This window comes from Myotis daubentonii, chromosome 17 (assembly GCF_963259705.1).
Source record: "Myotis daubentonii chromosome 17, mMyoDau2.1, whole genome shotgun sequence".
NCBI classification, from domain to species: Eukaryota; Metazoa; Chordata; class Mammalia; order Chiroptera; family Vespertilionidae; genus Myotis; species Myotis daubentonii.
Genome location: NC_081856.1, coordinates 27,129,169 through 27,190,116, shown reverse-complemented (window position 1 = coordinate 27,190,116; position 60,948 = coordinate 27,129,169). Strand labels below are relative to the sequence as shown.

Sequence of the window (60,948 nt, the reverse complement as noted above, 5' to 3'; positions counted from 1 at the left end):
TTCCTTGCATGATGTTCAGTGGATATCTCAAATTTCTCATAAATTCTAAGTTACAAAGGATGCAATTTCCAATACATACATGTTGATTTTTTTAAAATAAAAATAAAACTGCATAAGTGACGTTTAACATGCATCTAATGAAATCTAAATATCCCATGGATTCCATATAAGCCATCACCTATTTTTAAAAAGGTATTTATTATTATTTCTTCTTTATTGATTAAAGTATTACATATGTGTCCTTATCTCCCCATCGCCCTCCCCCGCCTCATGCCCTCACTCCCCTGGTGTCTGTGTCCATTGGTGAGGCTTATATGCATGCATACAAGTCCTTTGGTTGATCTCTCCCCTTTGCCCCCACCCTCCCCTGCCTTCCCTCTGAGATTTGAGCATCTGATCAATTTTTCTCTGTCTCTGGATCTGTTTTGTTCATCAGTTTTTATGTTGTTCATTATAATCCAAAAGTGAGTGAGATCATGTGATATTTATCTTTCTCTGATTGACTTATTTCGCTTAGCATAATGCTCTCCAGCTCCATCCACGCTGTTGCAAATGGTAAGAGATCCTTTCTTTTTACAGCAGTGTAGTATTCCATCACCTATTTTAAATATACATGAATTAGCTCCTCTTCAACACTTGTTGAATTTACATTTATTCCCCATAAGCTCATATTTCTGGTCTACTCCTCCCCCCCTTCCCGCACACACACAGAATTTTATCCTCACATAATACATATTTTATGTTTGAATGATTACTGATTACCCTAACATACCTGTCACAAACAAAATTATATACTTAAATTGAAATAAACTTGTTTTCTGTGAACATAAGTCTCTGTCTTTTTTCCTAAGTTGGCATATAATTATTTTTATTACTACACAATTAATTAAAAATCATAAAACTATGTATAGATTTGAAGAATAATTATTAAATGTAAAAATGTAAAATTTAGTCAAAACAAATATTCATGAGATAGATATGTCTTTTTATTATTATTTTTTTAAATATATTTTATTGATTTTTTACAGAGAGGAAGGGAGAGAGATAGAGAGTTAGAAACATCGATGAGAGAGAAACATCGATCAGCTGCCTCCTGCACATCTCCTACTGGGGATATGCCTGCAACCCAGGTACATGCCCTTGACCGGAATCAAACCTGGGACCTTTCAGTCCGCAGGCCAACGCTCTATCCACTGAGCCAAACCGGTTTCGGCTTTTCATTATTTTAAAATATATATTTTTATTGATTTCAGAGAGGAAGGGAGAGGGAGAGAACTAGAAACATCAATGATGAGAGAGAAAACAGGAAAGATCAGCTGCTTACTGGGGATTGAGCCCACAACCTGGGCATGCACCCTCACCCTGACGGAATCAAACCAGTGACCTCTGGTCGATGCTTAAACACTGAGCCATGCTGGCTGGGCTGGTGTCTCTTTAATTCCACTTAGTTCATGTATCCATGGCTGCCTGTTAGTTTTTGATAGAATGAGATGGGGCTCAACATTAATTCTTTTCGTGTTTTTCATATTTATAGATGTAAATATTGAGAAAGTTTGTTCACATGAGGAAGTAGAAAAGATGGAATAAAGTTTGTTTCAGCACTAAAACTCACTTTCTTTTTTTTTTAAAGAATATTCAAATACTAGTTTCAGTTCAAGAATACTCAAATACTAGTTTCAGAATAAATTATGCAAAAATGTAAAACATAAGAAAACAATAATATTGTATCAGTTTTAACACATTGCATGTAATTTTTTTCAAGAAAAAGATTTTAAATATAATAATGTTACATGTAATAAACATTAATATTTCAAGAAAAAATTTAAATATAATAATACTACCAAACTATACTAACATAGTCCAAGATTACAAAAGTTGTAGGAAATATTAAAAATCTGCAAATAACAGAATTACTTCTATTATATGCTAAAATATTTTTTTTCTAGCTCTATTTTGTTCATCAGTTTATGTTGTTCATTATATACCACAAGTGAGTGAGATCATGTGATATTTATCTTTCTCTATCTGGCTTATTTCATTTCGCATAATGCTCTCCAGATCCATTCATTCTGCTGCAAATAGTAAGAGTTCCTTTTTTGTAGCAGCATAGTATTCCATTATGTAGATCAACCAGAGTTTTTCAATCCACTAATCTGCTGATGGGCACTTTGGCTGTTTCCAAATCTTAGCTATTGTAAATTGTGCTGCTATGAACATAAAAGTGCATATATCCTTTCTGATTGGTGTTTCTGATTTATTGGGTTATCGTCCTAAAAGGGGGATTACTGGGTCAAATGGGAGTTCCATTTTTAATTTTTTGAGGAAACACCATACTGTTTTCCACAGTAGCTGCACCAGTCTGCATTCCCACCAGTTAAAACTCAATTTCTTTCTTTTTTAAAAAATATTTTATTGATTTTTTACAGAGAGGAAGGGAGAGAGATAGAGAGCTAGAAACATCGATGAGAGAGAAACATGGATCAGCTGCCTCCTGCACACCTCCTACTGGGGATGTGCCCACAACCAAGGTACATGCCCTTTACTGGAATAGAACTTGAGACCTTTCAGTCCACAGTCCACTGAGCTAAACCAGTTAGGGCAAAACTCAATTTCTTAATTCCAAGTTATAGCCTACAAAGCTCACTTCTCATCTATCAGAGTCATTAGGTCCTCTTTCACTTTTAAATTGGAAGCCACAATAATTAACCATAGAGTCCTTCACTTTCTCAACTTCTAACCCAGTGTTTTGAATGGAACATTCCCCTTATGCGTAGTGCTGGGGGTTTTCACAACCAAGCAGTGAGATCCTGAAGGTGGAGGACCAGCAGATGGGAAAGGAGCAGCAGCCCCACCCGTCTACAGCTGCTGTTTGTACAGCTGATCGATCTGTACCCCTGGGGTACATGTCCAGGTGATATGCCTGTGTGTGTGTAGACTCAGGGCTTGCTGTGCAGGGTAACTTAATGGAAACATGTTGCAAATTAGTCCTCTCCCCTGGCTCAGGATGGACCCAGGCAGAGAGACCCCCCTGGGAAACCCATGAAACAATCCAGACCCAGGGCGATGGCTGCAGAGACCAAGGGGAGGGAGCCAAGTGGAGACACAGTCTGCGGGAACAGCCAGGACTTGGATCTGGTTGACGGCCAAGGATGAAGAGAGAAGCCAAGTCACTCCAAATTAGGATGAGCAATGTCCAGAATCATCCTGGTGCCACCACTGGGCAGGAAGACAAGAAAGAGGAGCCAATAAATTCTGTTGGCATATTTTATATTACACAAATAATATGTGCTTATTATAAAATGCACACATTCACACACATACACACACACAGTATCAGTCATCTATTGCCACACTAGTGCTACTAATGACTTAATGACTTAAACAACAAGCATGTTTTTAATAGCTTTATTGAGATATATAATTCACATACCATACAATTTATCCATTTAAAGTATAAATTCAATGTCTTTTGGTATATCATGTTATTATTTTCTTAAATTGTGGTAAAATATATATAATACAAAATTTACCATTTTAAGTGCCTTATTCAGTGGTATTAAGTACATTTGTTATGCTGTGAAACTATTATAATTATCTATTTCCAAACCTTTTAATCCCCAAGCACAAACTCTGTACCCATGTAATAACCCCACAAGCCCCTGGTGGCCTCTAATAGACTGTCTACGAATTTGCTTATTCTAGATACTTCATGTAAATGGAAGCATGCAGTATTTGTCGTTTTGTATCTGGCTTACTTCACTCAGCAGAATGTTTTCAAGGTAAGCATAATTGCTCAGGGGTGTGTGGGTCTCTGAGCTAGCTCTAAGCTGAGGTTGGCTTCAGCTCGACTCGTCATGTCTTCACATTTTCCCGTGACCAGCCATTTCCCAGGGTATATTCTTCTCACTGAAGGTCACAACAGCCCAAGAGACCAAGCGATGCCAAGAAAGCACATTTAAGGCTTCTACTCTGTTACCTCCATGTAAATTCCATTGGCCAAACCAAGTCATCTGGCCAAGTTCAACAACCATGGGGCAGGGAAATACACTTGGCACACAGCGGGAGAGGCTGCAAAGCCAGGGCAAGGGAGGGAGTGAAGAATTGAGAATAATCCAATCTGCCACACAGAGAGGCACAAGTAAATAAAGTCCCCCTCATCCCACTCTCGCCCCTAATCCTGTTCCCCCTCCAGAAAGAATCACGGATATCAACACCATATTGTCCTGTGACTTCCTTTGTCCAATGAACAATAAGCCGTGATCTCTTTTCCTGCCAATACATATAGATCTCCCTCATTATTTGTAACCACAGCAGAGATTGGACACAGATACACAGAGGAACACCGTGTGAACACCTGAAAGAAGATAACCATCTACAAGCCAAGGCGAGAGGCCTTAGAAGAAACCAACCCTACTAACACCTTGATCGGGGACATCCAGCCTCCAGATGGTGAGAGGATACATTTCTGTTGTTGAAGTCCCCAGTCAGTGGTCCTTTGTTATGGCAGCCCGAGCTGCTCCAGGTCTCTGATTCCAGAGCATCTCGTTCTCCCCGATTAGGAACAAACACTGTAGTGAACATTCTTGTGCATGCGATTGACAGTGGAAGTCTGACGAGCCTGTGGGAAACCAGAAGATATGTGTGTCCTAGATTCTGGTGGGTTTGCCGTTGCACCCCCGAGGGAGCACCTAGGCAATTGTCCACGTACCTGAAGATGAAGACCAGAAGCTGTGGGATTTGTCTGTGCCGGGGCATTCACAGTGGTCAGAGGCCGGGACTTTTCTTTTCACCCCTGGCCTCTCCCTGCGCTCCCAGCCCAGCCTTACTTTGGGAATTATCAAACACTGAAAAGTATTGGCCTTCCTAGTCACTCAGATGTGGCTTGCTTTGGCTTTCCTTACAGCAGTGCAATCCTCGTACATTATCCGTGGCTGGCTCTTTCTTCTCTATCCTTTTTCCTTCATTCTGGACCAGCTTAACGATGGGCAGAAAGCCAGTTGCACCTCTTCTTGGTGGTCTTCTTAAGCAACAGACTCTTCCATAAGACCATCTGCCTGCAGTCTGCCCTGAGCTCGATCTTCACAGGGGAGTTCCACTCACTGCCTCCCTGTCCGGTTACCGGAAGGCTGCTGCAGGCCACGGAGCCACCTGTCCTCCAGAGGGGATGCTATGCAAGCTCTGGGCCCTGCTCCTCTTCTCCCCACCAGAGGCAAGGCCCATTCTGCCAAGGTCCCTCTGCACGTGCCCTTCTCTCTGAGGAACTGGGGTTTTGGTCTCAGATGCACAGCGGGCAGGATCTTCTGACACCAGTCTGTGGATAGAGACCGCCAGGGCCTGACAGGGCCACGGGCTTCTCTGTGGCTCTTCCCTAGCATTTGCTAGCCCAATGCCTGGACTGATTTGATACTCTGTTTTTCTCTCTGTGCCATTTACCCTCCGACCTTCTTTTCTGTCTTGGGTGAATGGATTTGGTAACTCTAGTGGGTGTCTTTTTTTATTTGCATTTTTTGTTGTTTTCCTCTAAAGCACATTCCTAGGGTGTGGGTGCAGAAGGAGTGACTCCGTTGTTCCATATCACTCCCTTCACAGTCACCACTGCCTTGTATCCTGAAACTCGGGTTAGGTTTTGGCCTTTCTTGCTCCACTGGGAAAACAGAAACAAAATGAACAAAAATCCTTAAAATATGGGACAGGAGGAAAAGCTCTGGAACAAGAGATAGATCTGCTGGGTTTTGAGGAGTGGTCTTCTTTCCTCTTGAAGGAGAGAAACCTTTTCTCACTGGTACATTTAAAACTCCCAACTCTAGGAAGTACCAATTTTGGACGCGTCACAGCAACATAGAATACTCAGAGACCCTGAATTTTCCAACACTGGAAATTAGACTTTACAGAAACTATTAAATCCAAAACCTCTGATTGCTTGCTGTTTTTCTGTCATTTTAAGAGACTAAATATAGGGGGAGGGGACAGATGAAAAAACACTCGTACGATTTTAATAGGCCCCAGTTAAACTTGAGGTAGTCTCCCTCCATTCCCTCCCACCATAAGAGTAACTAGTTAACAACATCACCTTTGGTAATGCACTTTATCTGTGTCTCAGCTGCCTCGTGCAAATGAAGTAGGTAAACTGATAATATCTAAGATCTCTCTTAGCTTTGAAATTCTCTTCTACCTTTCCCAGCTATCCAGGCTATTCTAATCAGACAGAAAATTTAACATTTAAGTTTCAAGGTTTTCCAGTAATGTTCAACAAAGGTAATTTAAATAAAGTAAAATATTGTAAAGATACATCAAGTCAATGGCTCTGAAATTTCAAGGCCTACTTTACTGGTTAGAAGAAAATTTTAGCAAAAAAATAAAGAAAGCAGATATCAAGAATAAAAATAGAAAAAAGAGTAGGTAGCAGAATATATATAGTTTTTATAGAAGTTTAAGAAATATAGAGACTAATGAATAAGTTTAATGTCAAAAGATCAATGAAATTGTCTGAAAGGATAATTTTAGATCAAGAATAAGCCAGCAAAACTTTGACTAAAGATACTGTAACTATACAGAACAGGAAGAAATGTAGAAGATGTAACTCTATTTAAAATGTTTATTTAAACAAATGAAAGCAATAAACTTGTGATGACCAGAATAAAGAGTAGAAGAACTAATTAGCATTTACTGAAAACCCATTATCTGTCAGGCATTGGGCCAGGTGGCTTACATCGCCTATGCAATTTATGAGTTCATTGAAGCATTAAAAAACAACACTAAAACCACCATGAATAATTATTGTTTATTATGCATAAGCATTGAGGATTCAAGGAAGTCTTAGTTGGTGGTTCTGAAGTCAGTAGGACTTCAGCGTAGGCTTGTCATCTGTATGTTGAATGTTTCTCAGGTGATTGTGTTACATAGCCAAGCCTGAAAATCCCTGATCCAATGCACATCCTTTACGTTGGGAGAGCTGGGCAAATGTGGGAAGACCCTTGAAAAAGCTGGAAAATAGAAAGATGTGGGGGAAATGAAAGCAGTTCTGGGTTGGACTAGACCTAGCTTGCTCAGGAAGTCAGCCTTAGTATGGATTTTAATTAGGACAAATGTCATAATTTACTGGTTACCATAATCAGACTGGCAGAGTGGGACTGGAGAGTTAAAGTTTCCTTAAAAGAGTTATTGTAAGTACAAATTAGAATATACTAAAAGTTCCCCCCAGGTTTATACCCAAGGCTCTGCGATATAAAAACAGGCATTCAGGCAGGTCCCAGGTTGAGATCTAACAGCAGCTGAACAGCATACAGGCCATTCTTCATTGTGTGTCCTGGGAAGAGAGTATGGAAATAACAAAAATTAGGCAGGTCAACAGGGTCCCAGACATGGGGGTGGGGCTCAGAACTCTGTGGCTCTTACGGTTACCAGGAACTAGAGCACACACGACTCAGGGGCCCCTTCTACTAAATGGAAAGGCATAGCGAGATCGAGGGGCAAAACGGAAGTCTAGAAGGTATACACAGCTAGAAGTCTACACCAGGACCCAAGAGGCCAGGCCTCTCTGGTGTGGGAGACAAGCCCATGTGTTTCAGAGACAGGTGACCTGTTCTGAATCTCAGCTTTGCCACTTACGCTTGTGTAAACTTGGCCAGTTGTATGCCCTCTATGATACTTAATTTTCTACCTGTAAGATGGGAATCAAACTAATAGTATCTACTTCATAAGGTTTTTGTTAGGATGAACTGAAGTAAGATATGTATACCTCACAATAAAGATCCACTCAAAAGGGTTAACTGTTGTTACCCTGAACTGGTGAAAAAGACTAACCTGGCAGTGGCTGTAGAAGTTTTTGGAGGGAATGAGGGGGAGGAACAGGAGAAACCTAAGGATTAGAAAAAAAAAACAAAACAGGAAGTAAGAACTTGAACTACAGAAAAGTGGAAAAGAAAAGATTTTAAGTCACACAATAAAGGGCAGGCTAATAGGTCTTGGTGATTGGCTATGGAAAAGCAACAGCCCAGTCAAGGCTGCCATGAATTGTGCAAGCTTTAGTGACTGGGGCAATTATGGTAAGTGTGACAGAAACAGGAGTTTTCCGGGGAGAGGGTGTTTGGGAAGAAGAGAAGTCTGAGTTTGAGATAGTGGAGTTTGAAATTAAAATGTAAAGACTAGCTCAGAGCCCCTACAGACTTTTGGGGTCCATCCAAAAAGAGCTGAGAGCCCTGGCCGGGTGACAGTTGGCTGGAGTGTGGGTCCCATGCACCAAGGAATTTAATTCTCTGTCGGGGCACATAGCTAGGTTTCAGGTTCAGTCCCCCGGTCGGGCATGTACAGGAGGCAATCGATTGATGTTTTTCTCACATCAATCAATTCTCTCACCTCTCTCTCTCTCTCTCTCTCTCTCTCTCTCTCTCTCTCTCTGTCTCTTTCAACAAAAGCATATCCATCCTAGGGGACACAAAGAAGCAGCCTTGAGAGGAAGGCCCATAGACAGGGTGCAGTGAGGGAGCACAAAATTGGGACTTGTGAGGTGGGAGCTCAGCAGTGTGGAGTGTGGAGGAAACCAAGGAAGAGAGAAAGAGTAGCATGTAAGCATGTAAAGAAGCCGAGAAAAAGGAGGACCGTCCAGTGGGAGCATGCAGAGGGCCAGGTACTGATAACACTGCGACTGTGTGTAGAAGAAAAGCCCCAGTCAGGCCTTAACTTCCCTCTTTGGTGCCTGGGAGTTAACAGGCCACCCCTCAGTTCCCTGTAGCCTGTGAAATGCTGTGCAGAATCGGCATTGTGGGGCAGAAGCCAGGCTGTGTGAAATTAAAGACACCGTGCTTTAAAAAACAGGCAGTGAGTGAAGATGTACTTCTCCGAATTTTTAAGGTGGAAGGAACTTATACAATAGCTTTCTTTTGACTTTGAAGTCAAAGAAAGGTGGTTCGGTAACCAGAGGTGCAGAGTACCGCGCTGTGCTCCAGTGGGGAAACAGAGTAGGCTGAAGGAATAGGCACAATGGAACAAAATCAACAAAGGTATCTTATGATCCCCTTTCTCCCGGTCTCTGTGAAGCCTTCTGGCCTTACAAGCTGACTTCACGCCACTAAAGGCAGCAGAGGTAGGAGAGCTGGGACCATGGAGGGCCAGGGAAACGAAGCAAGTCCTTTCTGGAAGTATAAATGCACAACATCACGTTTGCTCCTTGCCACTGAGTTCAGTATGCCACTGTTTCTATATGTAAAGTGTGCTTGAGACTTCATGGAAGGGTTTTTTTTTTCTTTAATATTTTTATTGACTTCAGAGAGGAAGGGAGGGGGAGAGAGAGACAGAAACATCAGTGATGAGAGAGAATCATCAATCTGCTGCCTCCTGCACACGACACATTGGGGATCGAGCCTGCAACCCGGGCATGTGCCCTTGACCAGAATCAAACCCGGGACCCTTCAGTCCTCAGGCCGATGCTCTAGCCACTGAGCAAAACCAGCCAGGGCTTTTGATTGTTTTTTTAAAATATATTTTTATTGATTTCAGAGACAAAGGGAGAGGGAGAGAGAAATAGAAACATCAATGATGAGAGAGAGAATCATTTATTGGCTGCCTCTTGCACACCCTCTATAGGGATCGAACCTGCTACTTGAGCATGTGCCCTGATCAAGAATTGAATCTGGCCCTAACCCGTTTGGCTCAATGGATAGAGTGTCAGCCTGCGGACTCAAGGATCCCAGGTTTGATTCCAGTCAAGGGCATGTACCTTGGTTGCGGGCACATCCCCAGTGGGGAGTGAGTGTGCAGGAGGCAGCTGATTGATGTTTCTCTCTCATCGATGTTTCTAACTCTCTATCCCTCTCCCTTCCTCTCTGTAAAAAATCAATAAAATATATTTTTTTAAAAAAACGAATCGAATCTGGTCTTCCTGTTCATAGGTTGACGCTCAACCACTGAGCCTCACTGGCTGGGGCGAGACTTCATGGAGTTTAAGGTGAAATGAAGTTTAATTGAACAGCAAAAGCCTAGAATTGCTGTGGTTTGTTGGCAATGCCAAAACCAACAGTTGTTTTTTTTTTTATTGTAGTGATTTACTTCATTAAAAATTTCTGGGTAAAACCATCTTTGTCTAAGGGCTCTATAATACATGAAAGCACATTTAAAGGAAAACCGTTTGGAAAAAATCTCTCAGCAGATAATCATTTAAACATTTAGTGGGCTTAGGCTTTTAACAACAAACAGAAGATTTCTCCAAAAAACCCCCGATTTTTCTCAGAAAAAGAAGATTGCTTTTTCATGGAGACATTATTATGAAAATGTTTTGTGTCCAACAATGCAAACCTTGGTCTCAAGAAAAACCCTTTGAATTCTAGCCCAAGCAATCTCTCTGGATTTTGATTTAACAATTACCAAGTTATCTGGTACACACATCTAACCAGACATTGCCAAACGTAACTCAATTTTGTGAGATTAGAGTTTCTGAATTTAATTCTTCCCTTTGGTCATACAGACTTTAGTGAAGCACAGTTTCCAAAAGGTAATAATTGGCTCTAGTCACACTTCTTAATTCACTATAAAACAAAGGCACTAGGGAATCTTAATTTTGGTTTCCAGTAAAGTTTCTGAATCATTATTTAGCAGGTTAATAATAACATTGTTGTATAGAGGTTGATTGTTTATAAATCATTTGAATATAAATTATATCATCATCTCTTTATAATCATCCTGAAATGTAGTTATTACTTTTACTTTCTAGGTGAGAAGAACATAATTAACTTAAGGTTATTCAATTAGTAAATGATTCAGAATATGTCTACTGCCATAGCACCATGCATTTCCTACTTCACCATAATTCATTCATTTGTTCATTCATATATTCAGAGAGAGAGAGAGAGAGAGAGATATTGATGTGAATCTAGACACATCCAATTGATTGTCTCCAGCACATGCCCTAACCAGGACCAGGGATCGAGATTGCAACTAACGTCCGTGCTCTTGACAGGAATCGAACCCAAAATACTTCAGTCCAAAGGCCAATGCTCTAACCACTGAGAAAACCAGCTAGGGCCAACAACAGAAGTTTTATTTCAAGAGATTTTTTTAAAAAATGGCGGCAGAAAGGGACTGAAATAGGGAAATGGAGACAACACTAGCTGTGGCCACTCTCTTCCTAACACATTTATTTATTTTAATTTTTTAATCTTATTTTTCAATTACAGTGACTACTCCGTATTATTTTATAATAATTTCAGGTGTATAGCATAGTGCTTAGACAATTACAGAATTTGCAAAGTGACCCCCGATAATTCAAGTATTCACCTGATACCCTACAGTCATTACAATATTGCTGTACTCTACGTCCCCATGACTATTTTGTAATTACCAATTTGTACTTCTTAATCTGTTTAACTTTCTTATGCAGCCTCCCATCTTCCCTCCCATAGGGCAAATGTCAGCTTTTTCTCTGCATCTATGAGCCTGCGTCTGTTTTATTTTGTTCTTTAGATTCCACATATAAGTGGAATCATATGGCATTTGTTTTTCTCTGACATATTTAGTGTAGCTTAATCGCCTCTGGGTCCATCCACGTTGTCTCAAGTGGTAAGAGTTCATTCATTTTTATGGTGGAGTAATATTCCATTATTTACATGTTCCACCTCGTCTTTATCCCATCGATGATGATAGGCACTCGGGTTTCTTCCACATCTTGGTTATTGTAAATAATGCTGCAATAAATGTACGGTTGCATATATCTTAAAAACCAGGAGGATACTGGTTTTTAAATTGCTCTTTGTGTATACAAATTCCACAAGGCTTAAAAACAGGTAAAATTTCCTAAGCAACTAATAGGTTTAAAAATTTTAGATCATTGCTTAGATTCCTGCATGTTTTGGTCCTTCTATTGATCATCCACAGAATTGTCATGAATGGAAAGTTAAAGTTATGGTATATAGTTTAAAGTAACAATTAACATTATTCTTGCTTAAGTGCAGCATCATTTCAGGTATTAAAGAATAAATTAACGGGGAGCCCAAGCTAGCTTGAATAAAGACTCTCTGCTTTTGCATCAGAAAAAAAAAGAATAAATTATTTAGCACAGAAATCTTCTGCTGTTAATTTTAGCAATACAATTTTTATTTTATTGCAAGGTACACAATCATATATACAATGCATAATTATCATCTTAAAAGTAACAAGATATGAATAATAAACATCATAGTAAAGGATATATGAATATACTTTTCTTGTAGAGAATAAAATCACCTTAGGGATGAGAGCTCCATATTGATGCTGAATCTTCCAAATGGCTCTTGCTTAGAAAACAAATCTTATTGAGTGGACATGCAAACTTGTCACAGCGTTCTCCTGAAACAGCTCTAATTTAAAGCCAGCCAACGTATTTCTTTTATCTCAGTAATTCTTCTTACTACGTCCCAACACTAGAAAAAACACGCATGAATTTCCTGATAATGGTTTACAAATTTAAGAACTTTTATTTCTCACTAACGCATCATAGAATGGAGCCATTTCCTTAAAATTTATGTGAATAGTCCTCATTGTTGCCTCAAAACTATTTTCCAAACTATGCTTCCTTTTTTAGTATAAAGCCTGAAATTTTTACTTAAACTGTCTGCATCGGGGCTGCCCCTAGGTTCCTAAGAGTAGTCTGAGACACAAATACTCTCCTCCCAGTTAGGATTATGGGTTTTTTCACCCACTTGCCTCTTGCACATCTGTTTCATTTCCCTGAATGTTTTCTGACCCCTCACTAGATTCTGTCTCACAGAAGTTGTTACCCAGGTTGGAAGATGGAGTTCATGTAGAGCGTTAACTCGAGGATACATGCAGGTCTAGTCTCAAAGACACAGGGGGCAGTGCCCTCCTTGCTGTGATGGGAGAACAGGAGCACGAAGAGATGGGACACAGCTGGGTTTGGACGAATGTATTGTATGGAATGATGAAGGAATCGCAATACAGTCACTGATTCATGACAGTACACACACACACACACACACACAGACATGTACACACACTTTCACCCATTCATGCATGCACACACAGTCTTGTGCACATACACCCTTTTAATGGAGAAACACGTTTGTGTGATATTTTTCCTCACATACATGATTCACTCTAACATTCTTTAATGCAGTGCCCTTAAATGACATCACCACCCTCCCTCCTCTTTCATTTTCAGGAGATTGGTGTTAACAATAATGGAGAAACATCTAACACCCCTCAGGGTCATTTAGAGCTACTTCCCTCTCCCTGGCCTGCAAACTTAGATATAAGAGATGGAGGATACCCAGGCTGAAGCTCAGGCTCTAATGATGGCAACTGGTGCTATGAAGGCATGTGTGGTGCTAAGTTAAAGAGAACACGTTACTGTAAGTTTGTTCCGTGATTTTATCTCCGTTAGAGTTTTGGATTTTACCATTGTAAAGAGGTTTCTATATTTCCCATGTCAGTAGGGTTTGTTTCTGAAATTATTTGCTATACAGATCTCCTTCCTGTATGATATCCAAGATTTTTAAGCATGGGTGAATGCCAACCAATATATAACCCATTTCTATCTACTTTTATTTATAAGACTATAAGAACACCTAAGAACAATCAATACAATTTAAGAAATGTTCAAAAGAGCTCTATGTTGTTGTTTTTTATTTTTATTGATTTCAGAGAGGAAGGGGGGGGGAGAGAGAGAGAGAGAGAGAAGTATCAATGATGAGAGAGTCATTCATTGATCAACTGCCTCCTGCACACCCCACACTGGGGATTGAGCCCACACTGGGGATGTGCCCTGACTGGGAATTGAACCATGACCTCCCGGTTCACAAGTCAATGCTCAACTACTGAGACATCCCAGCCAGGCAGAGCTCTATATTTTTATCATGAAAACCCCCACCTTGCTGCCATAGATTAGGTGCCATGAAAATCTGGAATTGACTAACGAATTGACAAACATCATCATATTAAAACTCTGAAGCCACATATAAAACCTTCAATCTAAAAAGAATATATACACAAGAGAGAGAACACACAGTGAACAGAACTTACAGAAGTAGTGATGTGTATAGTTCTGTAGGTCTATACCTTTGATTTTCCAATTAAATTTCAAAGGGTTCTATCCTAATAACATAAATATATAGGCTATACAGAGGCAGAGCTGCCTCAAACAGATTGTCAAACTGCAGCGGGAAGGCCGGGGAGGGTTGGGGGGCAGGAGGGAGGGGGGTAAGAGATCAACCAAAGGACTTGTATGCATGCATATAAGCATAACCAATGGACATAAGACACTGGGGGATAGGGGAGGCTAGGGGACTGTCAAGGGCGGGGGGGGGGAAAGGACACATATGTAATACCCTTTGTAATACTTTAAGCAATAAAAAAAAATCCCCCCCCAAAATAAAAAAAATAAAAGGCAGATCCAGAAATAAGTAAGTAAATAAGTAAATAAATAAATATATAAATATATAGGCTAAAGAAAAGATGAGTGTTATTTTTAAATTACCCCCTTTTCTGCCCAGGCAAATGACAGAAAAAGCCATTACTTCTGAAACCACAATTTTCAGGAAAAGGGAGGGGAAATTTATATGTCATCTCAAAGTTTTAGCAAAATTACCCTAAATGTGATGCTCAGGGCATTATCCTCTCAGGTGTGCTCTTCACAGAACCCAGTGCAATGGGTGTCCGAGCACCACGAGTGACATCATGTCCTCATTCAGCTCACAGTTAGGACCAATTCTACTTTCCACCAAAAGCCACAGAAGAATAACTTGAGATTTACACGAGCAAAATGCCTTCCCTTCACGAACACAGACAATATGGTAATAGGAGTATATTCATAAAGAGATGTTGCATATAAACTAGATTCGGCAAAGGCTACCACCTGGGAGTGAGTTAACTATTCTGTGGCGCTATGGACACTATACGGGACTAACTGGTGCTCGGGGAGTCACAGAGAGATGCGCCATTGACTGATTCTCAGAGAGAAGCTGATGTTGCAGCAAAATGTCTCAGCATCCCTCTAACTGACTCGGGGAAATGATTAACGTGCTCTCAAGAGACTGCCTGGCTTTATGGCAAATCCATGCCTTGTTTACACATATACTATTATTTACAGATGGAGCTGTACTAGCGTATATTTTTGGTGATATTTAAACCAATTTATGTCTTAGCATCAGGACACACCTTATCATGAGATTATTTATCTGAATTGCATGCTATAAATATAGTTCTTTGGGGAATTAAACTATATTGCAACCCATCTTTTGTATGTTTAAATATCAAGATAATTTTCTACTCTATATGAACATCAGACTTTTCAGGTATGAGTCCAAGTCAAACTTAAGGTAGAATCCTCACCACACAATGTGTGTCCATGTAGCATAAAGTGAGCTGGGCGTGGCCCCTGGAAATGGTTGTTGTTGTTACTGTCAATGTTAAGCATCGGGATTGGATGCCCACTGGGCTCTGAAACCAACATTTTGTTTTGCTTTGTTTTCTATTCAGAGCGTTTGAACCACATTGCATAGGAGGCTCGCGACAGCTGACTCCTGAAGTAAATCTAGGCAACCAGAAGAAAAAGGCTTGTTTCTAGTTCATCAGAGGAACTGGAAACCAGCCTTGCTTCCCTACCCTTCTGAGGCGTTGTATTTGCTCGCTCAATTCCTACAACCTTGATGCTTCCATTGACCTGGGTCACTACTACAGCCTCATGTATGACTTCAGACCATGAGACTTCTAAAAGTTTGTAAGAAATTTTACTTTTCCATCTCAGACTGCCGTCGTAATCTGAGTTAAACCTAGATCATTGAACTCTTCTCTTCCCGGAGAACTATACGAAGACATCTCCACGACTAGTCATACTGGTTTATTTATCCCATCAACATCCCTCACGTAAGCAGGATCCTGAACCGTATTTCTGACCCTGCTAGTGCTCTGCCGCTCCATCCTCATCTTAATTGGAAAGCAGAAGTCCCTGAAACACCGTTTGAAATTTTCGTCGAGGAAGGCATAGAGGATGGGGTTCAGGCTGCTGTTGGTGTAACCCAAGGCGATGCAGAAGTAATAGCTGGAGAGGGCAGCCGTGCTGTGAGAGGTGCTCCCCAGCGCCTCCACCAGAATGAAGATGTGAATGGGGGTCCAGCAGATGATGAAGACGGCCACCACCACCAGGACCAGCCTGGTGATTCGCCGGAGGTTGCGGTCTTTCTCTCGGGAGCCGGAGAGGAGTCGGACGCTCTTTAAGCGCAGGATCATCAGGGTGTAGCAGATGATGATGATGATGACGGGGATCACAAAGGCAAAGACGAAGACGCAGATTTTCATGAAGAGGTCCCACCACGAGTAATCATCATCTGGGAACTGCAAGGAGCACTCGATGACATCCAAGTCTGCAAAAACAACACCACAATACAAAAAGAAAAGTATTATTACCCATATCTTGGTTGCAGGCTGGATCCCAGCCCTGATCTGGGCTCATGCCAATCAATGTGTCTCTATCATATGGATGTTTCTCTCTCCCACTCCCTTCCACTCTTCCTAAAAGTCAATGGAAAAATACCCTCAGGTGAGGATAAAATATATATATATATTTTTTTTCTTCTGATGTTGGAAAACTCTGCTTCAAAAATACCACGAGTATGCTTAAATAAACAGTTCTATTAGTAATGTTTTCTAAACATTTGAATGTGCTCTTAATCAAATATCCCTCAATAAAACACAATGCATCTTTTTATAATTTCAATTACATATACTTTAAAATACAAAAAATGTAATCAATTAAGTATCAGATAAAGCCTCTCAGTAATAAAATCTCCTAGAATAACTTGTAATTTTTGAGTCTCTACAAAAACCATTGTCCAAAATAGTTACTATAAAAAATGAACAAGAATATCTTTTAATGTTTGCTATAGTATTTGTAGGACTAAGAAGAGTTAAAATAATTTTTAAAAAATCACTATTATCATAGAAAAAAATAGTTATTAAGCAACTTTTGATGGGTGGCACATTGCAAACACCTGAGTTTAAAAAATATTTTACCCTGATATGATTGTCTAACCACCATACTGTATACTTAAAACCAATACAAAATAATATTGAAAGTAAACTGAAAAAACGAAAGTACTATTTTGAAAAGAAGCATCTCAAAATATTTGTTTTGCAATATTGATTGGGAAACCAAATTTGCATATGGTTTGGGTATAGGCTAAAATATTCAGGATTATTTTTCTTAGACATCACTATGATGGGTTTGACTTGTCTGTTGAATCTAGCTTCCTTGAAGGTAGGGAACATTTTTGATTTTTTTGTTTTTTCTGCTTAACTTTTGTGTATTCTAACATTGTCTCTTCCTTGTGGTTGGCCTCAGCTAAGATATGGAAACAACCTAAATATCCATAATATCCATTCATGGGAGAATGAATAAAAGATGTGATATATATAATGAAATATTATTCAGCCTTAGAAAGAGAAAATCCTGCCATTTGCAACAACATGGATGGACACCTGGTACACATTATGCTAAGTAAAATAAGTGAGATACAAAAAGACAAATACTATATGATCTAACTTATATGTGGAATATAAAATAGTCAAACTCATAGAGGCAGAGAGTAGAACAGTGGTTTCTAGGGGCTTGTGGGGGGAGAGATGATGGTCAAGGGTACAAACTTTCAGTTATGCAAGTAAATAGGCTCTGCGTCATAGGCCCAACAGCTAAAATACTGTACTGTAGACTTAAAATTTGCTAAGAGGGGTAGATCTTATGTTAAATGTTCTTAACATGAGTACAAATGTAATAGTAAAGAGGGCAGGAGGAAATTTTGAAAGGAGACAGATGTGTTTATGCTCTTGATGGGGTCATGGTTCCACAGGTATGTAATTATCCCAAAACTTATTGAGTTGTATACATTAAATATGCACAGCTATTTGCATGTCAATCACAACATAATAAAGTGCTATTTTTTATTTTTTTGATCTTTATTGAAGAGAGCATTACAGATGTCTCCCATATTTCCACCATTGACCTCCTCCACCCAGTTCCCACTCCACCTCAGGCCTTCACCACACTATTGTCTGTGTCCATATGCATATAAGTTCCTTGCTTAATCTCTGCCCCCTTCCCTCTGAGATCTGTCAGTTTGTGCCATGCTTCCATGCCTTTGGATCTATTTTGTTCATTGGTTGATTAGATCCCACATAGAAGTGAGATCATGTGATACTTCACTGTCTCTGAATGGCTTATTTTGCTTAGCACAATGCTCTCCATGTCCCTCCATGCTGTCTCAAAGGGTAAGAGATCCTTCTTTTTTTATAGCTGCATAATATTCCATAGAGTTTTGTTTTTACCCCCAACCAAGGATATGTTTTTATTGATTTGTCTTTTTAGAAAGAGAGGGAGAAGGAGAGGGAGAGGGAGAGAAACATCCATCAGTTGCCCCCGTACACACCCTGACTGGGGATTGAACCCCCAACCTAGGTATGTGCCTGATCAGGAATTGAACCTGCCACCTTTTGGTGTATGGGACGATGCATGGGTCCCTTTTTAGGGAGAAAGAAGAGGAGCAAGGAGGTATCTCAAAATAGCCAGGATACAGTGGAACTGTATTTCATAAACCCATATGCCTATTGCTCCTTACCTTCAGCCCCATTTCTCCAGATTCTGACAGCACTTCCGAAATGGGAGACAGGTTGGGCTCTGTGTTCAGGTAATGTCACTATCTCAGCTTGTGTTTAAATATGGAAAGGGACACAAAATTGTCTTACTTCTCATCTTGCATGGATTTAAGCATTATATTTCCATTGTCTTTTGCCTTTTCCACTAGTTGTGTGTTCTAATCACTCCCAAATTAAGATTTTGTCTCATTAGAAGTACGTTTAAAAAATTAAATGAAAATGCCTGCCCTTACCTTCCCTGACTTTGGTTCCTCCAAGGACAATCGCGGATATGCCAACAGATGAAGACAGGAGCCAAATACAGATATTGATGATCTTCGCATTCAAGGGTGTGCGAAAGTCCAGCGCCTTGACAGGGTGGCACACAGCAATGTATCGGTCCACACTCATCATGGTCAAGGTGAAAATGCTGGTAAACATGTTGTAGTAGTCAATGGAAATGACTATCTTGCACAGCACATCCCCAAAGGGCCAGGAATTCATCAGATAAACCGTGCTCTGGAAGGGCATGGTGGTAGTCACTAAAGCATCAGCCAAAGCCAGGTTAAATATATAAATGTTGGTCGCCGTCTTCATCTTAGTGTATCTAAAAGACAAGAAGTGAGATAATTTCCTTCCATCTTTATGTCAAATCCCTGAGGTAAAAATGTTTGTGAAAGCCTGTGGATTATTGAATTTGCTTTCATTCCTTTATTCTTCAGATATGTATTAAGTATTTAAAATCAGTAAAAGAACTATTCTAGATTTTAGGAGTAATATAAAAATGGCCCCAAATCTCTGACTTTCGCTTTTATTCTACTACTTTGTGCAAAAATTCATTTAAATAAAAAACTAACAGGTAAAGAAAACAACATAGATAAATAGATGAATATACTAGTTAGTACAGAGCTTCTCAACAGACTTGCATATAATACAGGTCTTTTCAAATTCATTGGCTAAAATACAACTAAGTTTGTTGGTTTTGAATTTGCCACTGTGCACTGGTTTTTCATTTTCAATGCATTCTGTAAACAAAGCAGGCTGCCGAAACCGGTTTGGCTCAGTGGATAGAGCGTCGGCCTGCGGACTGAAAGGTCCCAGGTTCGATTCCGGTCAAGGGCATGTACCTGAGTTGCGGGCACATCCCCAGTAGGAGATGTGCAGGAGGCAGCTGATCGATGTTTCTCTCTCATCGATGTTTCTAGCTCTCTATCTCTCTCCCTTCCTCTCTGTAAAAAATCAATAAAATATATTTAAAAACAAAACAAAACAAAACAAAAAAACAACAAAAAACAAAGCAGGCTGAGTCCTTCCCTTATACATGTCAGGGCACTAAATGTAATCTGGTACAGCTGGTGAGAAAGAATTCTGTTTTGCTTTAATCCCATCTTGAGTGAGTTTTCAAGCACATAATTTGTTTCATCTTCTAAATGTGGGAAGAGTAATTTAAAAGTAGGTCAGAAAGATTGCCTTTAAGCCCAAATTATTCTTTTCATTACAACGTGAAGTTTAGAACAATTCCATTTTCAACTAAAACCAAATTAAGAAAATTCTCTCACTTAGAGTGATTCCTCAGGGATCTATAGGGCATGAGATGTTCCAAACTATATCAGCAGGCTTTCAGAGGCCAAATGCCAACATATGTTTGGAAAATCCCTAAGTTATTACTTTCTACACACTTCAGATTTGTAGACGTTATCACAATTAATTCAGCCATCTCCACTGAGCCTTCAAGGAGCCAGGCTTTCTCAAGGTTATGGTCATGACTTTTATTAAAGGTCATTTAAAGGGAGCTATCTTATGGAAAACCATTTCTGCTTTGGCTATAAAATCAATATCAATGGTATTCATTGATCACTGTGTTGGTGTCATTCAAGGCATAAATTTGCCACATGAGAAATTTCTTTTACCATGAAATGATAGAACAGCCTTGACTCCCCTTGGAAACAATGTGGTCTAATGTGTAGTCAAATAGTCCCAAGTCTGAACTCATTATAAGACTTTTCTGAGTTTCGGTTCCTGTGAAATAAGGTTAATAAAACCAAAATGGCAATACAAGAGGTAAAGGCAGTGGATGGCCTCATTCAAAATATCTGACAGAGTATCACATTTCACTCACAGTCTCCTAATTCCACCCCCTACCCTGTCCCCACTCCCAATCTTCCCTTCCTCTCTTACATTCTTAAGAAACATATTTGTTTGTGCTTGAATAAAAGCATCATAAGGACTGGTACTACAGTTAATATCTTTTGTTTTCCATTTTGATGCCCTGTTGGCTAAGCAGTGCATTAATCTGGAGAGTGGGGAGTTTATTTAAAAATATGCTTTTGTCTTACAGTTTTTACTCAAATATTTTTAAATGTCCCATAAGCTTTAGAAAGTGATTCAATGTGCAAGGCCAATGCTCAGAGCATAGGTTTTATAAAGGCGTAGATAACTAAGCAAGTACATTTCCTGAAGCAGAGCCAAATATTTCTAATGAGCGCACTGAAAGGCTATCTGTCCAGACATTGTCTTCTTTAAAATGGTTTTATGCTTGAAAAATGCATCTTACAAGCTGACCTCTTACTTTTTCAACTTTCTCCCTCCAAATCCCTAATGCTAGCCAACATTCGAGCAGGAAATACCTTTGACTTCTACTCTCACATTGTTTCCCTGATATTCTCTTCTTTCTCCATAAAGTTAAACTGATCTCTGCCTTACACGCTTAGGCAGACCTGTGATCTAGTCATGTTTCCTCCCAACTGATAGACTTTGGAGAGGTCACTAAGAACCCTGAGCTGCAGTTTCCCAACTATAAAATGGGCAATAGAATGCATTTCATAAAGTTCCTGAAATAATTAGTAGCATGCACCTGGTCTGGAGAATATGTCTAATTTATTTCATGTTCCCCAAATCCTCTTTCCTCTCTTAAGTGGTGGAAGCCTCTGTAAAATTCCCTATTCTGTAAATTTCTCAAAGTAATATAATGATAAGTGGCATGGCAGGAATTCACACCCAGGGGTTTGATCCCAGCTCCCGCATTCTTACCTCTCCCCAGCACCAAACTCAATATGTTGACTTCCATGTATCCTATTTGATTCTCACAACAACTGCCCTTCAAGTTTACCCTGAAGATTTATGTCTTTTCCCCCAGTAGAGGTGAAGAAGGTTAGACTCGGGTAAGTAATTTGTCTAGTGTCAGCAGAGGCAGAGGCTCAGTGGGAGGATCTGGAAGGGGCAGGAGAGCAAGGCCTCTCTCCCACATTTCTGAAAGACAGATGCTTATAGCCCTGCAGCACCACAAAGGGACAACTAAACAGGTATAATTAAAGTAATAAATAAGCAAAGAGTTCAACAAATATTTATTGACAGTCTTACATCCTACACTGGCCTGGATCCATAAGACAAAACCCTCACCCTCAACGACAGTCTGGTTGAGCTGTTGGGTATTGTTTGTATTTAACCAAAATGAAACAGTAGTTAGTCCTCTGGTCCACTGGTGGAAAAAACAAGTAAGCTTTCTTAATCTGAGAGGATACACAAAATTATTTTCCATGTCATCCACACTGCTTTACTAAAATTCACAAGTATTTCAAGTAAAATGGCATCATCTGGGTGGGCATTTGGGGCTTGTGTGGAGAGGCTGGGGGTGGGCTGGCAGCGAGTGGTGGCACTTTTTAGCACACACACCACAGGAGCATATGGCACTAAAAGAGCAAATCCGTGGGCTGTCCTCACTAAACCCGACAAAGTTACAAACCTGAAAACAACAGTATGGTGTACCAGCAGAGGCGGGAGAGCAGGCCCAAAAGAGGGGTCAACTAAGGAACTGAGAGCCAGCAGTGAGGCAACATGGCGGAGGGTGTCTCCAGGAGTTACAAATTCTCCCCATGATACCTTAACTCAAGACCTTCCAGTGTAGTGCTCTTTACAGAGAATCAAGGCATGGCTCTTAGATTGGCAACCACACATGCTCGTGTGATGGCAAAGGGAACAAAGTTATCTGCTGAGGTATCGGGAACCAATGTCACCAGGACGCATTTCCAGGAAAGTGTGACACTAGCAACCCAAGAAACGAGGCACCCGTGGGGGCCATGTTCTGACACAGTGGTCTCAGGGCTTCTGGCTCTTTCCTTGCACCTGCTGTTCTCAGAAAACATGCAGGGGGAAGGTCATTCCTAGATTATTAGAATGTCTTGCTACTGAGGTGTATCGTCCAAGTGTTTTGTTTTTTAATTTAAATCCTGGTTCATTAATCAGAAGCTCCTTTTTAGCTTTATGACAGCATGATAAGTCCACAATCTTGATGGCTAAACACCAGTTACATAGCACGGGACCTGGTACTTGATAGTTGCTCAGTGAATGCCAACCCTCATTGTCATATTGCTGCTCCTGCTGCTGTTATCATTGCTATTGTCATTAGTAGTTATCTACTACTGTCCAAATAACCCGTATCACAATCCCATAAGATACCAATGCCTGCATTTTTTTTCTGGAGATGATTTTCATTGGTTCTCAGACTCCATGTCTAATAAGTAAAGGAATTCAGGACTGTCGTTCCAAAGCTTCTTAAGGAGTCAGGAATTTCATCAGAGAAATAATGTGATTCTGAGAATAATGCCACCTCCATCAGCTAAAGATTGAAAAACATTCTGATTAGTGTGGTCACATATGTGTCATGAGGGTAGACAACATGTGACATGAGGTAAGAGGGCATAGTCCAGAAGGTAACACTGATGTAAAACATTAGCATGCTGCCCCTTGATGGACAAATGCTGCCATGTACTTTATGGTGTTTGAATTTTATCAAAGGCACTACCCATTTTTCAGTTGCGGGAACTGAATAAAGAGGAAGTAAGTGAATTGCCTGAAACCACAAATTGGTGACAGTGGGGAAGTAAAATCTGAGCCTTCTGAGTAGCCATCTAACTACAGCTCCAACATAATGAAAACGACAAACACCTACAAGCCGGCCTTTAACTTCTAATATTAGGGCTGCTTTACAGAGAAGCAGGCCTTTTAGCCCACAGTGGAAGACTGGCTCAGTGAGAGACAAGTGTTGGCACTCTTCTCTGCATTGCTAACAATATGATCTACTCATTTTCCTGTGTGTTTGCCAGACACATAGGCTTCTACATTTTATGTTTAAAATGATAAAAAAAATAATGATAGGTATACGGATGTGAATTCTCAGAAGAATTAATTTGAAAACATAATGAGTTTGCTTCATTCAATCCTATCCATATCTTCAGTTTATCTTGATGAAATTAATCTGTCCTTTCGGACTACTTACTATTGAAATCATGGTCCTTTCCTAAAGGGAAGTAGCTTATTAATTTTAGAAGAAGAAGGGAAATTCAGTTATTGTTTCTCCAATGATCTGACTTTGAAATTGCTCCGATTTGTAGTATTCTAAAGGAGTCATATTCCCATAGGCATCAGGCCCCTTCAGTTCTCCAGAATTATCCGCCCAATGCAAAAAGCAAACACTATAAAGAGAACTGAGAAGTGGAGTGTGTCCCTGAGTCCCATGACTGTGGAGACCGCAGTCACCAGGCAGGTAGCCAGAATGGTGGACTTGCATCACCGCACACCCCTGCAGGGTGGTGGCAGGGAAAGGAGAACAGGGGAATGTCAAAGTAATGATTTCCCTGGAATAGTTAGCACCCCAGTAACTGCTCATTCTGTCTGTAATCAGGGCCCTGACTGCCAGAACAATGTTCGAGTACATGCAACTGTGTGCGAAGCGTATTTATAATGGCCAAGAACACCTAGTGGAAAACTACAAATCTCAAATGACTGAAGTTTCCTAGTGTACAGCTATCTGAATACGTATGTAGACATCTTAAATTATTTTCCTTTTTTAAAAAAATATTTTTATTGATATCAGAGAGGAAAGGAGAGGAAGAGAGAGATAGAAACATCATTGATGAGAGAGATTCATTCATCGGCTACCTCCTACAGGCCCCACACTGGGGATCAAGCCCACAACCGAGCATATGGCCTGACTGGAATCAAACTGTGACCTCCTGGTTCATAGGTCGACACTCAACCAATGAGCCACGCTGGCTGGGCTAAATTATTTTTCCATTTTTGTACTGAAAACTGACCTAGCTAAAGTAGGCTAAAGGGTGCTGGCACAGAAGAGATACAGTTACCCTCTTTTGTCCAGAGGAAGTGAGCCATTTATTAGGTGAAAAGCAACATCATAAAGCACAGAGTTTTGAGTTTTGTTGTGCAGTTAAACGAGTTAATAATGAGTTAATGAGCTCAACAGGAGCTCAGAAAATTGTTCCTGTTGTTACAGCCGATCTCTAAATGCTCATAAATCTAGCCATTCTTAATCTGATGGCTTCCTTGCTCACCTGTAGGCCAATTTCCTTTGGAATCTCTCAATCCCTCACATGTTTTCTGTTTTCTTATCTTTTATGTAAAGTCTGACTGGCTTGATCAGCAAGCATTTTCAATATTATCCCCACTCCTAAAATTTATTCTTCTTGCATAAGGTTTCCTTATCTAAATCATAAGCCAGCACCCCCTCCAAAGAAAGAAACAAACAAAAAAAAAATCATTGGTTGATTTTCTGTTGAGGAATAAATTAACGTTATTCTGAAACCATCTTTTGTTAATACAGGTCTAAACCTATCTTGCAGCCAGACAATGTTAGGTTTTTAGCTGAGCACAGAGCCACCAGGGATGACAATTGAGTGTATCCACAAATTAATATAGAGAAAAGGAGGTGAGAACTGCATAGTTCACATAAAGATACTGTTCTCCCTTGAATGATTAATGGAGAGGCGCTCTCATCCCCAAGGAGAGAGAAGTTCCTCTGGAACTAATGAGAAGATAGGCACCAGGAAAAACTGTCATCTTATAAAGTCAACATAATCAAGAAGTAACCATGGAGACTACAATTTTGCCTGGAGTCTGTTAGAGTTTAGGAGCTCTATACTGATCACCAAGTTATTTTTTGCCTTTTTATCTTTTTTCTTAGGGGGGAGTGTGTGTGTGTTTAATCTCTTATCTCTGAAACAGTTCCACAAAGATTTGGACTTCATCTGCAATCACATGTCTCAGAAGAGAAAATAATTCCATTTAGCTAATCCACATAAACACTTGCAATAAAATCAACTCTCTCTTTTTAGGAGGTTGTCAAATGATAAAATTACTTTGAGAAATGCAAGATAGGCTCTTTGTAAATAATTTCTGAAGTTATCTTTGCTATTCTTGTTTTAAGGAAATATTTAATATTGAATCCAAAAGAGAATTTAGGATAAAGTAGGACACATTTTTTTAACCAAAGTCTAAGGTAAGACTAATGTTAGATAACAGAGTGGCACATGGCTAATTATATAACATACCTCTGCCTTTTCTCTAATGCCCCTCTAGGCATGGTTTGGCAATATTATCTAAGCTGAGCTATGCTGACATTTGAGAGAATACGGAATAAACTACATGTTTATGGTGTGGACGTAAACTACAATAATTACAATGAGCACTTCGAGGTGGAGGAATAAAACAGCTGGGAAGGAAAAGAGTCAAGCACTGTAGCAGACACTCTGATTGGGTTACTCCACTCTTCCCATACTTCTCCAATTTGGTTATAACCATACAGTTGTCAGACTGGCACAAGTTCAACCATGAGGCCCAGACTGAGTCAGGTAAAGCTTTTCTTTAAATTAAAAAAGAACATACAACAGGTGGCCCAACGAAGTACTGTTGGGGTGGTCATAATAATCTGGCCGGTCATAATAATCAGGCCACTCAGTGTATATCCATAATTATCATGCATATTGAAGCTTGAGGTTTGTGTTTTCTTAAGTAGAACAGGAAGGGAACAGATTGTGTTTAGGGCTGAATTGTGTCCCTTGACCCAAATTCATGTGTTCAAGTCCTAATGCTGAGTCTTCAGAATGGGACTGCCTTGGAAGACAGGGCCTTTATAGAGGTAAAATGAGGTAAAATGGGGTCTTAAGGTGTGCCCTAATTAGATATGGCTGGCATCATAAGAAGAGACTATTAGGACACAGACAGAAGACAATGTGAAGACACAGGGAGAAAACAGCCATCTGCAAGCCAAGGAAGAGGCCTCAGAAGAAACCAAGCTTGCCAACTCCTTGATCTTGAACTTCTAGCCTCCAGGAGTATGAAAAAATATATGTCTGTTGTTAAAGCCACCTAATCTGTGGTACTTGGTTATAGCAGCCATTGCAAATTAATACAGGCAGATTCTCTAGAAACTTGAAGTACCTGCAAGATAATCACATAGAGCCATCAGGAAGGAATGAGGCCAACTGAGTCTGCAGCTAGGTATTAATACCTGGGAGAGAGATTCGTGGATTCAGGATTAGTCGGAATTTGCCTGAATATTATGGCCAGAGAAATGGATAATACCATTGAGAGTGGGATGATCAATTTGATGTGCCATCTTGGCCAGGCTACACTCCCCCAATATTCAGCCAAGCACTCACCTACGTGTTGCTGTAAAGGTGTTTTGTAGATGTGGTTAAAGTCTATAATCAGTTGACTTTAAACAAGGGACATTATCCTAGGGAATCTGGTGGGCCTCATCCAAACAGTTGAAAGGCCTTAAGAGCAGAGCTGAGGCTTCTCTGAGGGAGACAAAATTCCACCTGGATGCGCCTGCCTTCCTTGATGCCCGCCCCATGGGTTACAGACTTGTCTAGCCAGCCCCACAATGACATGTCAATTCCTTGCAATAAATCTCTTCATATGTACATCCCCTACTGGTTCTGCTTCGCTAGTGGAAACCTGACTAATACAGAGAGTATGTCAAGTGAGAACCAAAGAGAGCTAAGAAGGCTCTGGAAAATGTGACTATTTAAGAAACGTAAAAGGAAGAGGAGTCCGTGATGGAGACTAAAGAGAACCTTAAAGGACGTGGAAGGAAGTCAAGAACAGGATGCTGGTGTGGAAAGTGAGGAATGTACGCCAAGTGTCCGTGGAAAACAAGTGATAGATAACCAGCCTCACACGTGAGCATCTGGAATGTGAGCGCCATAACTTTGGTGAAGAACCGCCAGGAAAAGAACCTAAGGGCACCGAGCTGAGGAACAGGCGGAAGACAAGGAAATGAAGAGGAGGGATATTCCTCCAAGAAGCTGGCCTATGACAAACAAGAGGATGAAAAAACATTAGCTAAGGGAACTCAGAAAAATGGAAGCTTTATGAATGTTGATTATTTCTAAGATGAGAAATACTTGAGGATGTCCAGGTGCTTACAGGACAAAAGCAGTAGAAGGGGAGAGATTATGGATAGAGTAGAAAGGAGATAACTGATATGGCAAAGGAACCTATGGCTGTGAAAGTTCAAAACATAGGAGCAGGGATTTGCCTTGGATAGAAGAAGGAAGGAAACTCTTTGAGATGAAAGGGAATGAATGGAGGGTGGCTGCCAGTACATGTAGGTAAGAGAAGGAGTGTTCCTAGCAGGTGGATGATATGGTCAGATAGAGGGCTTGAGGATTAGTACCACTTAAATTAGGTTTTTAAAGTGGGAAATAGTAAAAGGAATGGGATCCTTCTGGAAAATAGGAGACACAGGAAACTAGGCAGAATTCTAGTCAGATGCACTTGAAGCAAGTGGTGTTGCTCTGACAAAGATAAAATTGGTTTTATTCTGCAGCATTAAACTAGCTGGGTATAGGAACAAGGAAGATAGGTTACTGGCTTGAACCAGAATTAAGGTTTGATGGGATAGAGTGGCAAAAGGGCAGGAAATCATGGTAGTTGAGTATATTATCAAAGAGGCTGAAGTTATGGCTCCTGGGGTCTAGGCTAGGTAAGAAAAGAAGAAATAGTCTGGGAGAAAATGAGGGAGTGCCAGGTAAGACGGTATCCCAATGTCGGTAGAAGTGGTATAGAGGAAAATGAATAGCAGAATGGATCACAGCACAGGATCTGGGGTCAAGCTGCTGGGATCATTCTAGTCCCACAGTTATCAAGTTGTGGCGTTAGTCAGTTTATTTAATCTCTCTTTGCCTTACTTTCAACATCTGTTAAGTGGTCATGATAATATACCTATGGCTGCGAAGATTAAATAAAATAATTCAAGTGAAGCAGGTAGCTTTACCAGCCTGGCTTATAGTAAGTGTTCATTAAATTTTAATTATGTTTTGCTATGGGAGGAGACAGCTGTCTGCATGGGAAGTTGTAATGAGAGTGGGAGAATGGATGTTTAATATGTTAGAGGTGGCAAGGTCTGGGGTGTGAGCTGGGTTGCAGGAGAAGAGAACACGAGTGTCACACCATAGGCACACAGTGTTGGTAGGACCCGAGGATGTGGATCAAAAGCTAAAGAACTTCCCTCCCCAAGGCTACAAACCCCAAAGCCTGGAGGGAAGGGTTTGCTGAAAGGCACAAAATTTAAGGTTTTCATAGTGAAAGGTTAATGTGCCCGCATGTTAGGGAATCATGAAAGATGGTACACATTAAATGATGAAAACAATTGAAACTTTAATTTGTAAGGCAGGCTCACAAACAATCAATGCTTGTTCCACAACCCTAACTTTCTCCTCAGGTCTCAGCTGGCCGTTGGACTGGCACCTGCACTGCCATCCAAGCACCCAAATTCCATCTCCAGGATGAGTTCCTAGTTGACTGATCTCCACCAGGACCCCTTTGCATGTATATTAAAATTGTGTTCTTCTCAAAAGTGAGCCTTCAGCTTTCCAAGCAATATTGCTCAGCCCTCAACATCTATTTGAATCCATGCTCAGTTCTGATGAGCATCCCAGGGCCCTCTTGAGGCCACCCTCTCCAATCTTCACTCCTTTCTTCACCTGAGCCAATGAAATCCAAGTCCCTCAATTTTTATTCTGAGGTTTTATTTTTCAGTTCTTTGACTATGTATCATTCTGAACAAATTCTAAGTACTCTACAATTCTCTTAGCTATAGATTTATGAGCACTATCATTTCAATAGGCTGGCATTCCAGGATAATAGTATAATTCTTCACTTTTCATTTATTATCCAACATAATCACCAACTAATTGAGAATGAGGTGGAAGGATGGAAGATGTTTTTATGTGAACTATCTAACTGCTTTTGTATTTGTAGCTAAATGTATCCCCTTCTAACAAATTTAGTCCTGGAGATATATATATATACTAATAAAAGGGTAATATGCTAATTAGACCGAATGTCTTCCGGACATCCTTCCGGACAAAGCCACGGTGGTGGGGGCCAAGGCAGAGGTGGTTAGGGGTGATCAGGCCAGCAGAGGAGGGCAGTTAGGGGCGACCAGGCTGGCAGGGGAGGGCGGTTAGGGGTGATCAGACTGGCAGGCAGAGAGGTTAGGGGCAATCAGGCAGGCAGGGGAGCAGTTAGGGGCATCAGGAAGGCAGGCAGAGTGGTTAGGGGTGATCAGGCAGGCAGGCAGATGAGCGGTTAGGAGCCAGCAGTCCCAGATTGGAGAGGGTGCAGGCCGGGCTGAGGGACACCCCCCCTCCCGTGCACAAATTTCATGCACCCGGCCTCTACAATGATTCTTTTTTCTTTTTGACATGTCTAATGTTCTCCATTGTCTTTGCACATATTTTAGGATTTTTCATTGTTTTTAATCCTAGTCTGCAGGGCCATATAAAAAGTTGTAGAGCAGCTAAAGAAACTCTTCTCAGGCAAAAACTTCAGGTGCTCATTCAAATGACAATAAGCTGTATCTGTTTTACTGAAGCATGTAAATACAGTATGAGTAGGAGCAGAGTTGGACTTTTTCTTAGCGACCTCTTTTTGTGTAACAATCTTTTATTACAAAACAACAGCCTCTGTATCAAAGATCTTTTAAAAATGTTAATTATAGTATAAAACACAGCTGTCTTTTCTTTTCTTTTTGTTACTATAATCTTCTCTCTAATGAGAGCAGCCCTGAAATTACTAATGACTTGGAAAAACAATTTGCTTTTAAAATATTCCCCCCCTTCTGTAGCCTTTACTCATCACTGATAGAATTCCTGTAAAATGCAATAAGCAATTATGGAAACCAAGGGTACCAAGCTACAGACACTAATTGTAGGTAAAATGAGCTTTATAATGTATTTGGAGGTCTAAATAATGGTTTTTAGTTTCGGAGCATGGGTGAAGATAAAAGACCTGACATTCCCAAGCCAAAAAAAAAGAAAAAAGCATCCGTATGACAATGATTTCCCAAGAGAATCAGACTCCAGCTACTGTAGATACTGTTCTTAAAGTTCATAATAAGTAAAAAGCCTGTTTTAAAGCTGAAGTCAGGATAAAAAGAAGAAATTAGTTCCTCATTTTTTAATGCCCTAAACAGAGTGACTTGCACATTTTATTTCACAGGATACTCTCCAAGCAATGTAAGCTTCTTATTCCCTCCCAAAGGTGCATCGCCAGGGCATTAAGTCCCCTAAAAGTGAAACACATATGTCTCAAGGGGCAACCAGAACAAAGTTGTATTTTTCTTCTTTTTCTTTGTTGAAAGAGGCCAAAGTAAGAATAACTTCACTTACCAGAGCATTAGCATTATGTGGATAGCTGGATATTTATTACTGGAAGTAGAAATCAACAGAATCCCACAAAAGAACAATAAAATAAAACCTTCAATTTCTCACGGTGGAAAATAAAAAAAAAAGCAATTTTTTTTAAAACTTCCACCACCCATACATACTCCAGAGATAAATATTAGATGACTTATTTACAAAAGTCCCTGATGGGCTAAACAAATAGCATTTCAGTACTAAAAAAGGCTCACGCGTGGATACCAAACAACCTTAAATAGTAGATTGGTTTTCGCTTCATAAAACTTAGTACTAACCTGATGAATCAAGGAAATTCTGATTTATATACAGTGTGCTCGGTGGGTCTGAATTTATCTTAAAAAGCCATTTTCAAAGAGCAAAACAAAGTGCTCCCAACTGGCCCAGGCAACCAAGCAAAGGGCCAAGCAAATGGACTGGTTTTCTCTCCGGGAGCGTTGGCCTTCGTCCACACCCTGGTACTTACCTGTCCAGAGTTTGAGAATGAGGTGGAAGGATGGAGGGGTTGGGGAAACGAGGAAACTCACATGCTCAAGAATCTCTGGCCGCTGGGATTCGCCCTGTGTGAACCTCGCAGTCCCCACCAACTCTCCCTGGAAATCGTTCATGTCTAAGAGGCCACCCTCTGAGACGCTCCCTCTGAGCCCGCACAGACGGTATAGAGTCCCCACCACCTGGCTGGCTCCCCATAGCAGGTCTGGGTGGCGGGCCCTTGCCCTCCCTCCTGCCTCTGCCCACTGACGCGCCCGGACCCTGCGCTCACCGGATGATCACGAACATGACCAGGGAGTTTCCCACCAAGCCCACGACGAACACCAACGAGTAGACCGCCGTGATGATGACAGGGATGGCGGGGGAGATGTAGGCGGCTTCCAGCGGCGTGTCCTCGGAGCCCACGCTGCTGTTGCTGTCGGGCTCGGCCCAGCCCGGGACCCCGCCGCTGCCGTTGGGGAGCAGGCAGGTGCTCGGCGCGCAGGTGGGGCCCGGATCCCCGCGGAAGATCTGAACTGGGGACTCCATGGCTGCAGGTGGAGCGTGAGGACAGGCTGCACCTCCGGGGCTGCGGGAGCGGGAGAACCGGCTGGTCCTGGGGAGGCAAACTTTGCCCGCGTCAGGCTTCGCGCAGGGAGGCCGGCGGGGCGGGGGTCCAGCGCTGTCGCCCACCAGGGCCGCAGGTCCCCAGGGCGGGACCAGGAGCAGGACGTCTAGCTGTCACCCTCGGGAACAGGCGCGCTGCTGGGTGCCGGGTGGGGTGGAGAGCTCTCGCTCTTTTTCCCTAGCTCCAGAGAAGCCCCCCTTTCCTAGGCAGTGTCCCCTGGCGGGCAGGTCCTCAGCCTGCCGCTCTGAGCCCCCAGGGACAAGGGACCTCGAGTGCAGTGTCCTCGCTCCCAAGGACTGCGCCCGCCAAGCCCGAAGCTCACCTCTGGCTCCCGGAGACGCGCGGGGAGGTCCCGACGGGTGATGAACAGCGCGTGCCCGCTCGGCTCGGCTCTCAGGGTCGCCACGCACCCGCCGCACTGCGCAGGCTCTCGGACCCCGCTCCCCGCTCTGCCCCAGGGCCCTTTGCAGCCCAGCGCTGGGCTCCCGGGACTGGCGGCGCTCAGCCGGGCGGGACGCGCGAGTACGTGGCGGGCGGGCGCGAGGGGCGCGCGGGCGGGGGAGCTCGGGTGGCGCGCTCGCCCCACCCGGGGGCCGCGCCCCGTCCTGCCCACTCACAACCTGCCGAGGAGTTGGGGCTTCGGCTCCGCGCCCCAAACTCGCCCTGCGGGCTCACCCTTCTAGGAAGTTCTCAGACCCTCCCGACAGCCTCATTGGGAGGGCTCTGCAGTCTTCCCACCATCCCAATCCAGGGAGCCGCTGAGTCGTTTACACTGAGCAGTAAGGAAGCAGGTGCCTAGTTAGTGCGAGTACTATTCACTTGGATTATTCTGGATATGCCCAGAATTTGTTGTAGGCATAGTTCCCAGCACACACCTTCTTTCAGGGGCGGAGAGACAACGTAGGTTTGCTTATTTGAATGACCCATCCAAATACAGTAGCAAAATCATCCGATTAGAATAAGACAGGTCATAAAACAGTAATGATTTAATATGCATAAATAGAATATCTCTGTTCCTTTCAGGATCCTCGAACTGGGACAGCCCACAGACTGAGTCTTGCAGGTATTCCCTGTACTGTGTGGAATTACCTGCAGAACAAAACACTCCTTAGGGCCCGGTGTTGATCCACTGTAGGTGAGAATGCCTCTTTCTTTTACATCCATCCGTGAGGCCTCACATCCTGACTATAGCGCCTTCTCTATGATGCCTCTGAGAACCTGAACCCCCCTAGAGAAATCCAGTCACCATCATTTCATTGGGTAACTCTGCCACTCCAAGGGACCACGGTCAGATTCTGCTGGGTGTAAGAGGCCCTCAGGCAAAGGGACTCATGGGACAATGGCTAAAGGTAGGACAGCAAAGGAGGGCTGGAGGAGGGGAGCCAGGATTCCACCACTGAGGTGGGGATCCTGAGAAGAATGGGGACTTCCCCTTGTCTAATTTGGTATTGGAGGCTGGATGCCAGGAGACCAAGGCACCTCCTTTTCTCAGCTGGATTCCTGTGTAAGACTGACTTCTTTTTTTTTTTTTTTAATATATTTTATTGATTTTTTACAGAGAGGAAGGGAGAGAGATAGAGTTAGAAACATCGATGAGCGAGAAACATCGATCAGCTGCCTCCTGCACATCTCCCACTGGGAGATGTGCCCGCAACCCAGGCACATGCCCTTGACCGGAATCGAACCCGGGACCCTTCAGTCCGAAGGCCGAAGCTCTATCCACTGAGCCAAACCGGTTTCGGCAAGACTGACTTCTTGAGACAAATACAGCCCCCACCGCGTCCCACAGCTCACATCCATGCCCACATGCAGACACCATAATGGCTGATACAGGAATTCCATCCATCAGCTGACAGCAGAAGAGGGCTCCTATCTCCCAAAGAAGGATTTTAACCTACAGAATCTTACCACAGCCTCTAAATGCGCAGTTCTCTTGAGCGGTGTGATATGAAGAGCAAAAGAGCTTCCCTTTGCCCATCAATCCCCTTCAACCTTGGACACCTTAGACATTTTGAAAATAAATATTATGAAATCTTATATTTCTTTTAATTCTGATTGCAAACATCAGCTTTCACAAAACATTGCACCTTCTGAGATCTCCGTGAGTCTGAGAGCCCCCTCTCCCTTAGGAAGATGGCAGAGGAATCTTCTCCAGACGTCTGGGGGCTCACTTCCTGCTGGTGAGATCCTGGGCTACCTCCAAATCAGCCCAGCAAGATGTTTTGTTTGAAGTTCACAAAAAATAAGAGGTACCTAAGTCAGAAAGTAAAAATAATATATTAGGAAAATAGCTGGGAAGGGCAAAATGATCCATTTATCTTTCTGCATATCTGTGACCTATTTGGCTCCTTATTTATTTACTAGAGGCCTGGTGCACGAATTCGTGCAAGGGTGGGGTCCCTCAGCCTGGCTGGCAATCGGAGTTAATCAGGGCCATGGGAGGTTGGCTGTGGGAGTGCATCTGCCCCCTGGTGGTCAGTGTGCATCATAGCAACCTGTTGTTCGGTCATTTGGTCACTTAGCCTTTTATATATATAGATGATTCTATGCATTGAAGATACAATTGGTCTGTGCTACACACTTTTGAAACTGTGCTTATAATATCTGTCCTCCTTTTGCAATCATTTACCATGTGGGTTAGTTTTGGGGTTGGGTTTTGTTTTGTTTCATTTGCACTCAGGTGGCTCACACAGCTGTTAATATTAGAGTTGGGTTTAAACACAGATTTTTCTGGCTCTTGACATATGCTGAGTGAACAGAATGATTTCATGTAACAGAAGAAATGCAGAGCCACTCTTTTCCAAACGACAATAAATACCGGAGGAGGTATTTAGCAAGATCCTTCTTAAGTGGTAAGGTTTCTGCAGCATTTGCTCATCAGCTTAATTCCCCCCCCCTCCCCATTTTCACCTTGTTATCCTTATTCCCTTGCATGCCTATAACTGCCCTTTGTCTCTCCAACATTGACTCTCTCCAACATTAGATGGTCCTACACCGTGTACATAATTAAATGCCTCACAGGTGCCTTAAACACAGCCTCAGAAACCCAAGCTCATTATGTTCCCCTCAAGCTTGTTGTGATTTCTCCTATACTTTTTTTCAGTTAATGACACCATCATTCACTTGGTCACCCAAGCATAAGCCCATAGTAATTCTAGGCTCTTCCTTCTTAACTTCCATATACATTCAAACCACAAGTTGTACCAACTTAATTTCCTAAATGGTTCTCAAAACTCACATCTCCTCCCTATTTTCTCAGCAATTGCCTTGATTTGGGGTTGAATCATCTCTCACAATAGCTTTACCGTGGTTCTTTTTTCAAAATGCACCCTCCTCAAATCCGCGAAGTACCACTCTTCCACCAAGCAATCTACCCACAACCCCAGCACAGCCTCTGTCTGTGCAGCACTTGACTTTGTGACTCCCCACTTCCATCTCCTCCATTCTCCACCTGGTTTTCACCTTAGCACCGTTGGTGCTGGTGACACTGCAAACACACAACTATGTGTCAGGCTTTCATGCCTTTGTATGTGTGCTCCCATGCCTTTTCTTCCTGATAAATTCTTGCTCACTAACGCGGCACACTAAGATGCCTTTTTGTTATAGTGGTGCCCTTGCAGGACATTTGGTCCTGTCCAAAAGGTCTGCTGAGACAACTGGACCACACCAAAAGGTCCTTGATATTTGGTCCTTGATATTGGATCCTGTCCAAAATGTCCATAAAGACAATAGTCATCTACCTAACCCCATGTGTCATTATCAAATAGCTACCAAGGTGAGAAGGGCTATTGTTGGCAATATAACCACAACACATTGGACCAATAAAACATGATAGCTTTTTTTTAATGTATTAATTCTGTAAACCCAAAGTATAAGTAAACCTTATGGGTTATTTGAACTCAGGGGTTCTTTGTAAGCATGGATGTTTTAAACAGGACCATTTGACATGGACCAAATATGCTCATGTAAGTTTTTGGTAGGATCAAATTTCAAGGACATGTTGGTGCAGACCGAATGTCGCCATGAATATTTTGGACGGGACCAAGTAGCCACTGTTCTAACAGTGCATGATATTGATTCAGTATGGAATTTCTCACACCTCCTCTTGCCCCTCTAATACATTCTACAAATTAAAGATAAGTGATGTCTCAAATATCCCCAAATCTGAGACCACCACTCTCTTGCCTAAGTTCCTTCAATGGTTCTCTATTACTCTTAGGCTGAAATCCAAAATCTTAAACGTATTTGTTAGGGCCCAGAGTGATCTGGGCCTTGACTGCCATTTTGTCTTCTGTCATACTTCATTGGCTACGAGGCTCAGGTACCTTGGCTTCCCCGCAGTTACACAAATGTGCCCTACTCCTGTGCATCCATGTCCTTCACATATGTTGTTCCCTGCCTAGAATGGTCCCTTTCTGTCCCTTTACCTGGAGAGCTACCACATAGTCTTTATATGTCAGCTTCAATGCCACTTGTCAAGAACTTCCCTAATGCTTTTGCACGTCTGGTCTACAGGGCCCCTACAAACATGTGCAGGTTGCACACCTGCAATAACTCACAGGGTGCCTTCATGCCAAAGACACTAAGGGGATTGAATATTAATTATGGCAGTTTAACAGATATTAGTAAAGTGTCTTGAAGAAGGAGAGCCATTTTGGCTACTCTGTTTTATTCAACACCTTTCCTACATAACACCAGAGTTAATTAGGTCCTATCTAATAACAGACAAAGATGCAAATTGACCATACCTTCGCTACACCCACCATGGCTAATCAGAGTGATATGCAAATTAACCGCCAACAAAGATGGCGGTTAATTTGCATATGTAGGCATGAAGCGGCGGAGTGAAGACTGAAGGCGGCTCCAGCAGAGTAGCGAAGGCTTGAAGGTGGCTCCGGCCAGAGCGAAGGCCTGGGTCCTGGGTGCCAGAGGAAAACCGGTGCCAGCAGCCAGGGGAAGGGAAGGCCTATTGCACGAATCTTTCCATGCAACAGGCCTCTAGTTTGTTAATTATTAAGTGTCCATAATTTTTTTTGAAATTTAGAGTCTGCCTCTCACACCAGATTATACATCCCCTTGGGAAAGAGATTGCTTTTGTCATATCTTCTGTTGCACCCTGAAGTCCTGCCTTCTCATCTGCCACTGGGGGACGTTAGCAATACCTGGTGAGTGAAGTAATGTGGAGCTGGCTGCATTCTGGCTTTCCTCGAGGCTGTGTGGGCTGCACATGGAGTCTTAAGCAAACATAACTGCTTCTTTCAGCTATAAACTCATTGCAGGTTGATCTCTGTTGTTAGATCCACAAGGAAGTGAGTTGATCACAATTTGCCAATGTGTTTTCAAGTCCATATGACAGAAATGCCCAAGTACCCACTACTCAAGATGCTTTGTAGCATTAACCAATAAAAAAAATCACTGAAAACACGTTTTTTCAGCTTTAAGTGTGCTTTACTTGTAGTTATAAGCAGTGTTTGCATGGAGCAGAATGACAGAGATAAAATCCTAGTAAGTTAAATAACATGTGCTTTATGTCCATGTATAACAATGTACAGCATTTTAGCAGTTTAATTTTCCTTTCTATTTTATAAGCTTTCCTCCAATATTATGATAAAATCTCATACTCCTGATGACCTACCTCCACATGAGCAGCTTTCCTCACTGTGCTCAGAGACACAGGCCAGGTTCCCCTGGCAACCAGAGTGGCCTGAGGCCCTATTAATGCTCTGCCCATTTTGGCTTTATTTCACCATTAATTTGGTAAAAAAGAAAAAAAAGGGAGTATTCAAATGAAACAAAACTACTTTTGTCATAATTAGTACATTTTTTTGCCTTCAAAAGACTGTCTAACTAGTGGAGGTATCCCAGCAATGATCAAAATTAGAATATCACCTTATACTTTAAAAGTCTCAGGCAGAGTTCTACATTTTGTTTTCATTCCAGAAATATTTTCTCAGAAAAACCCCTCTGCACACATTATACAGGGGTGGGAAAAAGTAGGCTTACAGTGGTGAGTACAGGAAACAAGAGTTTATTATTGTATTATTACTTATTTACTAAGTATTATATTATTTATTTGTATTATTATTATTTTGTATCCTTACTTATGACATCTTTTAGGTAATAATGGCTGGTAATTTAACCTACTTTTTCCACCCCTGTATATTTGTAAGAAAGGGAGGTCTAGAGTTTGAATTATTGTAATTGTACTAACTTGTAAACTCCTTTGAAGTTTTTCACCTCTTTAAAACCTTACCTAAATCTTTTCAAGTAATACCTTTTTCATTCTTTATTTTTGTCCTTGCATAATACCATCTCCTATATCTGGTAATAGGTGTAAATGAAGGAGGAGAAAGAGAAACAGACACAGAGAAGTCAAGAGAGGAGAGGATTTTAGGAAGTAGAGGTAATCAAGTGTCTACATGACAGAAACTGTAAAGAAGATATTTGATAAAGAGAAAACCACTGGGGTCCAAGCATAATACCTAATTAAAATTATTATTTATATTTGAGCAGCAGAATGGAAATGAATTGACAATAAAACAATGAAAGTCTGAAGACCCACTTGGTATTAGAGTTCCCTGTTGAAGGAATTCTTACATTGGCAGAGGGTTATGTCAGGGGGCTAGTGTGAAAGACACTTGCCTTTTCTGCCTTGCCCTGAGGCCCTTTCTCACTTTACATCACACTGTAGGAGCAGAAAAGCCCACCCATCTGGGTTGACTGCTGAGTGAGAGGCCTGTGAACTCCAGGGGTGGGGGTTCCCTCTGTGTATTAGACAAGGTCCCATGCTTTTGGCCTATGAGATGTTTGGGAGTCAAGGACTTAGCCCTGGGTCATGAAGACAACCGGTTTTGTTTTCCCACAACCATGTGGATATTCTTTATTTGCCCCTGTGTATCCACTCTCTATCTTCTCCACTCTGCTCTGTGCCTAAAAGGTTCTGGTTGGGTCCAGGTATGGGAACACTCTGGCAAAAGATCAGAGGGCAGACAGAGTGAAGTCCTATTTTTGTCCCAATGCCCTCCCACCAGGACTCTGCATCCCTTGCTGAAGGGCAGAGCTCCTGCCTAGTAGCCTACCCTGGGTGGCTAACCTCTCAAAACCAAGAATTCTTCCTACCTCTTGCCTATTTAGGCCAAGGAGTGGAAGAACTCCCTCCCGCTTTTCTCACGGGGGTACTGAATTCATCCTTTCTTTGTTTCCTTCAGCTTTTCCCACACCTTATCAATATCCCTTTATTAAAGGTGTTGGTTTATCTCCTTTTAGGACCCACATTCCGTGATTCGTGTGGGAACTTTGCTGGTTGTACTCACCCTGCTGTAAGGAGGAAGCTGGGGAGTAGCAATGCATTCGTCGCCCTGTTCATGCTTAACCCACATCATAGAGAAGGAAGTTGGTTCTGACTTTCTTTAAGCTCCTTTTGAAAGGTTACACTCTTGCATTTGTTCAGCTGTCTTCCCAAATGCCCTAATTGAACATGAAAAGATGCTCCCTTGCCCAACTTTCATTTTCTGGGGGGATTTGGGGGGAATCTGCCTTTGAATTGTCTTGGATTGGAATATGACAAAAAATCATTAGTGACACAAAACAACATCAACACAGAGATGCCCCAAGCAGATGTTTCCTTGCTCTTTTAATCATCAGCATTAAGTATGGTTCCACTGTGGTTAAAACATAGTTACACCCACACATGGTAGGTCATGACTAGACCACATACTGACCAAAGGGTGTCCTCATTGCCTCTTGTGGAGAGACATGGCGACCTGATTCAATTCTGCCAGGCCAAGGGTTCACACATATTGAAGCCACATTGCGTCTCAGCTGATTAGATACTACGTGCATTATTGGTAGAAAGTCAAAATTTTTCATGTGGTTCCTAGTGATACCATATCTCCCATAATTTTATTTGCATAACAGTTTGCAGAAACATATTAGAACTACAAGGGATTCTTTTATTATTTTCTCAGATTTCCTGAACCTTGCCTTAACCGGTTTGGCTCAGTGGATAGAGCGTTGGCCTGTGGACTCAAGGGTCCCAGGTTTGATTCCGGTCAAGGGCATGTACCTTGGTTGTGGGCACATCCCCAGTAGGGAGTGTGCAGGAGGCAGCTGATCGATGTTTCTAACTCTCTATCCCTCTCCCTTCCTCTCTGTAAAAAATCAATAAAATATATATTTTTAAAAAGATTTCCTGAACCCTTCCTTCCTCCACCAGTACAGTCCACCCCAAATAGGCCTGGAGCAGAGGAGGATGCCTCTCCATTTCCATCTTTATTGCCCCCACTCTACTTGCAAACACTGGTTTGGAGCACAGCTGAAGGCACTTCAGATCTTCATCTTCTGAGAACTGAATCAGAAAAACCACTTTAAAACCATGAGCACATTATTTAAGTATTGCTCATAGTTCATATGATTGTCTCATGATTTCATTATGTATAAAACCATGAATTTCAAGAAAGAGCAAGAAGGTCAGGAGCTTTTAATCTTTGGGGGTAACCCAGACTACTGATTCACAACCCAGCAAACATGGACATTGAGGTCAGGTTCACAAAGGCACTGACCATTGAGGAATTGACCCATTGCTCTTTTGGAGGATGACTGGTTTTCTAAGAACCGAGGCACTTCTCAGTCCCTGAAAAGTGCTTTCTGCCTTGCCCTCGAATGGCCCAGGAGAAACTGTGCAGAATCCCCAGAATGTATCCAGGGAATCACACAGAAACAACCCCCCAACCTCTAACTCACTTGGTTCGCTTGACCTCACCAATCCCCCTGTTTTGTATGCAAAGACTGAAAAATATTTTGATTTGATAGATATTCATAATAATATTACTACTGATATACCCCAATACTGTATTTGGCATCCACAAAACATATATTCACTGAATGGATTAAGAAAATGGCAGGTTATATGTTACATTTCCTGGTAAAGAAGCAAAAATGGATTGAATGGGCTTGAAATCAGAGCAGGTACTGATAGAAGGTTAGCATGTCTTTGAAAGGTAGCATTAATTTGAGACGGGGTTATATTTGGTTTATTAACTTTGTTTCTTATCCTTTTCATTTACCAAAAGTATTTTCTTATCCATTTTCTTATATACTCCTTTTTATTTTATTTTTCAATGACATTTTAAATTATATATTATTTTGCATTAGTTTCAGGTATACAGCATAGTGGTTAGCCAATCATATACTTTACAAAGTACTCCTCCCAATATTTCCAGTACCTATTTGTCACCATACATAGTTATTATAATATTATTGACTAAATTTCCTATGCTGTACTTTTTATTTTTCTTTTTTATTGATTTTTTACAGAGAGGAAGGGAGAGGGATAGAGAGTTAGAAACATCGATGAGAGAGAAACATCGATCAGCTGCCTCCTGCACACTCCCCACTGGGGATGTGACCGCAACCATGGTACATGCCCTTGACTGGAATCGAACCTGGGACCTTTCAGTCTGCAGGCCGACGCTCTATCCACAGAGCAAAACCAGCCAGGGCTCCTATGCTGTACTTTACATCCCCATGACTATTTTGTAACTACCAATTTGCACTTCTTAATCCCTTCACTTTTTGAACCCAGTCTCCCTCCCTATGAGTCTGTTTTAATTTTGTTTGTTTATTTGTTCTTTAGATTTCACATATAAGTGAAATCATGTGGTATTTGTCTTTCTCTGAGGTATTTCACTTAGTATAATATTCTGTTGTCCCAAATGGTAAGATTTCATTCTCTTTTTATGGCTGAGTAATATTACATTGTATATAGTACCATAATTCCTCTATTGATGGGCACTTGGGCTGCTTCCATATCTTACATACTTATGAGCAAAGTGATAGAACTCAAAAGATAATAAATCTACTGAAAACAAGCTTGTGGATTCTTTTGAAATCTATGTAGCATCGTGTACATTTAAGATTAATAAACTCAGGTTAACAAAACTTAGGAGTTCATAAGTTCAGAGTTCAGACTCAGAATAAGATTTGCCAAAAATGTTACTTGTTTTGCAATAAATTTCACAATTATTCAGTTACCACTTAGAGTCTAGAAACAAAAGCCCCTTGAGTGCAGAAGCCACAATAGCTCCTGACATCTAATAACACCATCTCTGACTGACTCCTTTGTCTAATAAGATAAGATGTTCAATTTCTAGCAATTTTTGCAACATATGCCATTAAAATTAAAAGCTTTAGACTGCACCGATCAAAGACTAGTTCTCAAAAAGAAAGTTTGAATAATCTACATTAAGAAAGAAAGAGGTAATTATAAGAGTATTCCAGGTAACACAGAGGTGAATTCTGTTTCATTTTATTCCTGAGTTCTGCCCCCCTCAAACCCCCTAGTTTACTAGTAACAACATGTGAAAACAAGGACATTTGAACACCAGAGGGAGTAGCTGCTATAAAATATTACTTTTGGTGAAAAGATAGAAGCAAATTAAAACAGAACTCACATGTAAAAGATCATTATTTTCAATGATACAGCAAAATGTGAACCCTGTTTTACTTCAAAGTTACTGTTTTATTTGGATTTCAGAATCTGTGCAGCATATTAAAACATCTCTTTGTGCTGAAGGCAATAATATCATAAAGTTGTACAAGTCTGCTTTTGTTAAAGTACTCTATATGATAATATCTCATTTGGTCATGATAACTTCTTTGTGCTTTATGCAGAATAACCGTGATTATATCTTTGCTATAATTTAAAACAGTCTCCAAGGGGTTAAGCCACATAACCATGATCATTTAATAAGTGAAGGAACTAGGAATAGAATCATTCTTTTGATCTCACCCGGTGATCTTTTCACCTACCCAGGTTGAATGAAAGCAGAGATGAGTCATAAGGGTAAAACTGAAGTGTGAGAAGAATGTCAAGTGTTTGCTTTAACTTTGAAACATGAACTGCAGCTTCATTGTCTCTTGTGCAAGAGCTAGTTAATGGACTTTATGAAACAGCCAAAAATGATCACAGTGGAAATCATTGTGAAAAAAAATGTCAATGTTAGTATATTAAACTCCCTTATAAGAAGGGTATATTTAGACAACTAAAGCAAGTAGAAGGAAAGACTGATCAATTCCACAGCCAATGCAAAGAAAGATATTGAATAAGTGAATACTGCAACTATGTTTATTTGAAGAAAATAATTGATATGAACAGGATTATATAGCACATGTAAAAGTAACATTCACAATTATAAATCATTAAATTTATCAAGTTTAGTTGGTAAATATCGAGAAAATATCATTTATAGTTCAAAATAGAAAAAGATTTATATTTATTAGTTTAAAAAGATCATTACTTTCCTTGGTAATATAGTCACATGAACCAAAAATCAAAACTGTTTACAAAAGTATTGACAACTTTTTAAAAAAATATTTTTTTTATTGATTTCAGAGAGGAAGGGAGAGGATGAGAGAGATAGAAACATCAATGATTAGAGAGAAATATTGATCAGCTGCCTCCTAAATGATCCAGATCGAGCCCGAAAGTCAGGCATGTGCCCTCACCGGGAACTGAACCGTGACCTCCTGGTTCATAGGTCGACACTCAACCACCAACCCACACCAGCCAGGCGGTATTGACAACTTTAATCTATTTTCTCCATTCTATCATCTTATAAAAGTAAACTACATTTTTGAGTTTTTGTTTTATGCAAATATAATTAACTTACTTTCCCTACATTTTTATACAAAAACTATACCATACTCTGCATAGTATATTTTTCATATAGCAGTATATACTGCAGATATTTCTATATAAATACATAGTTTTCTTATAAGAGCTTTCCATTTTGTGGTTATACCAGAGCTTATGTAATAACTTCTTCACAAATAGAAATTTGGATTGTTTTCTTCTCGTATAATGAGCAATGCTGAAGTGTGGTTATGTCTTGCACATATGTGCAGGTATATCTGCCGGGTAAGTCCCCAGAGCTGAGATGGTTTAATCAGAAGGTAAATAGAGTAGCATACTGAAATTTGCTGATATAATTTTAGGCATCTTTAATTAGCTATTTAAAAGACACTAAGTGTTAAATTACATAAACTTATAATTAAATAAATTATATTATAAATAAAGGTAATTAATACTTAAAAGTGAATCACAATTGTTCACTAGGTTTTTACTATAATCTATTCTTTGGAAGTTATGACTGTTGTATCAGTATGAGGGATACTATATAATGTGCGACTACCCATCTCTTCCCAACTTCACGTTCTGTAGAGTCACATTAGTAGCTGTAATTAGCAATGACAGGAGTAGTTATACCTCAGAAACTGGCAAATGCTACAAATCAGAATTGTTTTTTTCCATAGAGCTACTTCAACATTTACTCACATACTACTCATTGATGACTTTAAGCTATTTGTAATTAATAATTTTGTAGGCTTTACTTTGGTAAACTGAAATTAAAACTTTAGAATTGACATCTGATTCTCAACAGCCAACAAATTTACTTCTTTTGAGTCTCCTTACCTTTCAGGGCAATATAGTTATTTGCATAAGTTCAATAAGAATTTGTCCTTCTTGTTACCAGAATGTAATTAGAAAAATCAGTGTCTTTTATGGTGTCAGGCTTGGTAAATTATATATTCCTATAATTTATTGTTTTGCCCTTATAATTTATTTTTATATTTGAAAATTTCCCCATTTCAAAAATAGTTTAGCTAGTGGTTTACCTATTTTTTAATATAATTTTTATTGATTTTAGAGAGAAAGAGAGAGAGAGATAGAAACATCAATGATGAAAATCATTAATCAGCTGCCTCCTATACACCCCCTACTGGGGATCGAGCCCACAACCCAAGCATGTGCCCTGACCAGGAATCAAACCATGACCTCCTGGTTCATAGGTCGATGCTCAACCACTGAGCCACATGGTGGTTTACTTATTTTAAAATTTGTTGTTATTGTTTCACAGAACCACATCTGAATTTTTTCACCCAGTTCCCTAAATATGAGGGAACCATCATCCTATTCTATGTAAATATGAGTCTGCTTCTTTTATTTGTTCATTTATATTGTTTTTTAGATTCCACATTAATGTGAAATCATATGGTACTTGTCTTTCTCTGACTGCCTTATTTCACTTACCATTATATCATCTAGGTCTATCCATGCTGTCTCAAATAATATGGTTTCATTTTTTAGGGTTGAGTAGTACTCCATTGTATATATGTAACACCACTTCTTAAAAATATATATATTTTTATTGATTTCAGAGAGGAAGGGAGAGGGAGAGAGAGAGATAGAAACATCAATGATGAGAGAGAATCATTGATTGGCTGCCTCCTGCACACTCTACACTGGGAATCGAACCAGCAACCTGGGCATGTGCCCTGACTGGGAATCAAACCATGACTTCCTGGTTCACAGGTCAACACTCAACCACTTAGCCATGCTGGCCAGGCTGTAACATCACTTTTTTATCCACTCACCTATTGATGGGCACTTGGATTGCTTCCATAGCGTAAACCTACTTTTGCCCACCCCCGTACTCCCAAACTCTTCATCATAAAGAGCAATATAAAAACCGTAACACTTCATATGAAATGTCTTTGGATCAAAAGGGAAAAACACTTAGAATTCTTAGATTGTAGTTCAATAGTTCCCAAGATGTTCATCATACTTGCTCAAATGTGACAGATTATTCCTGGTGTTAATACATGTGGCAAAATATAACTGGACATAAAGCTAATAAATATTGATTCCCAGTTATGAGTTTGCCAAATGAGCAAGAAAGACTAGTGGTCTTCTAGCAGGTAGTTATTAAGAATAGAAAAGGCAGAACTAATATGATTTCCTCTCTATCTGATACCATTTCAGCCCACTGCTTTGCTCTGACCCCAGCTCTGGCAACCAGTTGCCATAGGTGTAATCTAAGAGCACTTCATCTCTGTTACACCATGTAGCTCTTACTTTCTGCCATAATGTTTTAGCTGCTGTTATGTGGAAGTCCTGTAGGAGTCTGCTTGCCTCCTGCATGCACCCCAACCAAGGCATGCAACCAAGGTATGTGCCCTTGACCAGAATCAAACCTGGGACACTTCAGTCTGCGGGCCACGCTCTATCCCATGAGCCAAACCTAGGGCTGTTCAGCTCTTCTAACACAAACACATATCTAGGAGTGTGAGGGAGTTAACAGCCCCGGAATAACCCTTTCCACTGGGGATTGAAACCATTTGATAAATGCTTCCATTTGCCATGTTTCAGATGGATGTTTCTATGCCTTCTGCCAAGTTCTTTAGAGAATTCTCAAAGGAGCCCCAGTTTCCCACAGCAATGACCAACTCAGTTATGCACTAATGCCTCAAGTTGACTTCCTCCTGCTCCTCTCTATTTTATTTTTCCCTGTCTTCCACTCCCATCTTTTTTTTTTCTCTTTTGACCGCCTTCCAAAATATTCAGCCTTCATGCAAGCATAATGGATGCTGTGGTGCTTCATCCAGCACTCCTATGAAGATGAAGGCACTCATGTCTCAGGGATTAGAAATATTGCTTGTTGATGGCTCTCTAAGAATTTGCCTTTGACTGAAGATGCTGCATTACTCAGGGCTGTACTACTTTCCTAAGACTAGGTAATGCCCAGTGACTCGTCCATATTGGGACATACAGGCCTACATCCCTTGCCCCAATTTGGAACAACTCTACAAGGCCAACTCAGATGGAAAACTTGCTGTGGGATTTGATGAGGCCTCCATTGCAACTGCATCACATTTCAGCTTCTCCATTGGTCCAAATCCACTTCTCTCACTCCTTTGTACATGTTGACACAGAGAGCACACTTACTGATAAACATACTCAACACAAAGCTACATCACAGGGGCCATTTCCATGTTTCCAGAGATATAAGCCCTTATTCTAAGCTTTGTTTGGGAGAAGTCACCTAAACAAAGACAGTTGCCCTGAGTTCTCTATTTCTCTTTCTCTCTCTCTCTCTCTCTCTTTCTCTCCCTCTCTCTCTTTCTCTCTCTATTTGAGGGCTTTCGATGATTACTTAATTTTAGCAATATTTTCTTAAGAGAGGTTAATTACTTTTTAAAATAAAATTTAGGACTAATAACTAAGGCATCCCAGCTAGTTTTTGGTAGATGAGGAGCAGTAGAAAGAACATGCATCGCAGTATGTTTTTTTATGTCTTATGAAAAAAACTGTATTTCTCATTATCTTAGAACAGTGCAGCCAATGTTGTTATATTTTTTCTTCAAATTTTCCTTAGCAGTGGTGATTTATAATTACTTTTCACCTTTTTATGCTGTACAACTCTCCCCCTCTGGATACACCTAAACATTCTTGGCACTTTTGCATTTTAGCTGCTTTCAATTCTTTTATCCCATTGCCAAGTGACTATCTTTTGTAATTACAATTTTAAATTTAGCAGGTCATATACCACTTTTTAAGATAGCTAATAAATTGGCAGGGATTTAAATTCAAGTCTAAAGCTTATTCATGCAGGACCATTTATCTTTGGCACAGCACCACCTGACTAAGCAGGAAATTAAGTACTGTCCTTTCTTTGACTATTTTTTCTTAATGGGGAGGTAAACACAGTAATTACAAAGAAATAGAAAATTGTAAAGAGAAGAGAAACAAGTCTAAATATGTACTTGTTTGTGACTATGCTGCTTTTTTTCAATCAGACATGATGAAAGGAAGAATTAAGCAATAATGTAATGATTTCTACCAGTATGGAAAATCAATCCAGAGCACTCAGGTTTCTGAGGCAGTGCATTGTCTTTAATGGCAATAAATTTAAACTGCATAATTTATAACTTAAAATATTCTTTTATTTTGCTTACATTAATCCAGTTGGTGTCATAGAAAAATAAGAAAATACTTTTTGGCTTTTATTTCCCTTGGGCCCTTTATAATTCATGTAAAACATCAATATCACATTCATGGCCAGGTGGCTCAGTTGGTTGGAGCGTCATCCCATATACCAAAAAGTTGTGGGTTGGAATTCTGGTCAAGACACATACCTAGGTTGTGGGTTTGACACCCTGTCAGTGTGATCAATGTTTCTCTTTCACATCAATATTTGTCTATTTTTCTCTCTCTCCCCCTTCCTCTCTCTCTCTAAAAAAAAATCAATAAAAAACATATCCTCAGCTGAGGATTAAAACAATTTTTAAGTTTTTTTGTTGATTTCATAAAGGGAGAGAGAGATGGGAACATCAATGATGAGAGAGAATCATTGATCAGCTGCCTCCTATATGCCCCCCACTGGAGATCAAGCCTGCAACCTGAGCATGTACCCTTGACCAGAATCAAACCCAGGACCCTTCAGTCCACAGGCCAATTCTCTATCCACTGAGCCAAACCATCTAAGGCAAAATAATATTTTTAAAATATATTTTTATTTAGTTCAGAGAGGAAGGGAGAGGGAGAGAGAGTTAGAAACATCAATGATGAGAGAGAATCATTGAATGGCTGCCTCCTGCAGACCCCTACTGGGGATGAGCCCACAACCGGGGCATGTGCCCTTGACCAGAATCGAACCTGGGACCCTTGAGTCCACAGGCCGACACTATCCATTGAGCCAAACCAGCTTGGGCCAAAATAATTTTTAATAAAATAAAAAAACATCAATATCACATTCCTTAGTTACAAATATCATGTTGATATTGTTGTATTTAACCCTGTTATTAACTAACTGGAAAGGAGCGTAGGGAAGGCTGAACATTATAGGCATACCCAGTAAAGTCTGGGTGATGTAGATAAGGCATTTGTCTATCAGTCACACCTGGGAGCAGGTCATTGGCCAGAATGGGCATGGCCACTGCAAGGGTGTGAAATCTGAGAAACATAAGCTCCTGAACAAAGGAACTCCGTCTCTTGCTGCTCACACCTGCCTCTTGGCTTGTGGGGCTGTCATGCTCTGCACTCGCCCACATGGCCCACAGCCATGTGGATCCTACACATAATGGACTGATGGGCTGGAACTAGACTGATGCTGTGCCAGACCCAGCTCCACTATGGAAAGAAAACTCTGGACACTGGCTTTGCTTTTAGCTCAGCTGGATGCCCAGCTACACATTTTCCAGGACTGGTTTAAGGGAAATGGGACCCAGGGATATAATTCCACACAAATAAAACTTTCTACCACATCTCATCCTCCCATAGGAGCCTCAGGAAATTCTTATTCCAGTGGTATCCCAAGAACCCCACTTCCACTAGCAAAGGAGAAGGGCAATCCACGCAATTCTCTGATAACAATGTCATTTCAATGATGTTTCTGGATTGAAGCCTCAGTGTTAACAACTTGGGTTTTTTTTCAGGACACAAACACACATGGAGCTTGTTGGCAAGCAAACAGCTAGTTTGCCACTGTATTTCTCCAATGTGCAGAGATGATCATTTTTGTTATATTTGTGAGTACAATAGAACAAGGTTAGACCCGGGTGAAATTCCAATATAAATTGGGAAGTCCTCCTTCCCATATGTTCCTCTCCCTCTCCCCTTCCCAGGGGGACATCCTAGAGCTTGTCTAAAGGTACATATGTACATTGAGCCACTTTAAAAGGGAGCGAGACTTGCCATCCCAGAGGAACTGCCTGGCAGGTCCTACTCCTCAAACCTCTGGGATGTTAAAACAGAACAAGATAACCTTTGGACTGGGCCTAAAGTAACATTATGGCCCAAAGAACTGTCTGCAAAGATAGCAAGAAAGCAGATGTTATGGTATGATTCTAAAACATTGTTTAGAGTTAGTGTTGCTATGTTAGCTTTTTTGCACCAATAGAAACGCCTTTCTTCCATGTACGTACTTGTCTCCCTTCCCTTTCTCATAAACACCCGTGCCTTTGTCTCCTAATCTGAAAATGATTTGGGTTTCAGAATCAATGCTTTTCCCAAATGGCTTTTTAAAAAATCTCAAATAAGGGCTTGTTGCCTCCCACTTTGGCTCCCCTTTATTTTTAGGTGAACAAACTCTATGTGGTCTAATTATTCTATCCCGTTTCTTTCTCTTTTACTCAATTTATCTATCTTGCTTCCAAGCACCTTTTCAAAGCTTATCTCAAAAGGAAATGAATGGCCACATCTATATGACTTAATTGGATAGACACCTGCTTCCAGATATTAACTTTTCATAGTGAAGAACATTTTACTGTTGAGATTCTCTTTCTTAGTTGTGTATTTCTGATAAGCATTCATATACCTCTGAGATGGTAACAATGAATAAATCATCACCAACACTTAAAAAGTGTAGAGATACCTGAACAGAGAGGAGAATGGCACTGATGCCAATCTCTGAGCTGTCATAAATAAAACCTAGTGTGTGATTGAGTGCACAGTGCATGGTAAGTACTTAGTAGACAGTGAATAGAATTGTAGATTGCCTCATGAAGGGGCAGGTGTCTAATCATGCTAGATTGAGCTCACAATTTGCTATGAGGTTGCATTCTTTGTGTATTGTTGGATAACCAGCAAATCAAACTCAGTAAAAAAATGCAACTTAATGTAAGATGTTAAGAAAATATTCCAGAAATACTCTTCCAAAGTGCACACACACACACACATACACATACACACCATGTCCCACTATATCTATCATAGCCTTGCTTATGCAATGCAATTACCAACTGGATCTGCATTTTTTCTACTTCACCTTGGCCACATGTCTCAGACTCCCGTGTTTACAGGTGCCACAAACAGCAGGAATGTCTAGACGAGGTAGAAGTAGGTGGGGGTCTTCACCTTCTAAAGGAGTAGCATTGTCCAGCTGATGGAGGTCATGTATAACCTGAGCTCAGTGCTGCTGTATAGCCTGATTTTTTTTTAAGGCTGAAAAAAATATATTAGCTTATGTGAAAAAAAATTTGCCACTAATTTAAAATTCTGGAGTCCAACTGTGCATGAGCTAAATATAATGTTCATCTTCAGGCCAAATTAAACCATAGGCTGCTAATTTTATGGCCTTTGCATAGAATATGATGTTCTGAAAGGAGTACCTAGGTCTTGTTCCTCTATCTTTAGTGCTTGGCACAATGTCCCATATGTAGCAAGAGCTGAGTCTGTGTGGGGCTGAGTATGAACATATTGCTAAATGTTCCCAGGTGAGTCTAAGGTTGAGAGCAATTACAGCAGTCAATCTAGGAAACACACTGTAGCCCAGGGAAATGAATATCTCCAGATTTTCTTTTCTCCTCTAAGACATAAAAGCCAGTCAAGGCAATATTATCATACACTCAAAAGATCATATAGTGAAATGCTTTATTAAAATAATAAACCTGTAACATTTTATTATGTCAGACATAACTATGAAAACAAAATCTAATAAATTATGTCTGGATAATTGACCCTTGTTCATCTGTCCACAAAAGATGCTTTGGGTGCTTTTCATGCACAGATTCTCACCCGCATTTATGTTCGTAGTATCCTATGTATTCATAAAGTTGCTGCCCAGAAAACTGTCAGCAAGAAATATCTGAACCAGAGAAAGTGTTCTGAAGAGAATAAAGAATCACTCAATTATATGAGCTGGCTCTTTGCCAAGAGACTTAATATGAATCTTAAAGCAGCTCTCTAACTTTATCTATACCTTTGAAGTGCAGTAGAGGGTTGAAGAAATTATACTTACCTCCGACTAAAAGAAGAGTTTAGCCCAAAGGATTCAAAAAACAATAATGTGTTTGGTTCTAATTGATCTGCTACTATGGGTTTGTTGCTTGCTCAGACAGCCTAAGTTTAATTTCCTTACTTTTTCACTAATGCTGGCTCCGTCTGTGGGAAGAAGCTCCCCATTGCTGGTCAGTGCATCAAAGTCTTTGACCCTGAGGTGCACATATGAGCTTCAGGGGTTTCATGAAAATCCCTTCCCTTAAATTGTGTGCAAAATGCAACTTATGTCTATGATAGGAAGAACTGAAAAGTCACATGAAAAAGAGCATGAATACAGGGAGGTAAAGAGAACTGAGGCCATTAATTTGATCTAGCACAACTGTACTTTGAAAGAGTTCAGACACTCTTAAACTAGAAATCTTGCAAAGCACCTTAAACAAACAGTCCTTTTATCAGAAATGTCGAGATGAAAGCAAGCATCATATATACTCAAAATGATTATAAAAATAAAACATAAAATTATTTTTAAAAAACAAACAATTCAATTAATGGAAACTATCTGTCCATCCCCCAAATAAACACTGAAGTATCAGAGAAAAACTTGAACAGTCAAATTATCCCCACATAAGAATTTGGACATATGAAAAACACCTCTAATCTAAAATTGAGAAAGCAAAATAAATAAATAAATAAATAAATAAATACATAAATAAAATTGAGAAAGCAAAAAATAGAAATGGACAAAGTACAAAAAGAAAAGAAATGAAAGTTTTTTGAACTCAGAACATAAATAGAAGGAAAGGTAAAATCATATCAATAATGAGGGCCAAATGAGATGGTGAAAAATAAATAATTATAAGTGAAAACTTAATGAAGGGCATTAAAGATAAGGGTCATATACAAAATAAAATGAAAAGGAGAAAAAAAATAAGAAGTAACATGTGTGCAAAAGAAAGTGGTTAAATTGAAGACATAAATTTATGCATAATTAGAGTCTCCACAAAAGATGAATCAATGGAACAGAATTTATACCTTAAATTATAACATAAAATTTAATCTAAAAATACTTTCTAGGAGTAAAAAAGCATTAAACTACATGTTGAGTAGGAAGAAAAACGGATTTGCAACAATCAGCTCTGAGATCTACCTTAGTAATATGTTCAAAATTCAAAGGGAAGAAAAACCCCAGGGCTCCACGCAAAAAGAGGAAATAACTTCGAAGGGCAGGGAGAGTTAAACTGGCATAAGACTTTTCAAGATCAATATCCAGACTATCTTTCAACTACCAAGTCTATAGGAAAAGAATTTTAAACATACATAAGGTTAGGGGATTCTGTACCCAAGAGCCATTTTAAACAACGTAATTTAGGATGAGTTTCATCAAACCAAGGGTGTACTGGAGAAACCTCAACAAAAGACTGGTTCTGAGCAGTTAATGCATTTGATTATAGATATAAGATAAAGAAAAAATGGGGATAAGGATAGAAGAATATGTTATGTTTTTTAGTGTGGACTATGTTTTATGGGTTATATGTTCTCACAAAGTAGCAATACTGTAACTAAATTCAAGAGAAGAAAAAAGAAAGTAAAATAAGCTTATTGATAGTTTCATAGGCAATAATTGGGAATTAAAATATATAATTATAAATTTCAAGCTAGATAACTAAAGGTTAATAAGAAAACTGGGACTAAGTATATTCAAAAGGAATAAGAACAAAAAGAGACTGAATAGAACAAAAATAAAAATGCTTCTACTAGTATATACCAAAATAATTTTTTAAAATAAAGAGCAAAGAAAACACAATACAATAAAGAAACATAGCAAGTTCAAGAATATTCATTAAAATTATAATATAAAATAGATGACAAAACTAAGAACAAACATATCAGTCATATCTGTTAATATTAATAAGCCTTAGCTCACCTGTCTGGAAAAAAAACATTTTTTATTTGGCTCACAAATCAAGATCTCAGTAAATATCATATGAATAAAATTATATAAAATGAGAGTATTTTGAAAGCCTAAATATATAATAATAGCAAGCAGAGTATAGTAGGGAAATGGAAACATTTAGAAAGAACTTTGATACCAATATCAGACAAAAATATAATGCAAATGAAAGCATATTAAATGAGACAAATTTCCATGCAAAAACCACAATTTGCAATGATAGAAGAGTTATAAATATCTATTACCAAATAACACAGCAATTTTCTTTAAAAAGTAAAAACTGCAAGAGAAGCAGAGATAAAGACAAAAGGAAAAGATAAAAATATACTAATGATTGGAGACTTGAACATTCCTGGTCAAGTAGATAAAAATAAGTAAGACTAAAAAATATACATAGCATAATCAATACAGCAGTTCTTATAAATATACTAGAGGCCGGTACACAAATTCATGCATGGGTGGGGTCCAGAGGAGGGGACGTGGGAGGTTGGCTGGCCGGCCCCATCCCCATCAGGCTGGTTGGCCGGCTGCAGTGCGCACTGGTCGTTCCGGTCGCTTGGCTTTTATATATATAGGTATCACTCTTTACATCTGACAGTAGGAAAGGTATCATCTCACATGCCTTTGGAATATTCACAAAATATTTGATCATATATTTGGTTACAAGGGAAATATTGGTAAATTTGGAGAAATACATACATTACAAACATGCTCTTTGGTCACGATGCAATGCAACTAGACATTATTAACAAAATCAAAAACCTAAAAAGACCTTCTTTCTAGAACTTTAAGAATTTCACATTAAATAATTCTTAGGTGAATTTAGAAATAAAAGAGTATCTAAAAAAGTAATAACAAAAAATAAAGCAGAATTTATGATATATAAAAAGCAGTGACCAGAAGAAAATTTATAATAAACACTCATTAAAATTTTTTTAATCCCCAATGAACCAAATTACCAATTTAAGGAAACAACAATAAAGTAAACAGAAAAGAAATCACAAAGGATTTAATAAAAATAGAAGTTAATGAGGTCAAAAGGAAAAATTAATACAACTAATTAGTAAATAAAAATCAAGTTTTCTTTTTAATAAATAGACAAACACTAATGAAGAAATAAAGGGACAAACACACATAAACAAAATAAGAAATGACAAGGGTAAAATAATTTTAAAATTCACCCTAACCATAATAGACTCTATTAGTAGGTCCTGATGAAACTACCTGCCACTCTTCCTGGTTATTTAGACATGGCTGTCAGAAAAATTCCCCGTATCCAGGAGAGGCGTTGTAAAGTTCTCTTTCACACAATGAAAGATCACCCATCAATTGTTAGACTCACAGGAAAGACATTTCTCATGGCACCGATTTCTTATCCTCAATTTTATACTTATGGGGCCAGAATAATTGGAAGATTTTAAATCTCTTTGTTCTTGTTGTATATCTTTAAATTGAATATATCTTTTCCTTCAACACATCTTTTGAGTGTTTCCCATGACTCAGGCTCTGATCTCCTTGAAGGCAAAGACAGTGCCATGGAATTCTTCCATAAGAGTCTAACATCGGGTGAGTCCACTATTGTTAGAAAGTGATAAAGCCACGCTAACATAGAAAGTTAGCCAAGGGTGTTCAAAATGTCCAGAATATGAAGAATGCTTCACTGAGAGAGCAATTTTTATAGGGCCTTCAGATAACAGAATTTTTAAGGAAAAAAAATTATAATATAAAATATATGATGACAAAACTTAGATGACAAAACTAAGAACAAACATATCAGTCATATCTGTTAATATTAATAAGCCATTGCGGTTGTTAAGCTCTGGTTGTAGATAAAATCTCTACACGTGTGACCCCAGGAAAATGCTCACACATACCCTGTGGCTTGGTTCACTTGGCTGGGCAGCCTGTAGGCATATCAAATGCCACAAAGGACTTCTCAGAGCTCAGCATTTCTTCCCCTATAGAAAAAAATATCTCTGGAAATATGGCATAATCTTTAGGAGGGAGTGAAAATTATCAACCATCTGTTATTTTTAAAAAACACACCTAAAAATAATGAAGTTGACTTTATACAAGCTCTTGGGTAAGTAAAATCTATTATAACATAGTACCATAAATTCAAGCATTTTAAAGAGATAATTTTTTAAGTGGAATTTCAAAATTGTGTAGAATCTTCTCTAAAATATTTTTGGAGGCATTTCATATTAATGCATCTCTAGAGAGAACAACCTTAGAAAAAAAGTATAGGATTAGAATATGAATTACTTTGAAATGAAAGTAAACTTGACAAACTGACATTTTATCCCAAATAACCACAGTAATTATAGTTTATCCAGTTCTGTGTTAAACTGTGCCCAAGTACACACACACACACACACACACACACACACACACACACACACACACACACTATTCTTTCTTATGATGTACTGAACACCAGAATATTTTCTAAACTTTTTTCTCCCACTTGCCCCTTTTCATTTTTACGTTGGTTTGGAATAACATGACACTTTTATAAGTTGACATTCCCCAGCCAGACTTCCAGTTTGTTCTTTTGGTTTTATTTTTAGTGTCTCCCATATTTGCCCCAATTGAATAACATTTCTAAGCTGTTTTCTTTCAACTGATCACTTATATAAGTGATAGCCAATGGAGATAAAGCTGATATAAAGTCAAAGGGGAGTTTTCATTTTATTATCACTACCTCTGAAGAGCTCTAATTCTACACACTTTGCCCCACATCTATACACATTCTACAGGACCCAGTGAAATCTAGCTATTATTTGTGATTTTTTTCTTTAACGATTCAACTGTTCATTAAATTGACTTTTATAGTCCCTAAAAAGAACATTTTGTTAAACTTGAAACAATCTCAGGGTAATGAAAACCAAATGATTTTCTAGAGCCAAGGCACTCAAAGCCAAAGGAGACAAAAATCCTTTAGAATCATATCAAATGGCACCATGCCACTTGAATGTAAAGGCAATGTTCCATAGTTTACTTCTTCCACTTTTAGAAATAAATGTATTGTTGGAAATGAGTCCATGGAAAAATGTAATGACATGTGATATTAATGATATAGAAATTCCAAGTACAATTTGCTTTTAATAACTAGAAAGTAGGTCTCCCTGGTACAAAACAGCAAGGACGAGAAGCAGCAAGTGCATTTTTAGTCAAGTCATTTCAAGTATGACCAAATAAACCAACTGGTATACCTGTCCTACTCAGAGGAGAGATGTAGGAAAAAGAAGCCTGGTGATAATCTTGGACAGAGGAGACAAAAAAAAGCACCCTGAGATGTTGCTGATCCCATCCACTCCCCTACCCTCCGGTTCCCTCATATTTCATTTTTGGGCCAATAATAAAAGTCTGTGTTTGTTATAATTTATGGATGAATATAAAATGAGCTATCAAATTTACTATATTTTTTGTGATTATGGCATCAGAATAAAAGATAAGCATGAATGTGTATGTGTGAGTTTCTCTTAAAAATTTTAAAACAATCTACTTTGAAAAAAATCTTTAAATGTTTACCCAAATCCCAAATGCAGAGTGTGCATGTGTGTGTGCGCGTGCACGTGTGTGTGTATGTACAGAGGTTTGCATGAGTGTAGATGAGGAAGTGAAAGGCCTGGGAGAAGGAGAAGTTGGATCTTCTCAATAGACTGTTGAGTTTAATTCTTTAAATTCCAACTTAACCTCAATGAGATAAAAAAAAATAATAACAGCTTTGGCTACAATGGAGACTAATAGGGAGTGTGGAATATAAATTATGATTTGCTTTGATTTTCATATCTTCATATTATAGAACACCAAAGATCAATGGCCATGTTTGAAGATAGAGTCTATTTTTAAGGATGTATTCACTCTCTTTGAGTCAATTCCCAATGTGGCATTTATAAACCTGAACTGTCTGACCTGACTACTTAAAAGTCTAAAGTCTGACTTCAATTCCATTTTAATTACAGACTAAACCTTCACTATGGATTCCAAATTATTCTTTGACTCTAGATATTGGTGAAGTTAAATGAATAATATAGTCACACTTCTTTTCCCTGCCCATTTAGGTATTCACAATATGAAGGTCATACAGTGTGTGTTAGAGAGCCATAGAAATGATATTTGAAATGCAAATACTACAAGAACTCAGCTATTTTCCTTCATTTATATAGTCTAACTAGATATTGTGCATCCAGTTTACCTTTATACTAAAGTGTATAATCAAAGAACAAGAAGAGTATGATATAATATTTTTGAAAAAAGATATATTATAGGGTACCAAAATGATATAATATGCAGGTTCTGTCATGCTTTTCAAACCATGATAAAATATAACACCTTTTGAGGAAAATTAATAGATGTAGGTGATTTAGATAACAAATAGAGCAGTAAAATTCTCAATGTTCTCAAGACAAATCTTCATGGTCATCTGTGCTGATTGACTCAAACTACCCAGGTCAAAGTTGGCCTGGTCTCATCTTGGTTGTCAAAGCAAACTGGATGCCAAAAGTATAAAAAAGCCCTCTTATTGATTAGTTAAGTCCTGAGCAGTTCCTACTTGCCAGGCATGGGGCTAAAAGCTGAGGATATAAAAGATGAATAACTTATCGTCTCTATTTTTAAATCAGTGCTCAGAGAAGTGAGGGAATCAAAGGTGTGACTTTGAAAGAGCTTTAAATATAGTGTGAACGATAGGCTATGTATACACAAAAGAGGGTAGTAGACTCTACCAGGGCATCAAAAACTAAGTGACATGTTTGAGCTGCCCCTTGAAAGAAATTTACGGGTGGGGTAAAAAAAAGGGGGGGCTCTAGACAACATGTTCAAGACAAACTGTGAACATGAGGGGTGTCCAGGGAAAGGTTCATGCTGTTCGGTATCAGGGTAATCCTCACTACCCCTTTGCCGGTAACCTCAGAGAACACCAATGGGCACCCTGAAGCTGGGTCAGGATCTTTTGGGTCCAACTGATTATTCAAGAACCATTCCTATTAGAGTCTGATTTGCTTAGCATTTGGGTACAATCCCATATTGGATGGCAGCTAAGTGGTTCTTGGAGACAGAACAATGGCAATGCTGTATAGTTGTAAAAACTGCTTTTACTCGTAAACCCATGTTTATATCCAGTGACGCAATTGAGTTCCTGGGCTTAAACTATTGAAACAAATGAAGTAGAGAAAAGGCAAATTACCTATATCCCTTGAAAAAAAAATCTTTTTTTATGCTATTCCCCCCCCAAAAAAAAATGTAGGTAAAAGATAGTTTAAATTACTCTATTTATTACTCTATAAAAATCATCTCTAGATTCCATTGACCTCCTCTTGGTAGATCTGCTTTCCACCTACTCACAAGTTCTCTCATAAAAATGTTCCCTAGGGAATGGACAAAACTTCCTATCTAATAAAAGAGAAAAATGGTAATTGGCGTACGACGATACCCTTTTCATTGGCTAATCAGGGCTATATGCAAATTAACTGCCAACTATGATTGGCAGTTAACTGCCAACAAGATGGCGGTTAATTTGCATATGTAGGCACAATGCAGGGAGGCAAAAGGGAAAGCAGGAAGAAGCCCCCTGCCACTGACAGTGATCGGAAACCCAGGGGGGAGCTAAGAGCTGGGGGGCAGGGCAAAGGCGGCCCTGGGGCCGCCTTTGCCCTGCCCCCCAGCCATGATTGGAGAATCAGGCGCCTTTGCCGCCCTGGCCAGTGATAGCAGGAAGTAGGGGTGGAGCCAGCGATGGGAGCTGGGCACGGTCGAAGCTGGCAGTCCCGGGAGCTAGGGGTCCCTTGCCTGGGCCTAAAGCGGAGCCGAGGATCGCGGGGCCGCTGCAGCTGCGGGTCCCCGCTGCCTGAGCCGGACGCCTCAGCCAGAGGTGTTAGGCCTGGGCAGGGGCAGAGCCTGCAACCACGGGGAGCTGGGGGTCCCCTGCCCAGGCCTGACACCTCTGCCAGAGGCCTCAGGCCTGGTGAAGGGGCTGATCCGGTGATTGGTGATCGGAGGGTGATGAGGGTCAACTCCTCTGGCCGAGGCATCAGGCCTGGGTGGGGGGCGGAGCCGGGGATTGGGGGGATATGATGGTCCCCTTGCCCAGGCCTGAAGCCTGGGTCAGAGGCGTGAGGCTTGGGCGGGGGGTGGAGCAAGCGATCAGAGGGAGATGGGGGTCCCCTGCCCAGGCATGATTCCTGGGCCAGAGGCCTCAGGCCTGGGCGGGGGCCAGAGCCAGTGATCAGGGGAAGATGGGGGTCCCCTGTCCAAGCCTGACACCTCTGGCGGAGGCGTCAGGCCTGGGCAAGGGGCCGATCAGGTGATCGGAGGGTGATGGGGGTCTACGCCTGAGGGCTCCCAGTATGTGAGAGGGGGCAGGCTGGGCTGAGGGACACTCCCCCCCCCCCCCCACACACACACCCAGTGCACGAATTTCGTGCACCGGGCCCCTAGTTTTAAATAAACCTTTGCCCATTTTAGCATGTATGAAAATAAGTATTTTCTCTAAGTCTCTATGAAGTGTGTGTGTGTGTGTGTGTGTGTGTGTGTGTGTTTTAAATGCCTTAAGAACTCTTATAATGCGATAAATGCAAAGCTTTGATACTTGAAAACAACTAGATTACAGCTGGTAGCATTAAAAGCAACTAAAACCTTAATCTTTCTTCAATACAGTAAAATCTGATTGTTTTAAAAACCTTAATAAATATTTTTTTCTCAACACTATAGCATGGCTCTCATGAAAGAGATGGTATCTTTCTCCATCATGTTTCTGATTTCTACTGTATTTCCCAATTCAGCAAAACTGATACATCCATCCCCCTGCTACTTTCTAAGATGAAGAAAGCATTTTTCCAATAGTATTGCCATTTCTAACTTGGCACACACAGAATATCCCCCTACCATTCATGTGCCAGCTAATCCCCACAGTTTACACATAAACATCTACAGTTCATATTATAATATGAAATATTTTAAAGGCACAAGGTTTTTTGTGCATGTTTTCATCTAAAACGTCTAGCAGGATTTAATGTTCAAAGCACGTGTCTCTATCCCTCCTTTCTTTTCCCCTTTGTTCCCAGCCACTTCCCTCCTACATGCTGCACACCCAGTGTGCTGCCAGTTAACGCTCCCAGGGCACTGAATTGAACATCACTTTGCCTCTTAGAGGAATGTAGCTAAAGAGATGTAGTCTTGGTTGCTATCAGGAAGTCAGTATATCCTCTCATTAATCAGATAAAACTCT

The 60,948-nt window shown here is 40.2% G+C and overlaps 1 protein-coding gene across 2 annotated transcripts; it reads right to left on the bottom strand.

Annotated features, from left to right (window-relative positions):
* Positions 1–14,424: 14,424 nt before the first annotated feature.
* OPRK1 (opioid receptor kappa 1) lies at positions 14,425–32,715 on the bottom strand. Of its 2 annotated transcripts, none has more exons than XM_059671782.1 (4): positions 32,531–32,715; positions 31,873–32,196; positions 18,864–19,216; positions 14,425–16,346 (listed from the first exon to the last, which is right to left on the bottom strand). In XM_059671782.1, exons 2-4 carry the CDS (start codon positions 32,127–32,129, stop codon positions 15,814–15,816), a joined length of 1,143 nt encoding a protein of 380 aa, XP_059527765.1. In that variant the 5' UTR covers positions 32,130–32,196; positions 32,531–32,715; the 3' UTR covers positions 14,425–15,813. The 2 variants fall into 2 exon arrangements, with proteins under 2 accessions (XP_059527765.1, XP_059527764.1); XM_059671781.1 differs by having other exon boundaries at positions 31,873–32,169.
* Between the last annotated feature and the right edge of the window lie 28,233 nt (positions 32,716–60,948).

Bases quoted from the DNA above. Each gene is read 5' to 3' on its own strand.
- OPRK1 (XM_059671782.1), bottom strand. From the start codon at position 32,129: ATGGAGTCCCCAGTTCAGATCTTCCGCGGGGATCCGGGCCCCACCTGC. The intron at 19,217-31,872 runs GTGAGCGCAGGG...CTTGTCTTTTAG, and splicing joins GTCATGTTCGTGATCATCCG to ATACACTAAGATGAAGACGG. The intron at 16,347-18,863 runs GTAAGGGCAGGC...TTGTTTTTGCAG, and splicing joins AGGAACCAAAGTCAGGGAAG to ACTTGGATGTCATCGAGTGC.